The sequence below is a fragment of the Osmerus mordax genome, chromosome 12, assembly GCF_038355195.1.
Source record: "Osmerus mordax isolate fOsmMor3 chromosome 12, fOsmMor3.pri, whole genome shotgun sequence".
In the NCBI taxonomy this organism is placed as follows: domain Eukaryota; kingdom Metazoa; phylum Chordata; class Actinopteri; order Osmeriformes; family Osmeridae; genus Osmerus; species Osmerus mordax.
The window spans coordinates 12,970,853-13,039,524 of record NC_090061.1 but is presented as its reverse complement, the minus strand read 5'-3'; the positions used below and the strand labels follow the sequence as shown (position 1 = coordinate 13,039,524).

Here is a 68,672-nt window from a genome sequence, read left to right as displayed (position 1 = left end):
TCTATGTTCTGTCCCCCTCACTCTCTCTGTCTCTCTCTCTCTCTCTCTCTCTCTCTCTCTTTCTGTTTCCATCTCTGTTCTGTCCCTCTCTCTCTCTCTCTCTCTCTCTCTCTCTCTCTCTCTCTCTCTCTCTCTCTCTCTCTCTCTCTCTCTTCTGTCTCTCCATCTATGTCCCTCTCTGTTTGTCTTGATCTCCCCTCTGTTCAATTCAATTCCAAAGGCTGTGTTGGCATGAAAGAGCAAACGTTCACATCGCCAAAGCAATGGTGGAATTACAGAAATGATGTATCTCTGTCTCTCTCCCTTTGACGCTCTCTCTCTGTCAATCGGTCTGGGCTCCTTCTCCTCTCTCTGATTCTCTCTCGTTTCCAGGAATGATCCTGTCCCCGGGCTTCCTGGGTGCCAGACTTTGTACATTGCTGGAATGTCTGGTATCCCCTCGGCCAGTGTGCCGTTAGCTGTGAGGGAGGACAGGAACGGAGCCTATTCTGGGAATCCAAGGTGTGGAAACGAAAGGAGCGTGAGATGGAGAATGAGGATGTGAGCGGTTGTGTGAGGGAGGGAGGGAGGGAGGGAGGGAGGGAGGAGGGAGGGAGGGGGGAGGGAGGGAGGGAGGGAGGGAGGAGGGAGGGAGGGAGGGAGGGGAGGGAGGGGGAGGGAGGGAGGGAGGGAGGGAGGGAGGGAGGGAGGGAGGGAGGGAGGGAGGGGGGGGGGGGAGGGAGGGGGTGGCAACTGACAGATTAGAGCGCTAGCTGACAGATGCCTGGTGATGGAAGTTGATCAGCCTGTTGTCCAGAGGGTCAGCACAGCTCCCACTCTCCCTCCCTTATCCGTCTTCATCCCTCCCTCTCTCCCTCACTCCCCTGTCCTCTCCCTCTCTCCCCTCACTCCCCTGTCCTCTCCCTCTCTCCCTCACTCCCCTGTCCTCTCCCTCTCTCCCTCACTCCCCTGTCCTGTCCCTCTCTCCCTCACTCCCCCCGTCCTCTCCCTCTCTCCCTCACTCCCCTGTCCTCTCCCTCTCTCCCTCACTCCCCTGTCCTCTCCCTCTCTCCCTCACTCCCCTGTCCTGTCCCTCTCTCCCTCACTCCCCTGTCCTCTCCCTCTCTCCCTCACTCCCCTGTCCTGTCCCTCTCTCCCTCATTCCCCCTGTCCTCTCCCTCTCTCCCTCACTCCCCTGTCCTCTCCCTCTCTCCCTCACTCCCCTGTCCTGTCCCTCTCTCCCTCACTCCCCTGTCCTCTCCCTCCCTCACTCCCCTGTCCCTCTTCATCCCTCCCTCTCTCTCACCTGTCCCTGGAGTCTTGACTGTGACACAGAGCCAAGGAGAGCTGACAAAAGTATTTTTCCCTTCCTCCAAGCATATGCACCACACACACACACACACACACACACACAGACAGACAGACACACAAACACACAGGCATGCACACATAAACACACACACATGCACATACACGTAACTGCCGACGTCCCTATCAATCAACATAAGGGATGTATTCCCAACCCGCTAATTAAATTAACGAAATTGAAATGAATGAAAACGTTCTTCATCACTTTGTGCTTGAACATATTTGAAGTGCCCGGCCCATATCCCCGAGGATCAGATGGTTTACACCCACCTCCGACAGTTCTTCAGTCTGATTGTTTCAAGACCCCCTCCCACCACCACCCCACCTCCCTGACCCCCCACAGACAGAGCTGGGGGGGGGGGGGGGGTTCAGACTACCGTCCCGGCGAGCGTGCTGGGAGGCACCTTAATTGCGTCCATGATGATGATCCCCCCCCCCACCCCCGGCCACCCCCCTTTCTCTCTCTATCTCATATTTATAGATGTGTCCACTTTTCATTAGGGTCTTCATCACCAAGGTATAAATAATAAGAGTAAATGTGCCGGCCCAGCCCGACACACTCCATAACATTGCCAAGCGCTAGTTATCCGTCTTGTCCTGGATGGGGGAGGTGGTGGGGGGGGGGGATTGGTCCAGGCCTGGCTGGAGGTGTGTGTTTGTGTGTGTGTGTGGGGGGGGGGGGGGGGGGGGGGGGGTTGGACGGGGGCTCTGATCAGACATTACCTGGCTGAGTTATGTCTATTAGCTTCCTCCGGCCCCTCCCCTGTCATCTGGCCCCCCGCGCGACGCGGACCAACACATTAACTTTTTAAGACTTTATTGCATCTTCTTTAACCAACACATCCCATCAATCTGCTTAATGGCCGCCTCGACCCCTCTCGTCCTGTTTCATAAAACGGAGATATGAAGGAAGCCCATTAAAGAGGCCATTGTGGCGAGCCAGGGGATAAATCTGCAGCTGCTATTAGACGGATTGGCCGAGAGAAGGCGGGTTCGCCACATGCATTCATCTCCCCTGTTTGTTTTAGCGGAGGTCTTCATACCTCTGTTTTAATGCCCCGAGGAGTCCAAACTGGCCATTTATGCTGCGAAATGATGGATAAAGGGAGAGAGAGATGGATGAGAGAGAGAAAGTGGGCAGAAAGAGCTGTAATTGGGGCTACTCTGAATATGCAGACGCACATTTCGTGTTTACCTCGAAGTTCTGAGTATGCAAACTCTGGAAATGGCCACATTTTATTGACCACAGCAATGGAAAATCAAGATTCAGTCTAGCTAACTCTAGATATACACACACACACACACCCTCTATCAAATAGTGGATAGCTCCATAGAGACCCCAGAAGCAGGAGTCATTGAAAGAGAAGTAGAGTTGACCCCTATGCACACCTTTCCTGCCTGATCTGTTCCGTACAGACCAAGGTATGGAGGAAGGCTGCATCTGCATGCACCACCACTCACCTCTCAAAGACAGGTTTCTATTGGGGCAAAGGGCGAACACACAGTGTGAAGTGTGCTCGCGCGTGTGTGTGTGTGTGTGTCGGAACACTGTTAAATTATGGAACTGGCCCAGCGATGTGAGTTGATTCTGTGATTCCATATTCTGAAGACGTTTCGACAGACCTCAAACCCTGCAGTTTTCCTGTTTGTCTGCTTGCAACTCCTTTTATTTCACACTTACTTTCTCGCGTTTTTTTATTTATTTATTGCCTTCTGGAGTCACGGTGAAACAAGAGAATGCTGATTTTATTCTTCTCTCTTTTTTTCTTTGCAGCAAAAACAGATTTTCAGCTGAGAGGGCAAATGCTGCTTAAAACTGGATGCCACGTATACGTTTTACTTCAGTCCAAACACGCCAGTTCTTGTTACAGCGATACTTTGATTAACAAACTTAAGTTTAACCAAAGAGAAGCGTTTGCGCTGTTTGTGATAGGGGCTACAGAGCCTATTCTCAATCTTAACATCTAACACGATTTCTCTCTGTCCTTGAACAGTTTAGCCTCAACTGGAGTCGCCAGAGGAATTAATTTGAGATATTACCAAACAGCAGGGTACACAGACTCCCCCGGCGTGGCAACACAAAATCTCTCATCCCCGCTAAAAGATTGAACGGGGATTTAAAACGAGCGCGTGTAATTCAATCTTGATGTGAGAGCGGCCACAGAGAAAGTTTCGACGACACATTCTGACCTCAAGAGGAGGAATCTGAAACAAAAGGACGAAGCGAACCCTCCTACTTCAGAGAACACACACACACACACGCAGACACACTCGCAGGAGATAAAAGGGAATCTGTGGAGATAATGCAAGCCTAATCAGCATATCAAAGCTTAAGACATCTCCACTTCACAGCATGTCCAGTGTCATGATGACAGCTGACGTGTTTGTGCTTCCACTCGAAAACCAACAGGTGGTTCGGACTCAAGGGTGCACACACACAAACACACACACACTCTCTCTCTCTCTCTCGCTCACTTTCTCGCACACACACACCACACACACACGGATGGGCCCTGTGTAAGGTACCAGTGGACGTAGAGCCTTACTATTTGATCAGGGTGAGTTGTTGGCATGCTTTGCTTACACTGGAGGCTTCCGGTCTGCATGGCACACCTAACACAGGCCCTCCAACCCTGGTACAGGACACAAGCACCTAGCATTTACAAACACAGCATTAGCCAGACCAGACCTGGTGAGGGCAGGCCAAACAATCAATATGTAATCTGAGCACCGCTTGCAGGGAACATTGGATTGATTGATTTAGACCTTTTGCTTGACAGTTCCTGCCGTAAAAGTCTTGCCCATTCTCCAAAAAACTAATAAAAGTGAGAAATCCCTCCATCTCCATCTCTGCCCTTTCTCTCTCTCTCTCTCTCGCTCTCTCTTTCTAAATACGAGTTAAATCCTCCTCATATGTCTGGCTCTGGGCCCGCTCTTGTCTGCTCCCAGCATGCTTTGCTCTGAGGCTTGGGAGCTTTATCTCCAGGAGTGAGGGAACCATACCCAGGGGGGTGATATCAGCGTATCGATTAGCACACAAACGTATGCAGGTACACATGCACACACACATCCACGCACACACACTCCAACCCAGAGGCACGCGACTGCCCATATTAAGATATGTGCCCACTGGTTTTTCTCCACCAACCCATCCATCCCTCGTTCTCCTCTGTCTCTCTCTCTCTCTCTCCCTCTCTCTCTCCCTCTCTCTCTCTCTCCCTCTCTCTCTCTCTCTCTCTCTCTCTCTCCTCCCCACAACTCCTCATCCCTCTCTTCATCTTCCCTGTTTGCTCTCTGGACGAACCGGCCCACCTATGCTGTACAGTGTGTGACTAGTCCATAATGGTAAATGTTAAGTGGAACTGTAGATGCACAGACACACACACACACACACACTCTTTCTCAAACACGCACGCTCACACCCCCAGACACAACGTATGCCATTTATATGAGGAGATGCTGGAGCAAAGCATCCCTATCAGGGATGAGTCAACACTCTGTCTGTGGAAGACATTTGTGCAGCCACACTATTTTACTACCCAGCGACAAGGTGCAATAATGCGCATTTGGCGAGGTTAAAGAATGACAGGAATCCTGGAGGAAATGACAATCTCCTTCATTCACCTACCCCCCCACCCCCTCCCACATCAATCCATCAAACTACCGCAACACAGCCAAGCCGCAAGCAGACAAAACCTCGATTAGAAATGTATTTTCCCTGTCTCCTGTCTAAATTCAGGTCTGGGAGGGCAATCACAAATGGGTGTAAATAGATGTCTCTTCCAGCGGGGGGAACATAGCTGGCCCTCGCCCGGTCTCAGCTGTCTCCGCTGCAGAGAACTCGTCACACGTGGAGCGAGGAGTCATTTTCTCTGCTGTCACATTCTCTCAGCGAGCCCTCTCACAGAGACTGAACCCATCAATGTTGGACACTGATCAGCCCCAAAGTGTGTGTGTGTGTGCGTGTGTGGTTGACTGTGTGTGCTTGTGTGTGTCTTTGTGTGTGTGTGTGTGGTTGACATATAGTGCTCTTGGGCATGTTTGTAAACCTAAAAGAGCGTGGTCGACGCAAATAAAACACATTTCTTACCATACCACCGATGCTACAGCATACACTGCTGGCAATTCTCTGAAAGGGTTTTCAGTTCCAAGTGGGCAGAGGGTTCTAGAAGCACGGCTCTAACAGGTGACCTTGCTTCTTTTAGACACGCCCAATGACCGATTCTGTCATCTGAAGTCTGGATTTATGTGTGCGTGTCCGCAGTGGTACAGAACGCAGGCAGGCTATGACAGAGGTTAGTGCTGCATTAGTGACTGTCAGTAAATGGACAGGGAGGACCAGACATAAGGCTGCCCTGTCACACACACACACACACTCACACACACTTTCACACACACTCCGGGGTGTGTTCTGTCACAGATCAGAGGCAACAGGGCGTGACACACATGGAGGGCCGTGTCGGGAGCAGGAGGAAGTGTCTCTTCTGTCCAGCAGAGTGTGTGTGTATGTGTGTGTGTGTGTGGATGACACGGTTGTCTGTGTCCATTTGCACCACAGGAGTAGGAAACTGTCAGAGGCAGGACAGCCCTAAAGAAGGTTTGCCCTTGTAAGATGCTGGACATTCACTTTTTGACACAGTTCTGCTGTCTTCATTTACTTGGCTCGAAACAAGTATTCAAATAACCCGACAGCAGAGATGGTTCTGGGTGGGGGGGTTGGGTATGGTAGGATGGATGTTGCATTATCAAATCTGGTACTTTTACCTGGTACTTGATTCAATTTTTGTCACCACCTCTGTTGTGGTTCCAAGTGAGGGTTCCACGTGAGCTGAGGAGATGAGAAAACACTGCAGACAACTGATTGGTCAGAGAGAACCAAGAACACATACACAATAAGCACACAGTTTTAAAATCCCATGAGGTAACTGAATGAAAAGTTGTATGCAAACTCTCAGAGAGAGAAAAAGAAAAACGAAAACATTGACTCCAGCCATATTCAGTTCTTAAAAACTCACCATCAATGTTATAGGTTCTATCACACCCACAGTCTCAAATATGTGTTTTCTTTTTAGATCGTTCCCCCAAAGGGCCAGCTGTACCATCCATTAGCCATAACCATTATTTCTAGTCATGATGAATAATATTAAATATCATCCAGCTTCATCGTTATTCCCCCTTCTAGCCCTTGCTAGTGTACAGACCCAGAAGACTGTGTTCTGCTAACGATGAGAGCCGTCATGTCAGCAGGGAGAGCTCCTCAGCGCCTTTTATCTCCTCAGACGGAGCAGAGGCGGAAGAAGAGGAGGACGGAGGAAAGGAAAGGAGGAGAGGAGACGGCGTTACGCAACCCTACTTTGGGGACCTGGCCGACTTTCCGCTCGACTTCTGTCGGCCTCGCCTGCGTCTCGCCGGCTGCCAGGCCCCTGCCATTTGAAGCTCGCGTTTGAAGCGGCCGTGTGACCTGGGCGAGGGCCGAAGGAGGAGGAGGGAGGGCAGTCTGTTTGTTCAGACAGCTGCTTCTCTCCGTTCCCCAAAGGAGGCGCTTTCAAAGCCGGGCGGCGGAGCGACACAACCCGCTGGTTCCGCATTTAACACCCGCTCACATGACGGCGCCAGGGCGCCTGGCTGCTTTCTTCCTCGTCGTCTTTTCATCCCGGGCCTCGCCGTCCTCCTTTCCTTCATTAGACCGGTCTGGAGGACAACCCGCAAGCCCCTTTTCTTGTCGTCGTCGTCCGCAAACCTTCTCCTCTGGAAGGAGTTGGCCGTGCCTCTGAAGACAGCCTAACTGCTGAGGGTTTGACTCGAGCTACTAGGCTTCACTCGGTTCGTGTTTAAGTGGGTCCGGTCTGGATGTTACCATCGAGGCCAATGTGCTCGACCCATGAGCTCTTTCAGGGATCAAATGTGATACTGACACTGTCACTACATCGAGGGAAACAATTGTATAAGGGGCTGGGGCAGCAGGAACGATAAGGAACGTGGTTCCCCACCCCCGCACACACATAATCCCTGCACTACCTCTAGTGAACCACTAGTGGTCACCAACAGCTCTTGGGTGCAAGCCTCCCAGTAACTCACCAACAGCCTGATCCATGTGAGTCATCCTCATCCAGGCAACAGATGGCTTCTGCTGCACTGTGGGTCATCCCTGTCTACCTGGAGCCTTGTGGGTCAACAGTACTGATGCACCAGCAGGTGACAGGCGACCCTGCTTACCTCGTCTGAACACCCCCCCCCCCCCCCTCCTATCCCCCAGGCCCTCCTGCTCCTCCGTTCCACAGCCAGCTCTCCCTCGGTGTCACTCAGAGCAGATCAACACGCTTACGGAGTCAGGGTATTAATGACAGGAACTTAGTGTCTTTTCCGCTGATGCAGGGAGAGAAGGGGGGCCGAGGCACGATGGTATAAAGGACCGGGAGACTCGTCCGGGCATGTCCACTCTCTCACCCCTCCAGCTCCTGACTGCTCTGCTGCTCCTGACGGCTGGACACAGGACTCCTCCGCAGGTAAGAGAGGCTTTTCCCATGACTCACCTCACCGACTCCGCCGCCAGGTGGAAGGTGTACCTCTAGCAAGGACTGGAGTGGAGGGCCGTGACAGATCGTTCACCCTCAGCTCAGCCCCCGCCTGCAGAAAACCAGGGTCAAGTTCCTCCCTGAGGTAAACATGGTGGAGATATCCAGAGCAGATCACACATCTGCGCTGGAGCTCGACGTCCTTTTAATTGAAAGGACATGAGTCAGATACAATCGGGTCGGTCCTGTCTTTCTAAGACCTTGTTTTCTGCAAGTTCTTCATCCCGGACTTTGATTTTTAATGAATTATTCTGTTTGCTTACTTCAAAGGGCTGGTTGGGCTTTAGTGGCGTAGCTTTGTGCCTCGGTCTTATCTTTATTGTGTGATGCTCTTTTTAGTTTCTAATTACATACCGGATTGAGATCGCTGTCAGAAACGGACGGTCTTTACACTTCAAAAACTAGCCCCAAGAACTCCATTCATGCCTTGTTCCTTTGGACTTCAGCAAGGTTCACATCCTTCCTATAAATCATGCATCTTCCTCGTTCCCCTCTTTCGCTCCCTCCTCCCCTCCCCTCCCCAGCCCCCTCCCCTCCGATGGCAGCGGTGCCATGGGCGGCGTCCATGCTGTTGCTCCTGGTGCTGCCCTCCCCTGGCAGGGCCTCGCCGCCCCCTCAGCACCTGTGCGGCTCCCACCTAGTGGACGCCCTCTACCTGGTGTGTGGCTCCCGGGGCTTCTTCTACAGCACCCACCGCAGCGCCAGGAAGAGAGACCTCCAGCCCCTCGTAGGTGAGACGGCGCCGAGGAGCGGGGTGACGGGTTTGGCCGGAGGTCTTCTGTGCCAGATGAGTCAGATGGCTGAGCGGTGAGGGAGTCGGGCTAGTAATCCGAAGGTTGCCAGTTCGATTCCCGGTCATGCCAACTGACGTTGTGTCCTTGGGCAAGGCACTTCACCCTACTTGCCTCGGGGGAATGTCCCTGTACTTACTGTAAGTCGCTCTGGAAAAGAGCGTCTGCTAAATGACTAAATGTAATGTGCCCCCCCCCCCCCCCGGTAACAGGATGGTTTTTGTCTATCCTCCACAGGCGAACTAACCCTTTACCTGTGACTATCACAGTAGGTCATTGCTACACAGGGAAATATCCCATTTCATCAGTAAGATTTTTAATGTGTGTGTGTGTGTGTGTGTGGGGGGGGTACACGACACATGAATCCTTTAGGTGTGGATGAAACCCTACGACACGGCTCTGTGGGTCGTTAGTGTGCAGAGCCTCCCTCCACCTTCTCTTCAAGTACTTGGCTTGATTTCTTTATTTTTTTTTCTTTAAGGCCCTCAGTGGACATCGTTTCATCTTGCCATGTGTGTGCGTGCGACAAATCCGATTGGCAGAATCCCTGTGAAGCCCTGCGATTGCCCCCCCCCCCCCCCCCCTCCCCCCGAAAAAAACCTCATTATTGAAATAGAACGTTTTAGATTGAGTTTTCAGGGGGTTTCAAGTCTCCTCAAAAGATTCCATTGATGCCCTGAAGTTAACGTTGGAGGGAGAAGCCCTTCTAGAGTGTTCCCCCTGCGTCGTCTCTCTCATCTTCCCATTGAAGTGGAGACTTAAGGAAGGCTAAATGGATTGGGAAGATAAGATTACACACCTATTAACTCTCCATTAACTAGCGAACACTCCAAATGTCATTCGGCGGGATTGAAGCTTGCGCTTTGCATTCAAAACGAAAAAGCAAGCCATCACGACTCTCTCTCCCTCTCTCTCCCACCAGGGTTCCTGGCTAGGAGGAGCAGGCTGGAGTCCAGGCTGTGGAAGGGACCTTCGGAGAAGAGCCGCGACAAGCTCAAGGTGAAGCGAGGCATCGTGGAGCGGTGTTGCCACAAGCCCTGCAGCCTGTACGACCTGGAGGGCTACTGCGGCTGAAGGCGCACTCCTCCTCGCCGTCATCCCCCACGGGCTGCGCGAGCAGCCTTGGAGCCGCGCGGCGGAAGGACGCGCCCACGTGTACGGCTGTGTGTCGTTTCTAGTGAGAATAAAAGGCTGCATGATCTGAGGACTGAGGCTGTCTTTTGGAGGGTGAGAGCCAGCGTGGATCATTGCGTTTGAGTGAGACGCTGTCTGTGTCAAGGGCAGTGTGTGTGTGTGGAGAACAAAGAGCAGATGGATCATAGGGGTGAGGTGGCGGTTGTTGAGGACTGCGGCTAACAAGTGTGACTTACGGCTGCAGTACTGCAGCGCTCTCTAGAGGCTGGTAAGAGGTAGGGCAGCCACAGGGCCCGCTTTAACACTGCTTTCTCACATAGCCAAAACCCGAGACACACGTGCATGAGATATGCTAAAGCTCGATTCAGCTTGCAAGTGATGAGCAAAACGAGCAAGGTTTGTGGATACAAGAACAAAAACTTTTATTTTGGAAAGTCATTCCCTCAAAAGGGAAATCAAAGTCTATTCGAGTCATTTCTGGGAAGATGTCAGTACGCTGCAGCCGTCAAATAAGAACATTGTTAGAATCCAGCTGTATGAAAATACCCAAGCATGACACCACTGTAGTACTAGTTAATAAAATAAAAAAAAAGAATAAAAACATTGTTTTAAATTTGTAAAATAGGTTGGTGATATATTGGTATATCAAAACTATTCAAGATCACAAAAATATACAGAATCTCTCAAATTCCTGTCCTTGATTCCAGCATACTTCGATACCAGCATCACAAAAACGAAAGTACAACCATAATGACATCTGGATTATAGCTAAGCAATACAAACGGAGATAAAAGACTATAGAGGAAGATCTGACAGGACAAGGACAAACACACCTTTAGCAGGCTGCTAGAGCAGGGCTAGTATCGAGCCAGACACACACACACACACACACACACCTTCTGGATCACTGCTCTTTTCTTAAAGACGGTTTCCTGGGTGACAGAGAACAATGAAAGAATGGGATCAAGTCAGATCAAAGTGTTTCTCAAACACAACGTCACTGTCAGCGTTGATAAAGTGCGGGGCTAATGAGTGTATGTGGTAGTAGTGCGTGTGTGCAGTTTAAATAGGTATGTACGGGTTGATGGTACTAAAGCGTGAGTGGGACTAGCAGGTGCGTGTGGGGTCCCCACCCTGTCTGAGAGCAGCAGCAGCAGGCCCAGGGGGCTGCTGGTTCTCCTTGCTGGCGTGCTGGAAGGCTTTGCTGGGGTCAAACCTGTGAGGAGCCTGGTCTGCTTTCAGCTGCTCCAGGTCCTTTTTCTGTCGGCTCACCTGGGCTCTTAGCTTAGACAGCTCCTGCACACACACACACAAGCATCACACTTGGCATCGTGATTCAAAGGCTGAGGAAGGAGGCTTCTGCAAGATGTCTTTATGAAACAAACACTGACTTAGATGAGAATGCTTCCTGAAAAAAAAAAGATAAAAAAAACACTACAGTATACACTCAAGTCCAACTGCAATCTTCCCAGTATTCTATATATCCATCTGTATAAATATATGATCTTTGTCTAAATCCTTGACCCTGGTGCAGAGGCGCACTGGCAGGTGGGTTTGGGGCGACGTTGCCCTTATCTGACCTGCTTCAGGGCGACGTAGCCCTTATCTGACCTGCTTCAGGGCGATGTTGTCGTCCTTCAGCTTCACCACGTGTCGGATCTTCTGCCTCTGGTTCTGGTGGCCCAGCAGGCGGGCGTAGGCGTCGGCCAGACGGGTCATCTCCTCCTGGGTCACCCCGTTCTCGCTCAGTAGAGCGTCCCGCTCTGCCGCAAACCCATTCAGCTGCTCCTGGAGGGACAAACCAAAAACAGGGGGCTGGGGGTGCATCCGTGCAGCATCGTTTCAGTATATTCATTTTCGTTATCAATGAACTACGGAACTCCTGGGGGTAAAACTACGTTCCCCGTGGTGCCCTTAGGGGTGAAGTGGTCCAATTGACGGACCTGGAAGGGTTTGACTTTGGCGAAGAGCTCCTCGTATAGTCTCTTCCAGTGTTCGGTCTCAGAGTCTGAAGAGCTGGGGAACACAAGAGGAAGAGAGACACACACACACAAAAAAAAGTGAATTCAACGGCGCTGGGGTTCAATTCTACCTTCGATTTGCAGTCCGTCTTGGACCCAGCTCCATTGCTTCCCTCGCTCAGGCAGCATGTGGCTCACCTCTTCTCCTGGCTCTGGGCCAGCAGTGTCTGGACCTCCCGCCTCTGCTCCTCCATCTCCCACTGCAGAGTCACCTTCTCCTGCACCATCACCTCCACCTGCTCCCGCAGCACCCTCATGCCCTGCTCCCCCTCCTCCACCCGTCTACGAAGGCTCTCCTCGTCTTGTTGGATCTCCTCCACCTGGTTCTGAAGGTTCTCCTTGTCCCGCTCCACCTCCTCCACCCGTTTCGTGAGGTTCTCCCTTTCCTGGTCCATCCGGGTCTGCAGACTCCCCCTCTCCTCCTCCATCTCCTCCACTCGTCTCCGCAGGGCTCCCACCTCCTCTGCCCTGCCCTGCCGGGAGTCCCTCCTCTCCTCCCTCTCCCGCTTCAGGAGACTCCGCGCCTCCTCCTTCTCATCCCTCTCTTGGCCCAGTCGCTTCAGGGCCTCCTCCACCTCCTCCTCTGCCCGTTGGAGGCGGCTCTGCGCCTCCTCCTTCTCCCGCGCAGACTTCTCCAGCGCCTCCTCTTTCTCCCGCTGCCCCAGCTTCCTCTGCGCCTCCTCTCGGTCCCGTCGCTCCTCCTGCAGCCGGGCGGCCAGGGAGGCGTGGGCCTCCTTCGCCGTCTCCACCTCCTCCTCCCTCTGAGCTAGACGGGTCTGTACGTCCAGCAGCATCCTGGAGACAGTGGGGACAAAACGGTCAAATGAAGGAGGGGAAGGGAGGGAGAACGAGAGAGAGACAGGAAGGCCGGCGTTACCTCGCAAACTCCTCCCTGGCTTTCTCCTGCGTCTGCTGGGAGGAGAGGAGCGCCTCGTCCCTCGCCTCCATCTCCCCCCGCAGCCTCTGCACTTCCTCCTCCTTCGTCCGGGCCAGCCCCTCCATCTCTTCCTTCATCTGCCGGGCCACGCCCTCCATCTCTTCTCCCAGCTCTCTGCCCCTGTCCTCCGCCGACTGCAGAGCTTGCTTGGTGCTGGAAGGGGGAAACGGTTGGACCGGGTTAAACATCGTCGGACGGCACCTTCCCGCCGAGGGCCGCTGAAGTGGTCCGTGTGATCACCTCTGCAGCTCAGTGGCCAGCTCGCCTATCTTGCTGAGAGACTTGACGTGCTCCTCCTGGAGCCTCCGCAGGGCCGCGCCGTGCGTCTCATCCGACGCCTCCGTCTCACTGTTCATCCTGGGGGAGGGAAACCAAATCCAGACAGGCGCAGAGAAGCCAATTCAGAACACAGAGGCAGTTGGACACAGTTTGTAAGTAAACTGCTCAGTCCAATATCGCATTTTGGAGAACTCTGGTTATGAATCGGTACGACGGTTTTACTCAGACCTAATCAGCTGTGCCCTGGCCTCTCCCAGCTCCCTCTCCAGGTGTGCCTTCTCCTGCTGCAGCGTGTGCAGAGCCTCCCCCCTCCCCCGCTCCTCCTCCTCCCTCCTCTGCTCCTGCTCCTCCAGGGCGCTCAGCTCTCCCAGAGCCTCCTCCAGCTCGTCCTCCAGCTGCCTCTGCTCCAGGCCCATCTCCTCCCTCACCCTCGCCAGGGTGGAGGCCAGGACCGAGGCCCGCTCCTGCGCGGGGGGGAGGGAGGGGGGAGACGTTCAGGATGGAACACCCGACACCTTTTTTAGAGGTTAGTGTGTGAGACCAACCTTCTCCTTCTCCAGCTCCTCCGTCAGGGCGGTGTGGGACAGCTGGTGCTGTCGGAGCGCCTCCTCCTCGCTCCTCATGCTCTCCTGCAGGGAGCTCAACTCTGCCTTCAGCTCCTGCACTCTCTTCAAACCCTCCTCCTGGGTCCGCCCTGCCCGCCCCACACACACACACTATGTTTAACTCTGGCATATTTTCAACTCCCCAGATTATACACGTGTTGCCAAGGACTAATCTGTTCAGGAGATGTAGTTCACGGGAGCACACACACACCTCTCTCATCCTCCAGGAACAGACACCTCTCTCCCAGGTGGGCCACTCTCTCATCCAGCTCTGCCTCTGTCCTCCTAAGCACCTCCCTGAGCCGGGCTAGCTCCGCCCCCTGCTGGCGCACCACGTCCTGGGAGTCCAGCGCTTCCTGCTTGGCCCGCTTCATCTCGCCCTCCATCTGCCCCAAAGCATCCTGGGATGCCTGGAGGTCTCGCTGACGCACCTTGGACTCCTCCTCCTGTTGCCTCAGTGCATTCTGGGAACTCTCGAGCTCCAACGTGAACCGGACGAGTTTGTTCTCCAGGTTACTGTAAGGAAGAGTCACACTGTCGGTGTCACGTTGTGTTTCACTCGGCAAACGCACTGTTCATTCCCTTCCAATTACTTCACAATATGAGCTGAGAAGTTAAACTGGTTTTAATAATGACAGCAGAGCCCGGCCACTCCCTATTAAGCCCCATTGTACCGCATTTTGTTGCAGTTCCACCAGAGTTCCACTGGGAGTGATCGCGGTCGAGTGCAGAATGAATGGGAGTCTATGGAGCTAAACGGCTACATTTGTCTCTTTCACCTGATTGTCGTTGAGAAATCTCTGATTTTATTGTAGTTTTTATATGTTCAACATGGATTATAGGTCGAAAATTGAATGAACGAGCACTTAGGTCCTTTCTATTTCTTACAGGGTGAGTCGTTGTTGCCCATAACACGCTAGCATTCTGCTAATGAATGCTGATTGGTTAGTGAAGGACTGACTACGACCAGAGATCCCGCTTGATGGCATCCGAAGCAGAATCAGAATGTCAGAGCATTAACAACAACATTAGCAAGCCAAAACTCTTTCTAGCATGTGTATTGACAAGGAGAGCCTAACCTGTCAGCTGTGTTGTCGATAGCTCGAGAGAAAAAGGAAGTGACCAGAGCTTGCCGTAAAACAATATCTCTGGTCGTATGATGTGTATGACATTTTAAAAGGCTTTTTAGAACAGAAAGGCAACTTCAAAAAAAATATTTAACAGCCAGCAGTGTGTATTTGTTTTGCCTCCCCTTTCAAATTACTAGAAAAAATATTATATCCTGAGAAAAGTGGATTTTGAGGGGTATAGCTCCATAGACCTCCATTCATTCTGCACTCGACCGTTAGCGCCCTCATATGGAACTAGTGGAACTGCAACCAGTTCAGAACCCAGAAGTTTCCCGAGAGTGGCAGTTCTCTCTATATTAGACATTCTCTGCTGACAGTCTACAGGGTCATTATAATAATGAGCCATCTACAGGAGGGCGAGTGCTATCTTACTCCATCTTCTCCTGCTGAGATGCAGTCAAGCTCTGCTCCATCTCAGTCTTCTCGCGAAGATTCATCCGCAGGTCCTTAAAAACACCACAGAAGACGGGGTCATATGTAGTACTGACGGACAGTGCAAGCACATGAGGATGCGCCCTATGTAGTACTTGTGTACTTCCACACCCTTGTTGTCTAGATTTCGTGTGTCAGTACCTGGATCTGGTCGTTGGCGGTGTCGAGGTAACCCTGCAAAGCCTTGGTCTCCTCTCTCAGCTCCTGGATCAGACCTGGGGAAAACACCTGGTTACAGAGGACCTCCACACTAACACCCCCCCCCCCCCCCCCCCAACACCACTCACCATGCAGCTTGTCAATCTCGTTCTCAAGCTCCTCGTTTTGGGCTTTGGTTGCTTGGTGCAGGTCCTCTGTGAGGGGTAGAGTGCACAATTCAAATAACATTCAATACTTAACATCGTGAGTGATGCACACCCTCTCTGTGGACTACTGGTCTAGCAATCCCGATAGTGGAGGGACAGGGGGGGCTGGTGAGCAGATTTTACCCAGGTCTCTGTTCCTCTCCATCAGGGCCGACAGCGTGGCCCTGGCTGCCTCCAGGTCAGTCTCCAGCACCTTCACCTGGCCCTCCGTGTTGATCTGCAGGAAGCTCACCTCCTGACAACGACAACGATAAGCGGCAGCCATGATGATACAACGACGACAGCAGGAAGGGAAGGAGAGCGCTGGGTAGACATAGTGTTCGCCTTACACAGTCCTACTGAGGCAGTATCTGAGACAACGAATCACGTCTCATCTAATAAAACAAACAGAGCTCCTACCTTGTCCTTGACATCCAGCTTGTTCCTGGCCTCCATGAGCTCCATGGTGAGGGAGTTGATCCTCTTCTTCGTGGTGTCGGCAGACACCTGAGGGACAGAGCACAGGACACGAGCAGGGTTCAGCCTCCCAGCCCCATCACAGACCCCAACCGCCACACACTGCTCCAGCTTGGGAAACGTGAGAAGTGGGCCCAGAAAGCTAAACGTTGGCTGCTGCTGTTAAGTGCTAACCATAACAGAGTGCACAATGAAAGCCTATTATTCAATCGATTGCGGTCCAACAGTCGATCGACCGTAGCACAGACTAGACTATTTAGAGGAGCATACTGGATTAGACAATTCAAAACGACTACACTATTCAGGAGAGCAGAATAGAATAGACTATTCAGAGGAGCATACTGGATTAAACTATCGAGAGGACCAGACATCTCAGAAGAGCATTCTGGATTAGACTACACTATTCTGAGAATACTGGATTAAACCATCCAGAGGACTAGACTTCTCAGAAGAGCCTACTGGATTAGACTAGACTGTTCAGAGGAGCAGACTGGATTGTACAGTCCAGAGGGGCAGCACCTTGTTCTTGAGGAACTCGTTGGCCTTCTTCATCTCGGCCAGCTGCCGCTCCAAGGAGGTGACGCTGGCCGACAGGCCCGTCTTCTCCCTGACGGCGGACAGCAGTTTGGCCTCCACCTTCCTCAGCTCCTCCTCCAGGGACTGCAGCCGCCGGTCCTGCTCCCCACGCTGCGTCAGCAGGGAGCGGATCTGGGGGAGAAGAGTCAGGGTTGGGTGTTCTGGTGTGTGTTGGGAGTCAGAGGGTTTTCAGGGGGGGGGGGGGGGGGATCAAACCACGTTCTAAGCTACATCCCTTTACATTACTTATGTCACATACCAGTTTTAAGTTTTGAAACGACTGATCTGATGGTTTTCTGAGTCCATTTTACAGATGGTAAAAAAAAAAGCCACCCATGGCCATCTGAAATGTATGAGGTCAAATGGTGTCCCGGTTTGTTCATGCAGTTACCTCTTTCTCCAACAGCTTCTGTTGTTTCATCTGCATGGTGATGCTACTCTTCTCTTTCCTCGCACTCAGGACATCAGCCTGGGAGAGGGAGGATTACAACAAGACTGTTTAGGACAAACAGGTTAGAGAAATCTCAAACCATCTCCTCTGGGTCATGCTAACCATTCCAAGACATACCAGGCCATCTGCAGACATGGTCCTCCGCACAGGTGACATGGGGACCAGTTTAGAAGGAGACTGTGGTGTAACCGCAGAAACTAAAAATAGAATAAAAAGGCAGATACTAAAACATTTTGAATTCATAACATTTTGTGTCATTGTGCGTGCTTTTGGAAATTGTGTCGGTACGTTTTAATTGTTGTTGAACTCACCAGGCTTTGCAGGCCTGAAGCGTTCAGATTTGTGAAATGAAGCAGGTCCCTTCGGTTCCCCAATTTTGACCTCGTAGGTGCCCGGTGGCGGTGCACACCCTTGAGATAATCATGTACAAAGTTGTTGGGTAAAACGTTGTGCACATCCGCCTGGCTGGACACATTTGTGTAGCTAACGCATAGAGCTAAATGAGCCAGACCTTTTGTTGGTCAAATTGTTGCTCTTTTGCAACTAAGATCACAAATAGTTCTGCTAGCTACATCAATGCACCACACAAATAGAGGTACTAAGAGATTCTTTTACAGTACTCTTTAGACTACAGACAGTAGTTAGTTTGGCATTCTTAGCACCATTCTAGACAAGCTAAGCTGACAAGCCGTGGACAAGCATCGTTCTATTTTTACTATTTAGCCCGCTAGCTGGTTAGTAGGTTTTTAGGTTAAAGTTGGTTAGCTAATTATAGATTAAGTTATGCTCAAAACAAGCTACGCTAACAGATAGTCTAGCTAAGTACTGTAGACTAGCTAGCAAACGTTAGCTGACGTTACTTGGCAAGCTGGATACGTGTCTGTACTTACCGACATTTTCATTAAATCGTTTTACCGGGGCTCTTGAAAAAGACATCTTCGACGCCGAAATATTACTATGATGTTGTTATATTCATAAATTATGAAGAGATAAATGGTTAACTCGCTTGCTTTAGAAATTCGGCATGCACTGCTCTGCTTACGGGTGAATTCTAACACAACAACGACGCTGCCCCGCTGAAATTTCAAACTGGAGACGTCACCACCAATTGGAAACTAGACGAGCCAATCCTGGCCAATGAGCTTCTCATTGAATGTATAAGTGACACCTGATACAGAATAATTCAACAAATATTCTGTATTGGGTGTAAGAGAAACAATGATTTGCGTCTCTACTAGATGGATATGCTTGACAAAAAAAAAAAAAAATGTTATACTGAACGTCATTTTGACAAACTAACGCACCAACAATTTTAATAATTTAAAATGAAAACGCATTGCCATCTTTCAGTTAGACATTTTTATTTCATGGAAATACAACATAATTTCAAATCCTTTTGCAGGACCATTGTTGTACATGTTATATTCTTTACTCCTTTTTTGTATTTCAAAACATGGTCACTCGTACAACAATATCAAAAACAAAACCTCATGTCACAAATGGAGCCATTGATGACAATAAAGTACACTTTTGTCATGCTAAGGTTTGAAGATGATAATTTATACCTTCACTTTTTCATAAATTCAACCATTCAATGAACAATAAGGTGTAGTTTTGTGAATAAATATAATAAAATGACCACTGGAACAAATACAAAGAAACTTTCTTATTTTTCATTCAAAATGCAACAAATAAACACATGATGGGAATATTGTCATAAAACTGTGTCTGATTTATCCTTTATAAGAAAACAAAAAGAGGGCACAAAATATTTGCATATTTTGGTAACACTGCTAACTCTAAAGCAAAGTCCAACACTGGTAAATACTGAATATATTTAGGTAACCACATTTTCCCAATGATCTACCTACTGTAGAAGGTAGCATCAATATCTTCAATTCACTTACAATGGGGATCCGATGTAGAGTCTTTTCTGACAAAAAAAGGAATCCCTTTGAGCTGGATGATCTAGCCTTTCCTCAAGCCTAAGAGGGGATTTCTAATGTATTGTATTTTATTGTTTTTTTTTTCTGGGAAAATGTAAACACACTTGCGCAGATGAAGATGTGTAATTCGCAGAGAAATGGTCAAATAAAAATGAAAGTTCCAACAAACGGAAGGATAATTGTCGATGAGGTTTCTAGTTCATAGAAGAGACATATACCAAATATGTCAATTAAATTATCAATAATTAAAAACAAAAACTACAACACTCAACACTTCACTTAGTTTCAACAGTGAAATTCACAATGAATATGGGTACTGGATAAAATGCACTCAGAGGCTCTGGGTGTTAGAAATCATGAGGAGAAAATAAATCAAAGCAAAAAAGAAAAAGAAACACACAAATAAATAAAACAAATGTTGTTCATTTTCCTCTGAAATCAAGTGTTTTGCTGCAAAGGTGTATACGGTTCAAATCAACAGCAATAACCGTTGGATGAACAGACAATGTTAATTGTATCATGATTGAAGTGATGAGGGTCGTGCCGATGGTGGGGTCCTTCAGTAGTAGTACCACAGCACCAACATGGACTCAAACTTATTTGCTTTTGTATATCATCTACAAAATTCATTTTTCATATATTTTTCGAAATCAGTTTGAGATCCATCTGGGTTTCGTCTAGGGTCTATGCAAGTCCTCTTTAAGATTGAAGATTCTAGATTGTTCTCAGTCTATCTGCAGGAGTAAGGTTGGTCCCAAGCTCTCTGATTGACTTGTGTGTTGCATGTGTGTATGTACGTGTATATATGTGTTTGTGTGTGTGTGTGTGTGAGTGAGAGCCCAGTCCTCATGGTACACAGCTTGAGGAAGGCATGAAGGCATGCATGGATCTGGGTAGGACAGTCACACTGACTGTGACCACAGAAGAAGAGGCCGAGTTATCCTACACCTACAGAACATGGACTACTGGGGTTTGTAGTTTCAGGGGAGCCAGAGATAAACAGAGTCTAATTCGGTTTAAGACAGAATCGTATGGGTTTCCAGTAGGCCTCGGTAGTTCTAGAGCTATGACAAGAGAACACTCCTGCCATGTAATATTAGTTGCCAATGTGAAGAATGGTAAAAGTCACGACTCATGTTTACCATGTTTCGAGAGGCAGAGTGTGTGTGGGTGCTATGGAGTGGGCACACGTGTGGGGAGGGGTGGGGGGGGGGGGGCTGTGGAGTGTGTGTGTGTGTGTGTGTGGGGGGGGGGTTCTCAGCAGGTGGTGGCCAGGGACTGGTGTATAGGTGGCTGGAAGCAGCGCACATGCTCCACGGTGGAACTGTCCGTCTCCACGGCCTTCATGTACTTGTTGAGGATGGCGAAGATCTCGTTGTTCAGGATCTGGTACTTCCTGATGCGGTCCGCCATCTTCTTCAGGGGCTGCAGAGACAGGGAGAGAGGGACAGAGAAAGAGAGACGCAGAGAGAGGGAGAGAGAAACACAGGCAGAGGGAGAGACCGAAAAAAGAAAGGGATGTATATGGAGCGACAGAAAGAGAGTGGTGAGAGAAAGAGAGTAAAAAAAAGAAAATAAAAAAAAACGTCAAATTCTAACAGTAGGTTTACATCTTCAGCGCGTGTGTACATGCGTGCGTGCGCGAGGCCACCCACCACGTTCTTGATGATCTCGTCCTTGCCGTCCTGCCGCTGCACCTTGAGGAGGTGGTAGCAGAAGTCGAAGAGGTCGAAGCGCCGCTGCTGACCCAGCAACACGATGATGGAGCAGCCGGCCCAGTTCAGTCCGTCTCCGAAGCACTGCCTGCTCACACACACGCACACACGCACACTTCCTAATCAACTCAACACAACTTTAAGGGACAACAATTACTTTCTACAGCGAGTGTGTGTGTGTCCTCTCAGGCTGAGCGTGCGCGTGCGCCACTCACTCTGCGGTGAACTCGTGCGTGCCCACGGGGATGCAGTAGACGAACTGCATGGCGCTCCACAGGCGGTGGAACTCCATGCACTCGTCCACGTGCATCACGCCGTTGGTGGGCGGCGGCCCCCGCCACACGGCGTCCTGCAGGAAGCTGCGGATGCGCGTCAGGATGACCTCGAACATGGACAGGCCGCAGCACAGGCGCTCCTTGGTCAGCAGGTCGCCCTCGCGGGCGATGGCGATTTGCTGGGGTGGGGCGAGGGAAGGTGGCGGGGAGTACAAGGGAGGGGGAGATTATTCAAATGATGAAAGGGTCCAGGTTACAGTAGCACTCAAGAGGGCGGCAGTGGTGACGCGTGTGGTCAGGCAGGGCAATGGGTTGCGGCTCTGTCGTGGCTCGACTTCTCTTTGTGGGGATGGGGTGAGGAGGGTGGTGGGGTGAGGAGGGAGGGTGGTGGGGGTGGGGGTCTCACCTGGGGGGTGCCCAGCCTCTCGATCAGAGGAACCAGGTGCAGGGGGGCATACTTGGCCTCCAGCCTCTTCATCCTCACCTCCAGTCGCTCACCCTCTGAACAACACACACACACACACACAGGACAGTAAATCCTTGTCAGTCACAACACAGCTACATGTCTCATTCATATTCTATGGGATTAGAGCTTTACAGCATGATCCTATTTCAGTACTTAACATGTACTTATGACAAGGTACCCAGGTGGGCCAGCACCTACCTTTGATGTAGACCCTTGGGAGGATGTTCTGGAAGGGGGCTGCATGGAGCAGGTCGCACACTTCCTCCTGGGACTGAGGTGAGCACACACACGTGAGATAACACCGACACTAGCACATGCACACACGTGAGATAACACCGACACTAGCACACACGCACACACACACACACAAGATAATACTAAAGAGCAATGACACACACACTCACACACTAAACCCCAGTTTATAGTATATGGCTACATATAATCTATTCATAAATAGTGTGTGTGTGTGTGGTATTACATAGCTGCATAACCCAGGGATTATATCCAGGCGCCAAGTAGGGCATATCTCTGTGTGTGGCCTGTCACACTGATGTGACTGGTTAAACAATCCGGTTCAAGCGACTGGTCACTTGCAGTTCCACTCAGACCCAGTGTGTTTGTGTGTGTGTGTATGTGTGTGTGTGCGTATGTGTAACCCAGATCAAAACACATCATCGCTTTTAGAAGACTTGAACCTCATTGAAAATGAGGACATGGTTGGAGATGTGGTGAAGCCGTAGTGCCCAATTGCACACATGTGGCTTGCAGCTTCCTGTCAGTCTAATCACAGGTAAGCAGACACGGTCGTGGTGACAGACAAACCAGGAAGTGAAACAGGGCGTCGTGTGTGAGACGGACACATCAATGTTAGATGGTGGGTGGAGGACAACAGACAGGCATGCAGTGAACATGAACCACTACAGGGCGCACACACACACACACACACACACTCCTACAGCACACCAGTCACACACACACACACACACACACTCCTGCAGCACACCAGGCACACACACACACACACACACTCCTGCAGCACACCAGGCACACACACACTCCTGCAGCACACCAGGCACACACACACACACCACAGACACCACAGCAGCAGTGGAAGCCAAAGACGGAGAACCATTACTCTACCTATTAATATAATAGGCAGACACTACGGACAAACGGCTCTGCTCATAGAGCTAGACTCTGCGCTGCTACACAGCCACCTTAAGACCTAACCAGTCATCCGCCCTGCGCTTCCACTGCCCCCAGAGGTCAACCTAGGCACTGCAGGTGAGACAGAAGAACACAGTGGTACAGAGAGACAAGAGGGAGGGAGAGAGAGACCTCGACGTGCATTTGCTACAGAGGATAAGGCCACTAAATGCTTACCACCTGTTGTAGAGGCCAGCGTGTAATGACAAACAGAGTTGCGTTTCAGAGAACAAACAGTGACCAAGACATTCAATCGGCACACATCAAAGAATCAAGATGGCTTCAACTCACGCAGAGCGAGATAAAAAGGAGACGAGGAGAGAGTTAGAAAGAGGGGATGTCAGAAAACGTTTAAGATGTAACCTTTTATCCTGTATAAGAATGATACTGTGTTCAGCATTCTTTGTGTGCAAAGAGAGGCCTACCCCCTCTTCTGAACTCTGGGTAACACTAGGCTTATGTAAACAAGGTGACCTGGGCTGACCACTATCTTACTGGGGAGGCCAGAAAAGGTGTTAATCGTATGGTCAAGCTTAGAGTGGTCAGAGAGTGCACTCACACGCACGCGCTCAAACGCGTACGCACGCGCGCCAGGTCTATGCAAGGGAGCCAACGAAGGAAGAGCCATGGGACATTTGCGTGCCTTGGTTTTAGCCAATCACTGTGGAGAGCGGTTCCGTTTAAATAGGCAGCTAGCGCAACATGCTAGCGGACAAACTTTGTATCACCATCCTTGTGGGCCTGGCCGCAAGCAATAAAGCTTTCTTAACTTGTTCACCGACTGACTGGGCGATGCTTGATAGCTAAATGTTTCTGATGGGGGAGGCCGGGGGAGAAGATGGGCCGGAAGGAGGGGAGGAGATAGAGGAGATGGGGGGCTGGGGGGGGTCTCACCAAGGCTTGCTCTATGAGCAGGCAGAAGAGGATGGCGTTGCCGACCTCCCGGAGACTCTGGAACACGTCTGTCTTCAGCTCGGCGTACTCGATGATGTCCTTCAGCTGGTGGTGGAAGAACTCCAGAATCCCTTGGAGGGGAGAGGAGGGAGGGGGGGGGGGGGGGGGGGGAATAGAGCGTGAGAGCGAGAGAGAGACGCAAAACTTCAAAGCGCGCGTCGGCTCATTTATTTCATTTATTATTCCTTTGGTATTCGGGTTCCATCTCGGTTTTGAAAGTAGAACGTCCATCAGCCCTCGCCTGGCCCTCTACCATCATGGAGTATTAGGGAGACCGTGGTCACCAACTAGGCCACTTGAATCATTAGGGTGTCATCAAGACCACGTTCCTGTATGGACTCGGTGACCCGCCCCCGTGTGTGTGTGTGCGTCGTCATCTGTTTGCTTGTTCGCGTGTGTGTGGGCAGAGGATCATTACTTGCTGACAGAGATCACCCACGGTAAGCCTGGTACAGCCAGAACAGAACAGCAGTAATCTAGTAATCCCTAATCCCCGATCAACGGGAATATCTAATTTGGTTGTCTGATGCGCCCCAGCGACAGGAGGCAGGTGTTCTCAAAGCAATCCTCAGAGCAACACCTTCCTGCTGGCACAGTCACCTGGGCGTCGCCCACATAGACACAGACACACACACAAAGAGTGGGCTGACCTGGGCTGCCATACTCGTGGCGAGGTAATCGGCATATCTTGGGCATCACCTCGATCAGAGTCTTCACATACTGCAGGATGGTGCCCTGCAGCTGGAGGGAGAGAAAACCGACGAGGGGAGGAGGGGAGAAGAGGGGGAGGGGAAAGGAGATGAGGTGGAGAGGAGAGGAGAGGAGGGGAGGAGAACAGAAGAAAAAGAGGAGAGAAGAGGAAGGTTTAAGGACTCAGCGGTTCTGACGTGGATCCTGTGACGAGAGCGTGCAGAATGAGGGAGAGGTACCAGGCTCTTGACTATCTTGAGCAGCTCTTCCATCACCACGGCGATGCCCTGGTAACCAAGGAGACGGCAGATGGTCTTAAAGTGGGGCGGGCCAACAAAGTTCCGGTAGGAGCTATAGATGTGGGAGTAGGCTATGTTCAGAGGCTGTGAACAGAGAGAGAGCCCGAGAGAGAGAGAGAGAGAGAGAGAGAGAGAGAGAGAGAAGAGAGAGAGAGAGAGAGAGAGAGAGAGAGAGAGAGAGAGAGAGAGAGAATAGAGGCAAAAGCAAGGAGAAAATGCATCAGAAAGACATTCCTACACTTCCAGCCTGGATGTCTCATTTTCTTTCCACGCTGGCTGAGAAGCCCTGATTTGGATGTGTGCATGCGTCTCCCCAGCGTGAGCTGGTCCCTGCTGCAGTACTGCGAGCGGCCCCACACCTTGGATCCGTACAGGTAGTAGGGCTGCACGTTGGCTGGCTTGTCCCGCTGAGGCTCCTGGGTAAAGGGGATGGCCGTACGCACGAAGCTGTGGAGACAGGGACCGCGGAATGCTCAGTCACACACTCCCGACTGTCCCTCTCACACACACACCAACCTATGTTTGTTCACATAGGTACACAACTGTAAACTTTAACCGCTCACACAAATGTACGCTCGCTCTCACGCACGCTTGCTCTCACACATCCACGCTCTCACACACGCTGGCTCTCACACACGCTCGCTCTCACACACGCTCGCTCTCACACACGCTCGCTCTCGCACACGCTCGCTCTCGCACACGCTCGCTCTCACACACGCTCGCTCTCGCACACCCACGCTCTCACACACCCACGCTCTCGCACACGCTCGCTCTCACACACCCACGTTCTCCCACACACACACACACACACCGGTTGGTGGAGCCGTTGTAGCAGTAGTTGGGCAGGAAGTCGAAGTTGAGCTCCCAGAAGACGTGCAGCGTGATGCGGCCGTACGGGGCCGACACGTTGTGGTTGGCCTCGCGGAACATGGCGTCAAAGCTGTCCAGGGTCATGTGCTTGGACAGCAGCCGGTGGGTCAGACGGTTGATCTCCATCAACCACTCCAGCTCCTGACGGGGGAGCGAGGGAGGGAGGGAGGGAGGGGTGGAGAGAGGGGCGGAGAGAGGGGCGGAGGAGGAGAAGGAAAGGAAAGGCAGGTCAAGTGGAAACAAAAAGCACTAGTCAGGGGAGGTGTACAGAATATGAGTGTGTGTGTGTGACCTGATATACTTACTGTAAGTCGCTCTGGATAAGAGCGTCTGCTAAATGACTAAATGTAAATGTGATATGATTGTCTTTAGTTTACATCTACAGTATGCCTATACAGTATGCCTGTACTCTTTTAAAAGTGAGTGTGTGTGTGTGTATCCGTGGCGTCCTCACCACGATGGAGGTGAGGTCCTCGCTCTCGAAGCGGCTGATGGCCTGGTCCAGAGACTTGTAGATAGCTGCTGAGATCCTCTGCGTGATCAGACGGTTCAGATCAATGGAGCGACCCAGCAGCTGCAGGAGAGAGAGGGGGGGGGGGGGGGGGGGGGGGGGTGAGAGGTGAGAGAGAGGGGAAGTGAGAGGAAGGTAGAATACAGGCTATTTGCAGTGGATATTCCATCTTATCAGTTCAAATGTCATTGTGCCACAGTGTGTGTGTGTGTGTGTGTGCCGTACCTGTACGTGTCTCTGTTTCAGCAGGGTCTCGTAGCGGTTGGAGGGAGGGTAAGGGATGATCACGCCGTAGTTTTTACATTCTGCTCTGAAGCGCTTGTCCAGGAGAACGCTGGAGGACGAGAACACACACACACACATCATGTTCTACTTCCTGGTTTGGGAACTGAGCTCCACGAGAGATCCGCTCTCTATTAAACTACCGTGTGTGAAAGCAGTCCATCTCCTCACCTCCCAGCCATGGCCTTGTAGTAGGCGAATATCTGATCGGCCAGCTTGTACACAAACTGATCGAAGCAGAGGTTTACCTGAAACAAGGACAGGAGTCAGTGGTCTGCTTGTGTGGGTGAGAAGGAGGGAGCTTGTGTGTTTGTGTCTGTGTGTGTGTGTGCGTGTGTGTGAGAGCCGGTGTTGGAGGGGCATGGTCGAGGTTTTGGGGCCTGGTCTAACCTCAGCCTCGATCTCGTCGTACAGGAACTGCTTCTTGAACTTGGTGAGGGCGTAGTAGCCGCTGTCGTTGTACAGGTCCAGAGGGTAGAGCACGTACCTGGGGAGGAGGGGGCAGTTAAGGTCAGTCCCAGTTAACGCTGGGATGACGCGAGTCATGCTACGCTAACGCCAGAGAGACCTCTCCACCCCCCCCTCCCCCCACGACACCAGACCCCCCTCCCTTTTCTCTCTCTTCCTCTCAGTCACGCGCTCTCTCCTTCTCACTCTCTGTGTCATTCTCTCTCTCTTTCTGTCATTCTGACTCTCTCACTGTTTCTCTCTCACACACACACACACACACACACACACACACACACACAGCTCTTACTCCATCATGGAGGGCTCCTTGGTCTCCAGGATGTGGTCGGTGAGGATCCAGGGCATGGACATCTCGATGGGGAACTGGATCCTGCGGCCCATGGTGAGTTCCAGGAAGAACTCCCTGAACCACAGCTGGGACAGGTCACAGCACTGCTGCAGGGCCTCTGAAGATGAGGGGGGGAGGGGGTGAGCCAAATCTACTGTCCCAGAAAACTCAGGCCAAGACGAATTTCCACATCCATATGCCCATCTGTATTTGTCGGAGTGTGTGTGTGTGCGTGCGTGTGTTACCGCTGAAGTTGAGCAGGTGTGTGAAGAAGAAGGAGTGCTTGTGGAAGTCCTCTATGGCCAGGACGATGGGCCCGTCCAGGCTGCTGCGCAGGGTCTTCTTAGAGCCGCTCTTGTCCGCTATGAGGGACTCCAGCATGGTGCGCACCATGTACAGCTGGAGACCGGGATGAGGGGGGAGAGAGAGAGAGAGGAGTGAGGGAGGGAGAAAGCAAGGTGAGTACTGAAAGAGAGAGGAAAGTCTATCCATAAGCCCCTCCCCCCCACACACACCCCCGTCTCCCCCAACCACCTTACGCCCCCCCCCCGACTATCCCCGACCACCCCCACTCCCCCCTGGCCCCACCCCCCGTACCTGCGTGCTGGAGGGCCCCACAGCTCTCCGGGGCACCTTGATGTCGAACCCCCCCTTGGGGTCCTTCTCCCCCCTCAGGCAGGGGTCGTTGGGGGGTTCCCTGGCGCCCTCCCAGTCACAGATGGTCTTGCGGATGGCCTGGAGGACGCTGCGCAACGAGACGGAGGGTCAGCAAACCCAAACGGAGACACCGAACCCCACCGACACGGCGGGCGGCCAGCCAATCCCGGCCGCGGGGCGCGTCCCCTTTGGGGAGGCGTGGCCCGGGAGGGCGGGGCTCACCTGATGAGGACGTTCTTCTTCTTGCGTACGGCCTGGCGGAGCGGCTCTCTCAGGGTCATCTGGGCGAAGTCCTGCAGCGCGGCGTAGATGGTGTTCCTGATGGCCTGGTTGAACACAGACTCCATGCGGCCCATGAGCACCTGGAGAGCGCACAGTCACCTTCACCTTCAGCCTCGGGCCGTGCACCAGAAAGAACCAGGCTACCACGCGTCAGAACCCCTCGACACACACACACACACTCTCCGTCATCCCTGCCACCACCATCCTCACCCTCCCCGGTAGACCCCCCCGGCCCTGGAAGGCTACGGTACCTGCAGTCCTTTGATCATGGCGATGACCTCCACCAGGGCGAACTTCTCCTCGCTGGTGTAGTTGTAGCGCGTGGCTCTCTCGTACTCCTCCGCCGTGCCGGGGCAGTCCTTGTTGCAGAACTTGTCTGTGGGATGGACCAGCTTCCACGAGTACTGAGACACGAGGGAGAGAGGGAGGGGGGTTACTGCAAGGGGGGTGTGGGTACCCTAGCACACACTCGCACACACACACACACAGGTGTGGTAGGAACGCACGCGCACCCACACACGCCAAAATACTGTAAGCTTGCACACACACACACACAAGCAAACACACACACCAACGAGCACACACACACTCCGCCCCGTCCACTCACCACCTCCATGACGTGCGTGCTCCACTTGGAGAGCAGCTGCAGGCCGCGCAGGGCCAGGTCGAACAGCTCCCGGTACTCCTCGTCCGACTTCTGGCTGTCCAGGCCCGAGCCCGTCACCACCTCGCTGTTGCTGTAGCGCGCCAGCTCCGAGATGAAGCGGATGTGGTCGTCGCGGATCTGCACCATCTGCTCGCACAGGTTGTACTGCGGAGAGATGCTGCTCTGGGTGCACGTCCACCTGGAGGGGGGGGGGGGGGGGGGGGGTGAAAAGAGGTTGATCATAGAGTCATAGAGATTGTGAGTGTGTGTGGGTGTGTGTGTGTGTCTTACTTGGACTTGTTCTCCTCGTAGTGAGCGCTGGTCTCGATGTAGCGTGACAGCTCGATCTGCATGTCCCCAAACAGAGGCACCACCTGGAGCTGCACACACACACGCACACAGTCAGACTTGGTTACCGTTCACCACCACTGATACACAGGGTCTCAATGACACGTATTCTGGAGGTAGGAGGGAGTTTATGGTAGAACAGAGAGAGAGAGAGAGAGAGAGAGAGAGAGAGAGAGAGAGAGAGAGAGAGAGAGAGAGAGAGAGAGAGAGAGAGAGAGAGAGAGAGAACCTAACCTTGAAGAACTTGTCGATCTTGCCCAGGTTGATCCTTTTCTTCGCGTCTAGCTTGTAGATGTTGCTGACGTTACCGTCCATCAGGTACAGCCCAAAGCCCATCACCTGAGAGACACCCAGGTTTGTCACCGCTCTCATGTGCACACACACACATGCAAACACCAGAGAGAGAGGGGGGGGGGGGCCTACCTTGAGCAGCATGTGTTTCTCGCTGGGGGTCAGGTACATCTTGTTCTCGTAATAATCCACACTGATGTTGACGATGTCGGCCAGCAGCTCCTCGTACCCGGGGATGACCTCCAGCTGCTGGTGCAGGCACTACACACACAGGGTCAGGGGTCATGGGTCAGGGGTGGCATCATTCATACAGCACTGACACCCTGAGAGAAGCAGGATTCTACCCCGAGGTGGGATCTACTTCGATGATTCCATAACGTTCTGTGTGTTTTTAGTCATGTTATCATAATGTAATTATTACGTCTTTATGATAGCAGAGGGCACTGGAATTTGGCCCCCAGGCGTGTGTGTGTGTGTGTGTGTTCCATGACTGTAGTGATAAAGGGCTTCTTATTCTTTTACCAAAGTGATGTACAGAGGGGTGATTTGAACCGGGGACCTCTTGATCTGCAGTCAGGCTTTACCACTGAGCTACACCCATCCCTTAGAGAACCCCTGTCAGTGTTTCATAATGTGATACTGCAGTCAACTTCTACGCCAGACGTTTCTATGCCAACCTGCGTGATCCTATTGTGATTGGCCAGGAACATGGAGAGGTTCTGGGACTCCTGGATGGACTGGGGGTCGGCCATCTTCCTCAGGAACTGGGCCGCCCTGGAGCACAGGGAATCATAGGGGTTACAACGAGCATGCTAACAGATTTCCCACTGGGCATTAGCGAGCATGCTATCAGATCCACACTATGCAGTAGCATTAACAAGCATGCTAACAGATAGCCAGTAGGGTCTCAGCTAGCGTGGTAACAGGCGATGAGTATGTGCGTGTGTGTGCGCGAGCGTGCTGTACCGTTTGTAGGCAGAGTGGTCGTTCTTCACGCTGCACTTCATGTTCTTGAGCTCGTCCAGCACGGCGAACATGTTGATGAACTTCCCCAGGGTCAGCAGGTAGGCCTCCGACACAAAGTCCTTCCTCCTCTCAGCGTGGCACAGGCGCTTCACCTCACCACAGAACCGCTCTATGGCCTTCCTCTGGAGGGAGGGAGGGAGCCGATGACTCACTGACTGGTCAAGGCATTACACCACATTACTCTCTCCGTTTGTTCATTTACTGGTAAGAAAAGACCGTTTCAGCACTTTCGAACAGCGAGCGAGCAGATAGGTCGGAGGGTCAGAAAGGAAGCCTTTCTCTGGGGAGTACCTGGAAGTACATGAACTTCATGAGCTTGGTGACCTCTGGCTCCAGCACCTCCACGGTCTTCTCATAGATCTCCACTCTGTTGGGCTGTTCGTTGCACTTCACCTGAGGGCCACAAGAGGGAGCTGTCACACTGCTTTAGGTGCGAGGGACGTTCAGAACCACTATCACTGGTGCTCCGGGTGTGTTTCTTCGTATCTGTTGACACCACGATTATTATTAGATGTTTCAGTGGGCCTTGTGTTGCTGTTGGTCGAAGGTGAGGTTTCAGGGTGGAAACTGGCCAGGCTTGGACGACGCTGTGTGTTAGCTCAGAGCTTAGCAGTGGAACAAAAGCGATGGGGAAGTTGTGGGAAGATGCGTACGTGAGGAGGGGATATTATCTGACAACACCAGATCGGCCAAGTCTCACGGTTTCGCCGTGTGACACCCGCATTTCAACCATTTAACAATTTCTCACGCCACACATTGTATATCTCACGCTGAAAAGGCAACGCCAAACACGTAGCCAAGCTAACATTGTAAACGGTAACGGACGAGGCGCAGGTTGACGGAGTGAAGCGTCATTGACGCGTTAACAGCCGTGTAAACCCGCCAGTGAAGCTCGCGAAAGCTTGTTGGGGGTGCTAACAAATCTCACGCCAGCCCTGCAACACCCTTTATTAAAGTAGTAGTGTGGGTGTGTGTGTGTGTGTGTGTGTGTGTGTGTGTGTGTTACCTGGGGAATGGCCCTGGAACAGCTCCTCCAGGTGTAGAGCATGACAGCGTACTCGTGGCCCTCCTCCAGCATCTCGTTCTGGACGGACAGAGACAGAGACACAGCGCTTCCATAACCGTCAGGTCAAACGCAACAAGGGACCAGTGGAAAAGAAACCACTTTCAATGTAGTAAAAAGGATAGCCAGTATACTTGGGCGGTGTAGCCCCCTTTGACCTTTTCAATTCGGTATTGTGAAGCACAGAACATTTTCAAATACTGGGGAATATCAGTTTCGTCTGTTCAAATGTTGGACACGTTAATGTTACAGCGCACGTTTACATTTTACACACAGTCAAATAACTGTGAAAACAGTCTGTTCTTAATTCGAGGAGGGAAAAAGACAAATTGGAACATGAATCTCGTTTGCACTTCCTGATTTAAATAAAGGTTGACTAAAACCTTGGTTCCCCTCATTGTGAGTCACATCACACACTCTATTCATTCCTATTCACCAGTCCAGTGGCTGTCTGATTCAGTATGTGTGTGTGTGTGTAAGCCTATCTTTAACCAAAACCGACTAAAAGAGGAACCAGATGATAAAGCCACGACACAAACAACACCAGGGCCTTTTTTGCATCAATGGGTTTGTCTTCAATGTGTGTGTGTGTGTGTGTGTGTGTGTCAAAGTGTGCCTCACAACACACAGTGGATGTCTTATTGGAGATGGCAAGCCATGACTAGACTGCTCAGATCTGGTACTGGCATCCCAGAATCCAATGGGCATGTGTCCTTGCTCTGTGGTCCTCTCACCATGCTTGAATGCACAGTGGCCTGTTCAATGTAGCGGGCGATGCCAGTCACAAATGCATTCCTGTCCTCAAAGTTGGTGTCAAAGTTGGCCTGGAGAGAGAGAGTTAAAAAGGTTGGTGAGAATCAGTGTGTGTGTTCTTGTGTACATATGTGTGTAGGAGTATGTGTGTGTGTGTGTGTGTATGTGAAGGAGTATGTGTGTGTGTGTCTTGTCTATGTGATGGAGCATGTGTGTAGGCAAGGCGTGTGTATGTGTGTCTGTGTGTGCGTGTACCTGGTACATGATGGAGGAGGGCGGGGGCTCGATACAGGGCTGCTGGTCAGGGAGGGGCAGTTCCTCCAGCAGGTCCACGTTGGACAGGGCATCCTCCAGGGTCACGTGGGTCGTCATGGTAACGAGGGCTCACTCACGCAACTCCCCAGTCTGAGTCCGAGAGCGAGAAGAGACAGAGTGTCAAATGAGTGCAGCTCCGAATCCAAGAAAATCGACAGTTTTTCAAACGCCCAAAAAAAAAGCACTAGCGTCAGGAATTTCATCCCCCCCCCCCCTGTAAAAACTGCCACAGGTATTCTAGTCTGGGTATTCGGTTTCATTTCCTCCCTGACTCCAAATCTCCATCTGTCTCTGCCTCTCTTCCCTACAGCAGTGGCACCTGTTGGTGGACATGTTGACGTGACGATATGGTTGAGACGTCTAAAGTTAGCCGAGACGATGCTCTGGTGCTGATAGGAAACAAGGAACTGAGCTGTGTGGTGGCTCATATTCAAGTCATCGTTCCGGCCTCCTATTCCACGGGAAAACTCTGCTTCGTGTGAACAGCGTGTGTGTGGGGGGTCGGCAGTGTCGACCCTGCATCATGTGCCTCACAGGAGTGTGTGGTTCACCTCTGAACTGACAGACAGGGGTTGACACGGCCGCTAATCTCCTTCAGCTCCCCCAGGCTGATGGGGCAGTGGGAAAGAGAGGCTAAAATAGGAATCTAAACCCCCCCCCCAGACCCACACTGTGAAGCTGGGGAGCACTGCTAAGCTAGCCCTGTTCACCTACCATAGCTAACCTAGCACTGCTATAGCACTTGTTAATTAAACACTGCTAACCTAGGTCACGGAATAGTGCTGGATTGTTTATCCTCAGACAATGTGAAGTACATGTAGCCAGTCAGTTGTGGTGTGTGTGTGTGTGTGTGTGTGTGTGTGTAGCATGTGTCACAGCTGCACAGGAACAGCTAAGAGGAAGAGGAGCAAGGCCGGGTGGGGTTTCCTGTCGAACTTCATCACCTCGGTAAGACATGCCTATTTGGCCTCAACCGACATACAGACAGACACATTTGGATGTTTACCCTAAAAGGTCTGTCAGTCCGTCAGTCATCCAGTCAGGAGGGATATACTGTTGAACACTCATGGCAGGGCCCTTACTTGACTGAATAAACTTTCCCACACTTAAGACAACTGTCTGTTGGCCTCCGCGCCTTTTGGAAACACACACTCAGACACATGTGTACACAAACACACGGATCTCTCCATTCCCCCTGCATTCCTGTGTGTTACGTCTGCCAGAGCGGGCAGACGGGTCCAGACCTACAGGAGGGAGCATGGTGGGGATGGAGGGATGAGGAAGGGTGAGAACAAACTGACAGAATGAAGAGTTGGAGAGAATTAGAGATGGAAAGCAAGGGGCAGAGACAGTACATGATAGGAAGAGAGAGATATTCCAAGCCATAGAGAGCGACAGAGAGAGAGGGAGACAGAGAAAGAGACAGAGAGAAAGAATGAGAGAGAGAGGAGAAAGAGAGGTCTCTTTTTGGCAGGTCAATGAAGCCCTTTACATCTGAGTGAGATGGTTAGACAGATAAAGAGACACACACAGAGAGAGAGAGAGAGAGAGAGAGAGAGAGAGAGAGAGAGAGAGAGAGAGAGAGAGAGAGAGAGAGAGAGAGAGAGAGAGAGAGAGAGAGAGAGAAAAAGTGTGTCACGTCCGGGTCGCCACTCAATGGGAACCCCTCTGGCCATCCTCGTAACATGCTACCATTCTCCTCACACTCTCACTGGTCGAGGAGAAAAAGAGCATACACATCCATGTGTGGACACACAGACACACAGACACACAGTTTGACTACAGGAACACAAACATGTAAGATACCGACTATGTTTGTGTCCTCAGCAAGGACCCCTGAGGAATGTATGCCTGGGGGGGGGGGGGGGGGGGGGGGGGGGGGGGGCTATGATGACATGGCCTACTCAGTCTAACCAACAACAATACACATTATATGAATATTCATGGACTGAAAGACATAAGCTTGATCACATGGCCTATAGCAGCATGGTATGCTGCCTATAGGTCAATACTTCTCTTGGATCTCCCAAGTTAGAGTCTGGTTGTCATTGGTTTGTAGCCTTATTGAGTAGGATGCATACAACCATTCAGTAGGTTAGCATAGCCCTCCCCATACAAAGTAATCAAGGGGCTAGTCATTTTTTATATTCTTACTGTAATATTAATTGCATAACATATTATTATTAAGACACTTAAAAGACCCAAGAATGGTACTATATGAACACAGGACGATGTAAAGACTCGAGTAGACCTATCAGCCAGATATATTTTTGTCATCTTCCTGCACAATTTAAACACAACTTATGTCAGAACTATTGGTTGATTAGTGTATTGTATTTAATTAATAAAAAAAGTGGACATCTATTAATTTGATGTGCGGCGTTGAGTTGGATTTAAAAATCTTGGACAACGGCTGAAACGGAAGTAGAATGTAGATGCACCTGTCGTTCGAGTTTAGGTAACGGGCCTGATTTTTGCCCATAATAAAATGTGGCTGCTGTTATGTCGGCGACGCTTGTTATAATGTATGTTAGATTACCAACTAGGCGTAAAGTGTGCAACAAAGGTGATTAAACTGTGGACTGAAGAAATACTTCGTTAAAATGCTCGGGAGCTTTTAGCTGGCGTTAGCCAATCTCGGTCATTTTTACAAGCAATGAATTTGAAATATTGCACATTATCCCGTCATGTGTATTTTGAAGGAGAGGCTACAATAATATAGTGCAATCTTTTTCAAAGCATCCACCTCATTTAAAAGAAGAGCAAAGAGCATCTTCTACGAGGCAAGCTACCGTACGGATCCTCTCCACCCCACCCATCTCTCGGTGTAACCTACTACAGTATGATGCCATTTCTACACTGACGTTAGGCAATGGCGAGATAACGGAACTCCATTCATCGGAATGAGCAGTTCAGCTACTGAAATCAAATAAAACATTGAGGAATCTCAATCATGAATGAAAACATAATACCTGAAGCCTGTGTGTTCTATTCTTTTTTTCAACAAACGTGATGGTGCACTATGAGAAAGGAAAACAGCTAGCTAGCGAATACACGGGCAGCTCTCCAGTCATCATCATCGCTGCATCTCCCTTCCCGTCGACAAGCGCTGCACATCTTTACTGAGCGGCTGTTGGGTTAGTGCACATACCTGCAACTTGCATGTCCGTCCAGTTAAAACGGGCGGACAATGTCGCACTCCGCGACGGCAATCCAATAATTTACGGACGTTTTTCTCGCCTTTTCTCCGATTGATGCTCTCGTTTTTACTATGTGCCTATCCGCTAATCCACCCCACACAAAGAGCAGAAAATGGCTGCAAGTGCATTTCCTTAAAGGGCCAGTCGCATAGGATCAAACTGGTGCTCAATGAGTTTGAGCGTCCAACGATTCCAAGTACCAACCAAGCGAAATAACCACTTATCCAACTCTATTAGGTTGGGTCACTGTTAATTCCTTTCAGAATGCCCAAGGTAAACGAAAATAACCTTATGACATTGCAAGTTACAAGAGTTACAAGACCCACTTCTCAGTCACATTTGCAACGACCAGGATAGTTCACAAAGGTCCTAATACTTTATGGAAGGAGAGGATACCTCAGTGGAAAATTTCCCTAGGAAAACATTCCAGTTATTACCTAACTGGATATATAGGTCATCCTAGCTTTAGTTTTCATGGCATGACATGCCAGTTAAAATATATATTTTTACTATACCATATACAGTGTACAGTATTTCTGTAACATGTTCTGTTTCTATGGTACATCCCATGTACTCCTGCTACTGACTGTTTCCAAGAACATTGCTATGCCAGTGTTGTGTGCCCAGTCTGCCTGGTTGTCACAGTAACACAAAGGCATGCAAGACTGGCTGCAAACTGCAATCGCATACAGACACCCAGGACCCATATAGTTGGTTAGACCTGTATACTACACTACAGTACTATTACTGAAAAAGATGTTGATGGTAACAAAAGTCAAGTGGGAGTCAAGTGGCTGAGTGGTTAGAGAATCGGGCTAGTAATCATACTAGCTGGTTCGATTCCCAGCCGTGCAAAATGACGTTGTGTTCTTGGGCTAGGCACTTCACCCTACTTGCCTCGGGGGAATGTCCCTGTACTTACTGTAAGTCGCTCTGGATAAGAGCGTCTGCTAAATGACTAAATGTAAATGTAAAACCAAGCATTAGGATTTACGCACCGCAAACCTACTATTAATACCATTTAAGAAAGGGTATTAGAACCTATTCAAAAAGGTGTTCCTAACGGAAATCTAAGGTTCTAGACAGCACAATTTCCAGGTCCATAAAGTGCCATGTGACCGGCTATCAACTAGTTCTAATTAAATCTGAAACATAATCACAGTGAAATTCTTGAATGATCATATTCCTAAATGATTCAACATCCAGTAACAACGTACCTTGTGTTCAGAGATAAAGTTGACCTCGCAGTGAGGCCCTGCAGCAACACAGGACGTACTTGGTACGTACAGAGCATGTGCAGTGTCTGTATGATGAGAGGTGATGAGTGTGAGTCAGAGCATGTGGCCTACGTGTGCCCTCTAAAGGACAAAACCAGCATCTGGTTATAAAAAGAGTCTATTACCAAACACACGCAGAACAGGGACGTGCACAGTTCTGTTCGACGAGCAAAAGATTCACAACTGCACCCCCGGGCTGCAATATGGATACACTTTTATTTTCTCGCTGACCACACGCACTGAGTTCACACTTATCGCACAGGTTGACGCCAAAGTTACTAGCACAGTTATTAGGAATCCAGGCAAACGAATAAATAGTATAAATTACTCCTATGTCTTTGTACATACAGACTCTCTATTCTACAGGTGTGTGTGTGTGTGTGTGAACAGGCTGGCCAGCCTGGGGTCAGAGGTCTGAGAGGGAGGCCAGCTCATGCAGCAGGACAGCAAAGGACGGCCGGTCTTCTGGTTTCTACAGGGGCAGAGAGACAAACGGACACACACTTGCATAACTGTTTCAGCAACACTTTTTGTGTGTATTCCACTGGTCATTTAACACATTTGTTACTATACCATTGGAAAAAAAGTGTTTGTTTACTTCTACTTAAAAAAAACAAAAAAAAAACAAAACATGAAATCGTCATAATGTTGGATGGCACATTTTGGAACGGATGGCGAGACAGGGTCACCCACCTCCTTCCAGCACCACTCCATGAGCTGGTGCACAGCACTGGGGGTCTGACGAGGCTTGAGCAGCCGGAGGCCTGCGTTCAGGGACTCCACCACCTCCGCGTTGGAGCGGCTCTCATAGGGCAGGCGACCCTCGCTGTACACCTCCCACATCAACACACCTGAGGGGAGAAGAGGAGGGGAGGGGAGAGGAGGGGAGGGAGTAGAACATCAGTTACAGACAGACAGACTTCTTAAACAGACAGAAAGACAGGCAGACAAAGATTAAAGGACAGTCAGACCAAAAGACCAGACGTCCGACTTGCTGCTGAACTTGCTGTATTTGATGACCTCAGGAGACGACCACTTCACAGGAAACTTGGAGCCCTGAGAGCTAGTATACTGGTCATCCAAAACAAACCTGAAGAGAGACATAGTCATCAGCAGGAAAGGACAACAGCATGACTGTTGTCTCCCCTCAACAGGTCAGCAGGTTTAACTCACAGTGTTCACACTCTCACTCTTCTGTTTACAGACTGATGGTCACCCATGCTCTAGCCCCTGTGGAGGAACCACAAGTTCTCACCGCAGGAGTGTGTGTGATCTTACCTGGCCATGCCAAAGTCAGACACCTTGACTTCATTGTCCTTAGAGACCAGACAGTTTCTGGCAGCCTGTGAAGCAGACAGAGATTGGAAGAAAAAAACTGGAATATCGTCCTATCAATGTGACTCTTCTGAGTTCAGATCTCGACTTTTCCTTCTGAGAGTACCAGGTCTCTGTGGATGAAGTTGGAGCTCTCCAGGTAGGCCATGCCCTCGCTGGTATCCAGGCACATCCCCAGGAGCGTGTCCGGAGACAGATGTCCCCTGGTGGCTCGGAGGTAGTCCGACAGGCAGCCGTGCTCCATGAACTCAAACACCAGACATATTGGAGAGTGCTGGGTACAAACACCATACAGCTGGACGAGCTTCGGGTGGGACAGCTTCCTGTTACACACACACACAAGCAAACACACGCACGTACACACACACACACGCACAAGCAAACACACGCACATATTTTTAGGAACGGTCCAACATGATGTGCTGTGGTCCTTTATCTGTCCAATGAGGCAATGCCCCACGTCCACAAGTCCACTTACGTCACCACCATGGCCTCCTCCTTGAAGTCCTCCTCCGACATGGCTCCCTCTCTCAGCATCTTCACGGCCACCTTCCTGTCCCTCCATGTCCCCTGCAGCACCATTCCAAACTCCCCGCTCCCCAGCTCCTCCCCCAGCACCAGCTCCGCAGGCTCCACCTCCCACTCGCCTGCTGAAGGGCATACACACAGGAAGAACTACAATACCCATGCCACCGATGCATAGCCAATTGTGAGCAGGCGACATCGCTATTGAGGTAAGCATTTTCCCCGTTTACTTGGAACTCACACGTTGGTCTTATCAAAGTGGGAGGCACATCAACTGTCATAACATCATACCTCTGTTTTATAACAGCAGATTGCATAACCCTTTTGATTAACTTCAGTTCAATTCTAATTCTTTTTTGGGCTTCTTACCTTGTGAGACATCAAAGGAGTTCTGAGAGTTGTCTTTGCCAAGCGTCACAGGGTGTCGCAAGCGCGTGATCAGACCTGCCAGTGGTTACCCCCCCACACACACACACACATACACACACACACACACGCACACACACAGAAGAAAGTCAGGTCTAGTCAAGGCACCAACGTCCATGCCTTGTACAATATGCTAACTTCTTAAGACTGATTCAAAGTCTCATGGCAAGGCTTCCTCCACAACTCTTTCTGAGCAGAAAATGATCTTGTCCCCGTGACAAGCATTGAATTTGATGTCTAAAACAATTTTACAGTGAATTAATCTCTTAGCTGTGCTAATTGTTCCTTTGGGCGAATTTAAAACAGCTGAGTATGTATGTGTCTGCCTGCCTGCCTGTGTGTTTGAATGCATGTGTGTGTGAGGTTTTGTGCATGTGTGTGTGTTTGTGAGTGCGTGTGCATGTGTGAGCGTGATTGCAGGACACACTCCTCACCTGCAGCGTTGTGCTGGTGGTATTGGATTAGCTCAGGAATAGTGCTGAAAAGGTATTTCTCCGCCAGGTAAAACCTAAACGGCTCTATCTCTGTATCCTTTATCTGGTAATGCTTCACTCTCGGATTCTTCTCCCCATTTGACCTGCAGAGAGAGGGAGAGCGTTAGTCGGGGAACACAACATGTCTTTTCTTGTACATGTACGGGTTGGCATTACACAGTGTCACAAATGATCTGTCTTAGTTGTGCGTTTGTGCGTAGTTGCTGATCCATTGTTATGGTTTCTTCAGCAATTCCGTTGTTACATTCTTATCAATATCGACTCCAAGAAACATCTGACCCCAGTTGATCTTAAAGCAATTTTAAACACATTATCCCCCCCCCCCCCCCCCAAAGATTAAGCAGTGTCTCAGTTCTAAGTACTTCAGTCCTTAGTACTTTTAATGTGTTGTCAGTACGTCAGTGATAGCTGACTGTGCGGATAATTACCCTGGTGCTTTGGTGTAGACAGACACAGTGTAGACGCCAAGCTGCCTGGAATCCCGCACCATAAATGCCCCTTCTTTGCCCTGGACATGGGCACACAAACAGTCATGCACGCTTTTTAAAGAACTGAAGCATACATTATGTGAACATGATTTTATGTTCTCAGGGGATATGTAAATGGTTCTTAGATAGCTGGAGACAAAACAAACCTACAAATGTTTTTCTTGGAATTGGTGCACCGAATGTTTGGCCAACAGACACGCACAATCGTAAAAGTCAAGGACCCAAACTTTGCCTGTAAAACTGTGTGACACATTTACAACAGGAAATCCTGAACCTGAGCTAACTGTGTGGTTAGGAGATGTACTTTGTGTTTGTATGTGTGAAAGCAGACATGCATCCTGCAAATGCAGCCCTTGCATCCTTGCAGGCAAAAACCACATGGTCACAGCCAATCAGATCCAAGTATTTGGATAACACTGCAGATGTTGCATTGGACACATATACTCAACCACACAATTACATACTGAAAGATATACATGTTCCAATGTAACTATCTTTAGACACAAACAGATAGTCTTGATATATCCTGAAGTTAAGGTTACATATAACTGGACATCTAATGATTGAATAAATAAGTAAATGAACAAATAAATACTAATTGTGTCAGGACAGTACCTCTTGCATCAGAAGTTCTTCAGCTCGTGCCCTTGTGATGTTTTTGTTGTACCATCTACAGATGAACACATTCAACACATCAACATAATAACCACTGAATCATATGATAGTGTACTCCAATGGTCACCATTTGACAACTGTTCTATACCACTCACAATGGTTTACACCAAAACTGTAGTGTTATATGAGGAACAGACTTTGTGACTCACACAAATCTGTTGAAGTTGCTCCCCGATTTCTCGGCAATGTATATGTTGGGTACAAACCCAGTGTTTCTATAGAAGGGAAACATAGGAAAATATGAACACAGTGTCAGTTTGAGAAGAAAAAAACAAAAACTGCCACTATCATCCTGTCAGTGTTAGCCTACCCCCTGTCATCCTGCACGGCCCACCACTCTGGGTGAGAGCTATCAGTAAGGACATACTCCTGGTCCTTCTTCAGGGTGAGGTCAGATGCATCGTGGGGGATATAGTTCTGGATAGCCACCACCACCACCCTGCCTAAGTCTGGGTTTGATAAACGGCGCTGTCAAGATAAAGTGGAGAGGAAACGCTGACCACTCACTTACGTTTGTTCTAGAAGCAATAACTGCATATGGATGTCAATGCTGTTGATTTTAATTTGTTTTATGAGTGAACTTAATGAATAAAAGTTTTACAGGAAGTGACATTCCATTATGTGTGAGTGTGCGTCAACAGTCAGGGTCCTACCTCAGGGTCTGGAGTTTTAGGGAGAGGTTTTTTGGAAGCTATGAAAAGAAACAAAATTACTTCTATACATATATACCTACACGGTATAGTTTTATCAAATTTTCAAAATGGTTTATGTCCTCTACTCTATAGGGACACACATTTTTGGAGATGAAGATTTAGACTAAAACTAGTCTGAGGTTAGTACCAAATCCCATGGGGTCATACTCATGACAGCCGGCCGCCAGCTTCTCCGTTTGGTGACAACATCTCCATCTCCCATCCATCCAGAAGTTAGGGTGGTATTTCACTGCTAACCTATTACACTTTGTCTCTGCATTAGGAGGACAACAACAAAGTAACAACTAATTTATTGTTTAAAAGAAAAAAAACGATTTGGACCATGTATTTGCCCATCAACAGAATACAGATGTGTAGCCTTTTAGAAAGCAGCACAAGGTTCAAACTGAAACTGTGTTTGTGTTTAAACCACAAACACACACACATACACACAGCATAAACAGTAAACCTACATCTCTGACTATGGGTTTGTACAAGACACCAGAGAGACCATGATCAAGGCCTTTGTTGGGGTGTCTTTAGTTTGGACTACTCACCCTCCTTAAGCGCCCGGACCCACCGCTGCCGACAGTCATTATCCGGGGCAAAAATGTACAGGTAATAGCTGTCATGAAAAACCTGTGGAGAAAAGCAGCATCAAACAGTAGCTGTAGGGTCCTTGTATTTTTGCTTGAATGGCCCTATTGAGTTTCTGCCAGGTTCTCCTTCCGTTCATTTGTAGATAAACGGACTGGGAAGTGTGCTTCTCTCACCTGGAAGGGGTACTTGTTGCTGCAGGGGATGGGAATGTCACTGCATACAATCTCAACACACTTAATCCTGGCCAGCTCAATACTGCCTTTCTGAACTGGTTTTTTCTGAACACAGAGCACAGAATCTCCATGTGTTGGAATCACATAACAATTATTACAATTACGATTAAGTACACGTACAGCTTTTAAGACGTTTAGATTATTTTGTACATTTCATCTCAGGTGTGACCAACTTTCTTATTGTGAATGACTGTTTTACAATTAAAAATAGAATGTACTTTGATTCAAAAGTACACTGATAATATTTTCCATCTTCCTCTCCATCAACAGTACATACCCCAGGACGCCGTTCAGAATAGGTCAAGTCTTGTGTGTCTAAAACGAAAAACCTTTCCTTGTAATTGCTTGGGGAAGTCCTTCTTTTCTGTTGAGATTTCTTGATTAGAGTTCCTTTTAAGATAACTCTGGGGTACATGGCAAACAGTTACCTGCAACCCTAGAGCTGCCAGCAGCCTGTGCTTGTGTCAGACTAAAAACGTGTGAAAAACAGTGAGGTAGAAAGAGCTGATGATATGTTACTCAAGCTTCCGGAGTTGTCACTGTAGGTGAAACACTTCCTTGAGTAGGGCCACACACCTTTTTTCTCTCAATTTCTGCCACACACACACGCACACAGATGTGATACGTTTTGATGTTTCAAATGTGTGGAACACAGCCAACATTTAAAATTGCAATACAAGTGTTTCATATGTTTTATATGTAACCATTAGCCAATTAAATTACAAACCCAGGACTGATGAAAACTTAAATGCAATATACTTTTGCTCACGCAAAACGTGTGTACCTTCTTGAATGTTGACTGCAGTTTTTACAACAGCCTGCCATGTTAAATCTGACTAAATACAATGTATCTTCCAAGATAATACATTTTATGGAATATAAAAGCTATCGCCTTTACTCACGTAAACCAATCCCCGTCTACGTTGTTGAAATGGAGCGCTCCAATCCGCACGTTCAAATAAACACGTCGTGAACAGGCGACCAATCAAACAGAGAGGACGTGAAAAGCTACGGGACAAGGCTATGCCTTAACGTAGCTCCCATGGTTTATGCCATCGTTATCCCAGTGAAAGATAAAATTTGTTTTGGGGAATTTAGTCTGGCTATCGAAAACTAACATCACAGTATTGACACTTCTCACACTAAAGGGTATGTATTTTTCAATTGTTTGCTTAGCTAATCAAATTACTTCTGCTCCACATCTAGCAACCAAGCTAGTTTGCTAATGCTGGCTAGCATTAGCATGGTAGCTAAGTAGCTAGCCTACCTAAGAGTAAAGTGTATTACATTAGCTTTATATATAGTTGTGTAGCAGTATGTTGTTAACTAGCTTTCTTAATTATATTTCTCCAACCGTTATTTCTGCATAATTTTCATTTTTTCACACTCGTATCACACTAGTATTTCACACTCGTAACTAGTTAACGGGAAGGGAAAGTAGCTAGCTCTACGTTTGTACATCTAAGTTAATACCTAGTAACATACGGTATTCGTGCATTCGCTATTTTAAAGTTATTAACTAATTATTGAAAACGAGATGAATGCAGCTTAAAGTTATCCATAATTCTGTCCCTAGGCATCCATCATGGGTGAACCACAGCAGGTGAGCGCTCTGCCACCACCGCCCATGCAGTACATCAAGGAATACACTGATGACAACATCCGCAAGGGCCTGGCGCCTAAGCCCCCGCCGCCGATCCGCGACAGCTACATGATGTTCGGCAACCAGTTCCAGTGCGATGACATAATCATCCGTCCTCTGGAGAGCCAGGGGATCGAGAGGCTCCACCCGATGCAGTTCGACCACAAGCGAGAACTCAAGAAACTGAATATGTCCATCCTGGTGAACTTCCTGGACCTTCTGGACATCCTGATTAAGAGCCCCGGCAGCATCAAGCGTGAGGAGAAGCTGGAAGACCTGAAGCTGCTGTTCGTCCACATGCACCACTTGATCAACGAGTACCGTCCGCACCAGGCCCGCGAGACTGTGCGTGTCATGATGGAGGTCCAGAAGAGGCAGAGGCTGGAGACGGCCGAAAGGTTCCAGAAACATCTGGAGAGGGTGGTGGAGATGATCCAAGGCTGCCTGGCATCTCTGCCCGATGACATACCCCAGTCAGAGGGGCCGAGCGGGGCAGGAGATGGTGCGAGGGCTGGGTCTGGAGGTACTGGGGTGGGGGGGTCTGCTGGGTTGGCGGCCAGACTGAAAACAGAACCCATGGACGTTGAGGAGGTGGGGGCCAGCTGTATGGCCACAGGGCAGCAGGACAAGAGCGTGCCTCCCACTAAGAGGGACAAAGAATGGGACAAAGACGCTGCAATGTGCAGCATTATTGACGAGATTGCCTGAGTTTTGCATGTCGTTTTTGTTTGTGTTTTGTTATGCAAATAATTACAGAATCTGGTAAAGCGTTTGGTTTGTTGTGAATATTGTAGCTGTGCACGAAGAGCGTATCCAGTTTGTTTAGTTTTTTTGCTGTGTGTGTGTGTGTGTGTGTGTGTGTGTGTGTGTGTGTGTGTGTGTGTGTGTGTGTGTGTGTGTGTGTGTGTGTGTGTGTGTGTGTGTGTGTGTGTGTGTGTGTGTGTGTGTGTGTGTGTGTGTGTGTGTGTGTGTGTGTGTGTGTGTGTGTGTGTGTGTGTGTGTGTGAGAACTTTCTTAGTCAAACATTCACTTACACGTGTTATTTCATAACACTAGAATTTGCATGGAGTCCTGCCTCTGGATTTAACACTTGGTATTGGGTAAGAAATTCCCAGAGCATTCAGCTTTCCACTGTCAACTCAATAAAGATATTTTCTATTGGACCAAGTAGTGCCAAACATTCTTGCATCTTGTGGCACAGTAGTGAAGTCCTGGTGCAGTCATGAAGGACCTGAAGAAGGGGTTGTACTTGGTGACCCCAGGCTCTCTCATCTGGTCTGGTCCTAAACTGGAGTCTGTCATGTTCCAAGATTGTCTGAAATCCCTGTGTTGGTGAGTGCAATGTGGGTGTATGCCCTAATCTGTCAATAAGATGAGGATGTCGAAAAACAAGTTCTATGTTATAGAACAAACCTTTTCCCAGCCACCTCACTGTTACACAATCACCAACGCAATGTTGTCTCGATGTGGCTTCGTACGACAGATTTGGCTGTATCTGCTCCAATGAGGCACCAGACTGACCGGTAGAGGGAAAGGCATACCTTACACAACACAAGCTGAGCTTGTGCACTGTAGCATTGTGTAAGTGTACTCTAGTCAGATACAACCTTAACTACACACACACACATGTGCCCCTCTGCAGGGATTCCAACGTTCTTTTATAATGAGTGCGGGGTGGTTTCCTTTCAGTTATAGTGACAGTGTGACACAGTCAGACTTTGTCGGGTGCTCATGTTTATATATACAAAAGCATTGATCAGAAGGGCTGCTGAAATGAACGCTGATCAACGGCCGTGTCAATCTTGCAGTTAGAGCAACTAGAGGGTCTGTTTTCCTCCCAGCATGACAGTTGAGTAGAGGTTATGTTGTCTATACATGTATGATTTACTTGACATGGTTCCAATGTATTCCTTTGATAACGGCTAACACAAGCCATCTACCCAGACACTGCTCTTATGAACCAGCTAAGGTTTACGTGCTGCAATCTGCTCTAATGAGATAATATGAGATTGCTTTGCAGAGGGCCCCCCATTCGTTATGTTAATTATCCCTTTAGATAATGTGGGCTAATTGTACGCTATTGCAATGGGGGTGGATCTGAAGACGCACATTTTTTTGTATTTAACCTGTGTAATAATCGCATATTAAATCAATTTATTCCCACACAAAAATATGTTATGAAATCAAAATGTTATCTTGTAGGTTAGCTGCGTATCACGACAGCATCACCAAGTGTGCGGCATCTGTTGATATCCTCTCAGTAACTATTGCATTTGTGAAGTTTGTGATGTTTATGAATATATAAAGACGCTGCACCCGTCGCAGAAATTGTGTTATAAAACTCCGCATCTTTGTTTCACAACAGGGTGGGACGTCAGGCGGTCATCCAATGAGATTGCTCGCTGCCACATCACATGGTCTTTATTTATGTAATGTAATGGTGTTACAGTGTACCCTGGCTTTGTATCAGTGATCAAGGACCACAGGCAGACTGTCCGAATTTACAGTCGAGGATGGGATCTTAATAATAACGTAAAAATTCTAATCTAATCGTTGATGAAGTTCGGAGCTGCACACGAAAAAGCCAGCAAAGCGGGTTTTGGACTGAAACGATTCCCTAATCGCCATGCTCTAAAAGGGAATAATCTTGTGTTCGAAACCAACAACTAAGTTATGATTGACAATGGATAGGTTCTAAAACGTTTTTTTTAAGGTAAAAAGTTGAGAACAGAAATAATTTGTTTAAATAGACCGCATATGTTTGCGCAGAGTGCATGTCTTGTTGTTGTTTTTTAGATAGGCTAGAGTTGCTGTAAATCTGATACGAAGGTTGATGCGTTTAGATATGACACTGTTGCAGTTTGTAAATGTATGTTAGCCCACCAAGCCGTCCAGTCAAACGACAGTATGTTGCATGTAACGGAGTACTGACTGTGCACAAGCTTTTAACTTGAGGGGAAGCATTCTGCCTACTTTTCCTTGAGGGAATTGTCGGGGTGACATAACACACCACCATGGATCTTCTTGAGTGCCCAATCTGTCTGTTCCTCATGTGCGAACCAGTTACGATGTCGTGCGGCCACTCATTGTGCCGTCGGTGCCTGGGGACAAACTTGCCATCGAGATGTCCGACCTGCAAGGAACGGCTAAAACAGAAAGACGCAAAAAATATAAAAAACAATGTATTGCTGATTAGTGTCATCGAAAAGTGCCGCCCTGACGAGACAAAGATGAAGTGCCAAATCCTTGAGAAGCTGAAAGCCAGCGAATTCACTGACGCTTTACGCATCGCTGACGAGGGGATAGAACAAGGTAAGGGTGTTGCGTGTGTTAACTTAGATTTAAGTTGGGCCATTCAACCCCGAGGCATACTGCAGGTCTCTGTGCTCAAATGTAGGCTAGCCTACATTGTGTAACGTCCAGTTATGGCACTATAGCCTCTTACGCAAGCCAGCGATCTAGCTGTGCGTTAAGAAATTAATAAACAATAATAGGCCATTGACCAAACGCATTTTTTACATGGATAGGCCATCCTTTGTCATCAGCTCCATACGAGAAGTATGGACATATGAACTTAGGTGACCCCTGAGCTCTTATATGAATGCTGCAGGGTTTATTTGCATTCACACTAGAAACATGTTGCTAATTAACACAATGGTGTGGGCCCATGTGTGGTGGAAATGGCTCGTAAACTCTGCTGGAGATGTAGCTATATCAGTGTTGCTCCAGAATAGGGTCATACTATTACACACTCAAGGCTGCTGGTGAAGGTGGTAGGCCACTTCAGTTCACTGTCTGACAACATCCACGCCATGCCTGGGCACGTGACAATCACAAGTCTTAGTTATTCAGTAATGGCTCTTTCTGCCTTGAACTCAACTGACACATAATGTACTAGCCATTCATATGGTTGAATATGAACGTATGACGCAATAGTAATACAGCATTATCAGTGATGAAACGTTGAAGTTTGAAAGGACAAATTCAAAATCCCGGGCCAATGTAGTCCCGACGTGACACACTGTGACACGTGCTGCACGTTGACACCCAGGCATGCGAGTTGTTCCCAGGGCTGTTACAGCCCAGAACACACTCACACTCTCTCACACACATACTAACGCCCACACACAAGCACTCATTCACTCACTCATCCGTCACTCACACATAATCCACATTCAATATCTCACTCAGATCAACCAGGAGCCTGTCCGGTGAGAGCATCTCACAGCAGTCCTCAGGAGTTGCATTTAAGACAACGTTGTTGTTGCCCCATCTTTTGTAAACACAAGAGTGCCGCTTTGCATTTAACCACTGTGATGTTAACTACTGTGAAGCTAGCACTTTTATCCCTTGATTGTCTTCATCAGCAACTACTATAATGCACTTTTGTTTGGGGCTTTAGATAAAGGCAGCTGCTGAATGAAAAAAAACGGTTCAAGAAAATGTGTCTCCAGGCAGCGCAAACGGTCTCCAGCAGTTTGCCTGCTCAGTAAGGCTCTGGGATGTGTTATTTGGAGACGCTCTGTAAAGCTGACCCTGCGTTTTGTTCACACAACCGCATCAATTCACTTTCGTCTCCCCCATTCCAATGAAACCCAGTCCTTTTTAAACACTGTGCCCTGGTCTGTCCTCTCTCTGAGGCTCGGTCCTGAGACACACCACTCTCTCTTTTTCAAACACACACACACAAAAACGCAGTTAACAATAGAATGTGAGGAGACACAGGTATCTTCAGTTCTGTCCTCCAATTAGTGGTGAGTAATGTCAAATTCCCCGCGAGAGCACCACTGCTGTGGACGTGTTCTGCTGATGTACCGCTCTGCTCCCAGCACTGTGGAGCGCAGCGATCCTAAAGAGAAACATAATGACCAGGTGTTTCTACCTCGGCTCCAGGCTTTATTAGTCTAGTTATGTCGATGAAGTGTGATGTGAATGAGACTGAAGTGTACTTTCCTAGCCAGCCGTCGGTGACGCGTTCGTTTCCCATCTTTCTCTCTGACCTCCCCATTTCTCTACCTCTCTCTCTCTCTCACTCCCCCCCCCCCCCCCCCCACCTCCATGTTTATGTCTACGTCCACATCTCTTCCTGTCTCAGCTCCAGATGACGTGTGTCTGAAGGTGTTCAGAGCCGAGGCCAGCGTGGGCCTGAGGTGCTACCCTGACGCCCTGAGGGACCTGGATGACCTCTGCTGCACGCGCCCCAACTGGACCGAGGTCAGAACCAGGAAGTGATGTCCCCACCAAACACCAGGACCATAGAAACAACTTCTAAAATCAACCCCAATGAAAATATCAAGAGATTTTGCACACTTGAGTCTGTGAACAGCCTGTGTGAAATATGAAAGACATGGGCAGCACCATAACATTGTTTAATCAACATGTTTTGAGTGTAGGTACAATGGAGGGGAGTCCTTACTCTCGCTATTTAATGTAAAGCTCGATATGCAGTCATCCACTTATGTGACAATAGGAGTGAATCATTGCAGCCCAGTGTGGGAGAGATGGTCCTAGCAGCAACACATCTGCTGGGCACTACTTCATGGCTCACCTCAGGTCATGTGACTGAATGTGTGCTAGTGTCAGTGAAAATATATAGATTATTTGAAAACAACGGATAAAACAACTCTCTGTACACTCTGTAAAGGATTGGTGTGATTCATTTATCTCTCTCTCCATCTCTCTCTCTCTCTTTCTCTCTCTCTCTCTCTCTCCAGGGATTCTTCCGGAAAGGGAACGTGTTGCTGGAGATGGGCCGTCAGACGGAGGCTCTGATCCAGTTCCACCGCTGTCTGAAGCTCCAGAGTGACTTCCTTCCAGCCAAGAGCCAGATTAAGAAGGTGAGAAACTCACACATCCCTCCTCACAGTACTCCCCCAAACCTTCCAAAGTTTGCCCCAGAGCACCCTGGTCCAATCCCAGACGCCCCAGTCCTCCCCCAGTCCTCTCCTAGTCCTCACCCAGAACCCCCCAGTCTCCCCCCATTCCCCAGTATTCTCCCTCCACACTGGTGCTCTCAGTATGAGGTCTGAACTAGGCCTAAATATGAAACAACAAAGACCAACCAGGAACTAAGCTGGTCTGGTCTCCTTGTTATGGGATGAATATACAAATACATATCCCCAAATAAATATACAGATCCCCAAATCAGCTGGCAAAGCAACGATAGCAACGTAAACGTACTCACACACACGCAGGACATGGCGGTGCTCTCATACAGAACCTGTTTGACTTCAGTCAGGTGAAACGAAAGCTTTCAGGAACTTGTTTCTTTGGGTGTGCACGCGTGTTTCTGCCCTATCTGTGTGAATGTGCATGTTGGTCTGCCTTTGTGTGTTTATCAACCTGTGTGTGTGTGTTTGTGTGATGACAGATCCTAGAGGCTGAGGGCATGGCAGTCCCAGAAGAAGTACATTGTATCCTGCAGGTGGTTTCCGAGTACCTGAAAGAGCCCTGCCCTATCACCAGCCTGGGGGGCTCCCAGGGGCCCACACACAGCCACACACACACTCACACACACACTCACAAACACAGCGAAGGGCACCGGTTCCCTCCTCCTCCGGAGGAGAAGGAGGAGGGAGAGGCCAATGGAAGATTAGAGTCACTCCAGGTGAGCTTGTGTTGTCACACATATGGGGGACATAGATTGGGTTGTTGGTGTGGCAGTGGTAGAACTCACTGACAGTGTGTGGGTGTGTGCGCACGTGTGTGCATGCAGACTTCCTCTAAGGCGAAGCACGGCTCCAGCACGGAGTGCTGCTTGAGTCTCTGCCAGGCCGTGTCCTTCCTGCCCACAGCGGAGGATGACGAGGAACTCATGATGAGGAAGGATGAGAGGAACCGGCGGGGTATGTGGAGCTCACACACACACGCGCGCGCGTGCGGCAGGTTCAAATCCCTGTACTGTACGTCGCTTTGGGTGAAAGCTAAATGACGACATGATTCACGACACAACTAGCGAGTGATGGAGTGGTTTGTGTTGGTCTGCAGGTGACTGCTCCCAGGACAGCCAGACGGTGCTGAGTGTGCTCACCGTGTCAGACTTGGAGTGTCCTCTCTGCATCCGGTGAGTGTGCTCACCTTCCTCTCGCTTTTCCTGCCCTTCTGGTTGTGTGTGTCCCGTTCAGCGCTGCTCTATAGCTCCTCCTGGCTGTGAGGAAATGAGTTAACTTGGCCTAGAGCTGCAGGCTAACAAGGTTAGCAAGGCTGTGGAGGTTGTTGTTGTGCCACGCGGTGTTCTGACCGGAGGGGCCGGTGTTCTAGGTTGTTCTATGAGCCAGTGACTACCCCGTGTGGCCACACCTTCTGCAAGAACTGCATTGAGAGGAGCCTGGATCACAACCTGCGCTGTCCACTCTGCAAGCAGCCCTTACAAGAGGTGAGGCCTACTGAATCCAAACACGAATCCAAACACGCCGTTAGTTCATTTCGGGTCAGTCTAATCCGACTTCCTGCTTCCTGTCGCAGTACTTCAAGAACAGGAAGTACAACCCCACAGCGCTGCTCCAGGAGGCCATTTCCCGCCTCTTCCCCCAGCAGCTGTCTGAGAGGATGCAGGTGCACGAGACTGAGATGGCCGAGCTGTCCAAGTAGGTCACATCCCCCCCCCCCCCCGTGCGTAACCACGACAACATACACCCTACCTGTTCCCTAAAGTGCTCCAGCGTCTGGAGTAAACAGGGCTCACCATCGCCTCCGCAATATCCATAGCAACGAGATTCTAGTGGAGATATGACTAACCGTGTTTGTGAATAACTATCTTTGTCTCTCTCTCTCTCTCTCTCTCTGCCCACCTGTATCCCCATCCCTCGCTCTCTCCTCCTCACTCTCCGTCTCCCTCTCTTTATCCGTCTCTGTCCCCCCTATCCCCACTCTGTCCCCCCCCCCCCCCCCCCCCCCAGTCTAACTACGAACATCCCTATCTTCGTGTGCACGGTGGCCTACCCGGGCGTGCCCTGCCCCCTGCACATCTTTGAGCCGCGCTACCGCCTCATGATGCGCCGCTGCATGGAGACGGGCACCAAGAAGTTTGGCATGTGCAGCTACGAGCACGGCAAAGGGTAGGCTGCCCCGCACGCACGCACGCACTCACTGCCGTCCACCCGCTCTCACGACACACTCAGGAGAACCTGTAAGCGACACGGAAAAGGTTTCCAGAAGTGGGTCAAATAGCAGCCCTGTGGAGAGAATGTTTTTGTGAGCGGATATAAATTGCGTGTGCGCGTGTGTATTTTTGTATGTGTGTTTTGTGGGGGTTGAATGTGTATCTGCGTGTGTATATATGTGTGTGTGTATGTGTGTGTGTGTGTGTGTACAGCTTTGCGGACTACGGCTGCATTCTGGAGATCCTGAGCCTGGAGGTGCTGCCTGATGGGAGGTCGTACGTGGACACGGTGGGGGGCAGTCGCTTCCGGGTGCTGAGGAGGGGTCAGAGGGATGGATACCAAACTGCAGACATCGAGTACCTGGAGGACCACAAGGTACACCCACTCTTCGATACACGCACACACTTATATGTATATCTCTTATATGCACACACTAATATACACACAAACACACTAATGTATATATATACACACACACACACTTATACAGTACATACACACACTTATGTACACAAACTCTCTCTCTCACACACACACTCACATACATTCAATTAGCTTAAAGATCTTCCCACTCATACTGAATGCTGATGGGAAATGTTTCAGCTGTGGTCATCAATCTGCCTTTCCTCCCTCTCTCTACTCCCCCCCCCCCCCCCCCCCCACCCCACCCCACCCCAGGCTGACGAATCAGAGCTGGAGCAGCTGCAGGGTCTCCATGACAGCGTGTACCAGCAGGCTCAGGACTGGTACCAGCGCCTCAACAGCCGCATCCGGGAGCAGATCAGCCGACAGTACGGAACCATGCCTGACAAGGAGGACAACATCCAGGTACACACGCTCACACACACACACACACGCTAATACAGGTACCCTCCCCCCGCACACACACACAAACACTGACACACTGTCATATACCACACACACGCACGCACGCAGACAGACACACGTTGACTCGTGTGTGCACCTCTGTGATTGTGCGCCCTCCAGGAGTCCTCCAACGGCCCTGCCTGGTGCTGGTGGCTGCTGTCTGTGCTCCAGCTGGACCCAGCCTACCAGACCACCGTGCTCTCTCTCACCACGCTCAGGGACCGCCTGGGGCACCTGCGCATCGTCCTGGAGTACTTCTCCCAGAGCTAGACTCGGGACACACACACACACAGGGATACGGAGTGTGTGTTGTGAGCCGTTTGTCACAAGCCTCCAGATGTCCTCAGGTCCCGAAGTTGGGGGCTTCACACTCGCGTTCAGCACACTGGACCGGTCGAACACACATGGCACTCTTGCTTTTGGAGTTGGATTAAGTTATTTCTATTGTCTCTCCTGGAACAGGGGATGTGCGTGTCCCTTTTATAGAGTTTTTTTTTTTTTAAGTACTACGTAGATCAGAATGTTTCCGAATGTGGTTTTATTTAGGTTAGGTTTTGTTTGCGGTGGCATAGAAACCTTAGAATGGACAACCAAAGATTTCACCTGTCAGACAACAGAAAACCAATCGTCTGGTGTCCGTGAGGCTGATCACTTGCAGGCTGGTGCATGCTGGTTGACGTAGGGCCTGTTGTTGCGTGGTGCCGCCACTAGGTGTCGCTGTTCCGCTCTCCCTCTCTGACGCGCATGGCAGAAGGCCCGCCGTGTTCCACGGGGTCCACTGAACAGAGTCAGCTGGCGAGTGCTCAGTGTGTGAAGAGCACACACGCAACAAGTGTCCAAATCTGAACTTTGAAACAACAACCAAAAAGTCTTACATTGATTTTGAAGAGCTTGTGATTTGTATTTAGAATTCAGATTTTATGATCATCTGGATTTAGTAAAATAATGGATACTATGTTGGGAGTGGGACCCGCATCACTTCTAATGCTTGTGGAACAGAGAACATCTGTTGTGGTTTGTATGTCTATCGCCCGTTGATTCTGTTACTTTACAATTCTTTAAGTATTAAGGCTGATTGCCGTTATAAGCATAAGTAGTCAAATGATGTATATCAACACTGAATAGTCAGAACGTAAGTGTTGCTATAATTGATTATGTCCGAGGCAACTTCCTGTCTAAAATGTGTGTCAGGTCTGCCAGATGGACATAGAGATGACACATGAAGAGATGGTGGTTTACATATATAGAGAGAGGGAGGTAGAGGAAGTTGTAAGTGTTGCTGTTTTCCAGTACATGTGTGTTTGTCACCAGTCATCCTCTGCTTTTGGTGCTCAACCTGATGGGTTCACACACCAGACAAACAGCAACCTTATCCTTCAATCGTTCTCAGGTGTAGAAAACCAGCCGCGGTGAGCAGGGCGTCTTACCACGTGCGGCCACCAGGTGGCAGTAGATGACTGGGTCTATGTCCTTACAGCTGTTAGTGGAGGCCGGGTTTTCTGCTGGAGTGCATGCAGCCTAGGACCTGTCCCAAGCTATAGTGAAGCTAAGTAGTAATGCCATAGTGCACAGATGGTCCCTCCAGGCCTCTGCTGTGCCCAGGGGGGCCTGGCCGGGGAATGAGCCTGCTCGGTGATGCCTCCGTGGGGGCAGAGACACCAAGCTGTGCCCCCTGCGGACTCCCCACCCCTCTAGGGAAGATGCCCTATGTGCCTGCATGGATCTCCAGAGCTGTGTGTTAGGAGAGGGGACACACTTTGCAGTTGTTTCTTATTGTCGTTTCTTTCGCTGGTTTTGTTTTATTTGAGGTTTAGTGCCACATTCCATCGAATGTTGAAGCTGCAATGTTACACAATGATTTACGAGCAAACACAAGCTTAAACATTGGTGAAAAGAGAAAACACATTTCTACAATCATTGTGCCATTGATTACATGTAATACTGTCATTTTGGGGGTTTAGATCAGTTTGTTGGGATGAAGTCATGGCCAATTTGTAGGAAAATGCCTGCCACCCAGATACGAACTGTCGCTTGTCCAGACTCGAGTCCATCTGTGCTGAACAGTGATTGGCAGATTATGAGGGCAACACAGAGTGCAATACTGTTCAGATGATATGTTCAGCCCTGGAGGAGTTACAGGCCCAATTACACACACAAGTGTCATGCCCCTCCAGACGGAGAGATGCACGGAGGAATGGACAGACTCAGGGACAGGCTGGGCCACCCTCCCTGGGCCACCCTCCCTGGGCCACCCTCCCTGGGTCCCCCTCCCTGGGCCACCCTCCCTGGGCCACCCTCCCTGGGCCACCCTCCCTGGGTCCCACTCCCTGGGCCACCCTCCCTGGGCCACCCTCCCTGGGCCACCCTCCCTGGGCCACCCTCCCTGGGCCACCCTCCCTGGGTCCCCCTCCCTGGGCCACCCTCCCTGGGCCACCCTCCCTGGGTCCCCCTCCCTGGGCCACCCTCCCTGGGCCACCCTCCCTGGGTCCCCCTCCCTGGGCCACCCTCCCTGGGCCACCCTCCCTGGGTCCCCTCCCTGGGTCCCCCTCCCTGGGCCACCCTCCCTGGGCCACCCTCCCTGGGTCCCCCTCCCTGGGCCCCCCTCCCTGGGCCACCCTCCCTGGGCCACCCTCCCTGGGTCCCCCTCCCTGGGCCCCCCTCCCTGGGCCACCCTCCCTGGGCCACCCTCCCTGGGTCCCCCTCCTGTTCTGGAAATAGCCATTGAGAGCTTGTTCAGTCAAAGTTTCAGACAAATTGGGATCGATCTCACTCTCTTAACAAAAAAAGGGATTTATTTCTTAGAGATTTCTGGAGAGATGGTTGGTGTAGGGTTAGGGTTAGCTGAGCGTGTAGGTGGAGATGACCACGAAGCCCAGTGGCCTCACTGTGAGGTCATAGAGGGACAGAATTTCCTGTCTGACGTGCTTGATCCAGGAAGTGTGAACTTTTTTTGTGTACTTTTAGCATTTTGCTTATCCTCACACCATCCCTTTTCATTGGAGGTGACTTATATTTTTGCACAGTAATGGATTTGCATGTCCTGGTTTTTCTATTGTTCAGTAATAGTGCCCGCCATAGATATATCCATAATGTTGGGCTGTTTTTATCAACAAACCGATATTGTACAGATTTTTCTTATATTGTTTGATTGTTAAGTTATGCTGTCCACTTAAACACATACTATTGTTTAGTATATATATCCTTGGTTTAAATAAAGAGGGGACAGAAAATAATGTCACTATCAATTGAAATGTTTGGATTCAGGATTAAACAGTGTTATGATTAACTTTTTATTTTGCGTGCTACGCCAATGTTAAGCTTGGATGTAAAGTGAATCATTCATTCATCTGATGCTACAGAACTCTGGAGGTCCAGTGTGATTGGACTTCTGTATGTGTCACAGACATTATTGAATCTCAATGCACTGAATCATTGTACTGAGTCAAAGTGAACTGAATCATGTACTGAGTCAATAGGTACGTTCGACTTCATGCAGTGCCAGCGTCGCCTGCAGCCCGGCTGACTTGAAGCAGCCAATGGCATTCTCAGCTTCAAGGCATCCGGCTGCAGCCGGCTGTCGGAGCTGCATGAAGTCGAACGCACCTAAAGTGAACTGAATCATGTACTGAGTCAAAGTTAACTGAATCAGACCAATGATCCATGTATGCATGACTTTTTAGGAATCCATCTAGGAACAAAAGTAACATGTTGAAAAGGTGGTTTGGGTTATTTGGTGAGATAAAGACTGACTGTCAAAGCCTTGTATGTTTGTCATAATGGTGTCAGATTCGCAGAAAGGTCTGTGTTCTATGTATGAATAGTGTGGTGGTCAATCTTGAATTAAAACGGTGAACATTGGAATACTTTCTAATCAGTTCGAATAGTAATACTAATAGTCATATTACAGGACTGAGGACACGTAACACCAGATACATCTTCTTTGCCTCTAATAACTCTTCAGTACATTGAATTGTTGATATCATCAATAAAGTTGTTGAAATTACTATTTGTTGTTTAATTGTTTTTTTGATTAATAGTCAAAGATTTAGTTAAATCTTTTTTTTTTTTTTTTTTTTTTACCTGCCTCCCCAAACCTATTTGTGTAGATGTATGAACTGCTATGAATAAACATATATTTCTTGTTTTTTCCATGGATACACGTTCTATACATTTGCCTTGAAACAAAAAAGGCTAGGGGCTCTGAAGATGAGTTTGTCGTCTATTACCGTGGTCTTCAACCCTGGTCCTCAGGGCCCACTGTCCTGTATGTTCTAGAATGGTTACCTGCTCCTACACACCTGATTCTAATGTATGGTCATTACCCTGCTTCCACAGAGCTTGATAACAACGCATTCATTTAAAACAGGTGTGCTGGAGCAGGGAAACATCTAAAACATGCAGGACAGTGGACCCTGAGGACCAGAATTGCCCACCCCTGATTGAGATTACACAAGGCAATGTTTCAAGGTGTCCACCAGGGGTCAGTCTTAATCTAGTTGAGAAACTAAATGAACCACCAAAACATCCTTGACTGTCAACAACTTTAAAGGGACAGTTCAACCAAAAATCAGAGATACATAATTTTCCTCTTACCTGTGGTGCTATTTATGAATCGAGACAAGTTTGGCAGGAGTTGCCACGTTTTTAAATTAGCTGTGGAGATGTCTGAATTCTCTCGAAAATAACGGAGCTAGATTTACATTTAGTCATTTAGCAGACGCTCTTATCCAGAGCGACTTACAGTAAGTACAGGGACATTCTCCCCGAGGCAAGTAGGGTGAAGTGCCTTGCCCAAGGACACAACGTCAGTTGGCATGACCAGGAATCGAACTGGCAACCTTCGGATTACCAGCCCGATTCCCTCACCGCTCAACCACCTGACTTCCTAGATCCAAAGACTACCCCTACGGCTGAGTCCATGCTCCGCCCCTGGATTGCTTCACTGAGACCCCCATCATGTACAAGTGCAGAGAACAGGAGAAGTATTTGAAGAGTTTTGCGTGCCCTGAACCACATTTGACCCCTTGCTAGCGCTCAATGACTCCCAAGCTCACAGTGGTGTCAGTGGTCTCTGGCCGAAATATTGGAGTGTCTCCCCCCCCCCCCCCCCCATCCCACGTGTGCCCCCCAGCTGCGACGTGGAGGACAGCAGACACAGGACACCACAGGTGGGGGTGAAGGGGAAGGGTGCAGGGGGGGGTGGGGGTGGAGGGGTACATGATGTCATCAGATCAGCTCACTGATTTGAGGAGGGATCTCCTGTGGAGAGGACACACGGTGGCTGTTCCCTCTCTTCCTGTCTCTCTCTCTCTCCTCTCTCTCTCTCTTTATCTCTGTGTGTGTGTGAGTGTGTACGTGTGTGGGTGTGTGTGTTAATAGAAATAAACAGTACGACATGGAGGAGAGGAGGTTGGCATAGCAACATCTGAAGGATGGAAGGTGCAGTGAAAGAGACACGAAAGGTGAAAGAAAAACAGACAAGCAGACAGAAATGATGAGGCCAGAGCAACAGAGCACGATGGATGGGGAGACAGAGAGGAAGAAAGAATGCAATATTGAAAGAAAGAAAGAAAAGTTTGGAAAGATGAGCCAACAACAGGAGGTCATTCAGGTGTTATTTTCCATTTGTCAAATCTGGGAGATGAATAGGCAGATATCAGCCTCACTCATCTCCCATCCTGGGAGCTATAAATCTGGCCCCAGATTTAGCCGTGGCTCGCCCAGGTGAGTGTGTGTTCGCAGCTCCAGGAGGCTGTGGGATCAGCATCTGAGATGGAGAAGGTGTTTTTGGAAGATAAGGAGATGCCTGAATAGAAACATGAGAAGCGGAGTGGCGGAGATAAAATGGGCCGGTGAGCCTCTGGGTCGAGTCATCGCAGTAAAGTCCTGGAACAAAAGAGCAGAATACCAAGATCTTCCTGCAGGGAAACACTCTGCCTAGACCTCTGGGCTCAGGTACACTGGAGGAGAGAGGGAAAGAGGGAAGGAGATAGGGAGGGAGGGTAGGAGGAACGGAGGGAGAAAGGGAGGGAGGGAGGGAGAGGAAAAGTAGGGAGAGAAGGGGCGAGAGAAAAAAGGAAAAAAGAGAGAGGGAGACCGAATGAAGAAGAAGAAAGAAAGGAGACAGCCATTAGGGGATGAAAGAGAAAATAGAAAGTAGAAGACGGGAAAGCAAAGAAAGGAGGAAGTGTTCCTGGGCGAGGAGACAGAGACTGGTATGAGAGTAGGCAGCCTATCACCAAGCTCTGGAGCTTCCTCAAACATTGTTTCCCTCCACTGTCGTCGTGGAGACAGACCTGTCGGCCTTGGTTACCATTGCTTTGGTAATCTTCATACCGGGCGTTTTCTAATTAAATCAACGTTGGACGCGGACATCCTGTTTACCTAAAGCGAAGTTGGAAGTGTGTGTTGTGCGAATGAGTTCATTCGAGTGTGAGTCAGTGCGTGTGCGCGTGGTTTTAGCACTCCCTCTATGATTTGACAGAGATGAGTAGAGGATAGAAGAGAAACAGAGATGAGGAGAGGACGAGTGCGAGAGACGAGAAGAGGATGAGAGAGTCAATAATGCAGGAATTCCAACATCAGAGTTCAGTCTTTTTAGTGGCACACAAAGAACACAAAGAGATTCATTTTACATTGCCCCGCAGCAGAGAGAGAACAGAATGTGTGTGCGTGTGTGTACAATTATGTGTTTGCGTATGTGCACAGAACAGTAGTTAGCAAAACATTCAACCAACACATGACAAGCCAAGTATTTTAATTGACAACACTTTTTATCTCTCAGAAACTTCACACAAGCACAATGCACACACACACACACACACACACACACACACACACACACACACACACACACACACACACACACACACACACACACACACACACACACTCACATCCACACAAATGCACACACTAAAGCCCCATCAGTATGTTTCTCTCAGACAGGAGGATTTAGGGGAGCAGGCCACAGGATTTCTGTCATCTGGGAGAACATGCAGAAGGGAGGCTGTCTACACATGAGCATTGACAGCTTGCATGAATAATTTAGGAGCAAAGTGAGAGGTCTCATAGACCTCGGAATCACACCCAGAGAAAGCTGCCTCATCTGCCTGGGCCTCCTCTCTCTTCTCTTTCATACATATTATTTCCATAAATTCCCCCCTGACCCCTCCACCGCCCCCCCCCCCCTTCCCCCAACCCCCCCCCCCTTCTCCTCCTCCACGTATCCAAACCATGGCCCTATACAAAGGTTTCAGTCCAGAGGTGAGTTTTTCTTCAACAGATGGAACACAGAGGTGATGGGTTCACCCCTGTGGACGTTTGTCCGTAAGGGGGCCGGGGAGGAGGGTCTGTGTGACCCTGGGAGGAACCGCAGCCAGATGGAGTCAAACTGCAGTTCTGGTCCAAAGTGGTCCGATCCCTTGACGGTTAGTGTGTGTAAGGTGTTGTGTGTGTCCATGTGAGTGTGTATCTATGTGTGCGTGTCCTCTATCAGGCGCCCTGGTAACCAGCAGGCCAATTGTATCCCAGCACAGTGAGAGACAAGCTACCTGCCTGCCTCGCAGATTGGCTCTCCATACAGCATGCCAGGAGCAGTGAGGACAGAAAGATCCAAAACATTGTGCGCTTCCAGCATATTCCAAGGACTCTCAACCTGAAACAGGAGAGGGTTTCAACCTGAAACAGGGGAGGGTTTCAACCTGAAACAGGAGAGGGTTTCAACCTGAAACAGGAGAGGGTTTCAACCTGAAACAGGGGAGGGTTTCAACCTGAAACAGGAGAGGGTTTCAACCTGAAACAGGAGAGGGTTTCAACCTGAAACAGGAGAGGGTTTCAACCTGAAACAGGGGAGGGTTTCAACCTGAAACAGGGGAGGGTTTCAACCTGAAACAGGAGAGGGTTTAAACCTGAAACAGGAGAGGGTTTCAACCTGAAACAGGAGAGGGTTTCAACCTGAAACAGGAGAGGGTTTCAACCTGAAACAGGGGAGGGTTTCAACCTGAAACAGGAGAGGGTTTCAACCTGAAACAGGAGAGGGTTTCAACCTGAAACAGGAGAGGGTTTCAACCTGAAACAGGGGAGGGTTTCAACCTGAAACAGGAGAGGGTTTCAACCTGAAACAGGGGAGGGTTTCAACCTGAAACAGGAGAAGGTTTCAACCTGAAACAGGAGAGGGTTTCAACCTGAAACAGGAGAAGGTTTCGCTCCGCATCTGCCCTCATTCCACAGCAGCTTTTATAAATGTTGACTCACAAGCAGGGTCTGCTGTTCCAGCCACCTGTGGCGTTACGGGTCCAAAACCGGAGTCGGACTCATTAACGGAATCAGCGCAGCAATGATCACAGAGCTGTTAACGACGTCTGTTGACCTGATGATGGCTTTACTGCAGCTTCTGGAGCCTGTGGTGAGTACACTTCAACCACAGGGATTCATGAGAAAAGAAAACTCTCAACGTGCGTATGTGAGCCAGTAAGCGTGTGTTTTGCGTGTGGTGGAATGACCGACTCCAGTAAACGAGGTGTAGCCTCGGTGGATGGTGGATGTCCTCGCAGTGAGTCTGGAGGACAGCTGAAGTTTGTCTGCAAGTGTCCGGGTTTGGTAGATTGAGTCGACCAGGCTCTCTTCTCAGAGACCTGCTGGAGGGTTTCCCTCCTTCCTGATCAGGCTGAGTTCACAACCAGGACAGCTGGAGTGGGCTGCAGGTCTGGAGGGTCTGGCGTGCGTGAGTGTGTGTGTGTTTCTGCGTTTACAGGGTGTGTGTATTTGTGTGCGTTTGATCGTGAGTGTGTGTGTGTGCGCGCGTGTGTGTATGCAACGTGGGCTGGATAGATTGCAGGATCAAGAGCCGTCGCTCTGCTCCAAGGTGTTCGGCCCAGAGTCCACTCCAGCCAACTCCTCCCAAGCACTTCAAAAGTGCCATGAAAGTCAATTATTTCAGGACTCTTTAAAAAAACAATCACGGGCACCCAGCTTTAATCCCACATCGTCCATAATCCCAAAACACTTCATTATAAATTGACCTTTCCTATAAGGCTTTACAGCACACAAAACATCTTAAAAATACAAAATCGAACCAACCGAAGAATAGGGAGTTTATTAGAGAGTGCATTCCTGTCCTCTGGCCAGTCGGACGGCCTCCTGTAATCTCTGCTCCCTCTCCTCTCTTACAGGGCTGGAGAGGGTTATTAGGGTTGGTGGCCTGTGATTGTGTTTTAATGAGAGACTGAGTGTGGCAGGGAGATAAGCAGATGCCACTGCCTATGAGAGGCCTTGCTAGGATTAGAATAATCATCAAAAATGCCATGTCTTTAAAAATCGCCACAATGGGGTTGTTCCACTCCTCCCTCATCCTCTCTCTCTCTCTCTCTCTCTCTCTCTCTCTCTCTCTCTCTCTCTCTCTCTCTCCGTCCCTCCACCTTTCTCGCCACCTCCATCTCTCCTTATCTCCCTCCCTCCACCTCTCTCTCTCTCCTCCTTTTCTCCATCTCTCCCTCCCTCCGTCCACCTCTCCCCACTCTGTCCCTCGCCCGGCGAGTGAATTGACATTCCGGTGTGATGGTTCAGTGGATGCCCGCTGAATATCAAATACTCCCTCCCTCACTTCCTTTACAAATTCTATACTTTCCCCGACGAGGGAGGGAGGCGGAGTAATGACTTGTGGACTGCAAAGGGACGGGTGTGTGTGCGAGAAAAGTAGAGGGATGATGAGGGCCCCAACACAGGAAGACTAATACAGAGAGGGAGAGGAAAAAAGGAGCGATGAAACGGAAGAATACAGAGAGAGAAATGCCTGGGGGTGAGAGAGATGAGAGACTGGGAAGAGGAGAGAAAGAACCGTCTTTAAAGGGCATCAATATAAAATATGATTCATTATCATTTCTGTCACCTCTTCACTTTCTGTCAAAGGCAGCTGGGTCAGGGTGGACATTCTTCCCTTGTCTGAGCCTAAACCCCTCGCAGCACATTCAATGCGCCGTTTAAACCCACCGAACAAAAGCACGGTACGTGAATCGGCTTCCCTTTCTCCCCGTGTGCCAGTTCCCATTCCTTCTCTTCTTCTTTTCTCCCTCCGCGGGTCCTCCGTGGGTGTGAGGAGAGGCTGTTTGTATCAGACCCTCCTCTCTCCATATATACAGCATATATACAGTGTATACATGTACGTGGCACTGACGGTGCTAACGTTTCACCTCTCCCAAATTTGCCTTTTCGTCTATCTCCGTCTCTGTCTTTCACTCTCTTGCTCTCTCTATCGCCACGTTTCCTCTCTCGCCCGCCGTTCTCTCCTTCTCTCCAGCAGCTCAAACAGAATGCATTAAGCCTCCCCCACCAAGTTTCCCTCCGATTAGCTGACGTTCAATTATTGATGGGGAACGTCCTCACCCCAACAGAAGCTGGACCTGATCTGTCAAACTCCATCTCACTGAACCGTCTGAACCAAGCTGAGGCAGAGGGAGAGAAAGAGGGAGGGAGAGGGTGGGGAGAGAGACGGAGAGAAAGAAAGATAGAAGGCAGGAGAGGTTGGTGTGCTAGGCAAAGTCAGTTGCAATCACTTACAGTAATCTGTCTTCAACAGAACTCATTGTCTTTTTACCTCGTACTTGTTTTAGGAATTTATGAGGCCTGCGGGGCATTTTCAAGGTGTCTAAAACCATTGCACAGAATTACCCTTTTGGGTGTGTGTTGTAGGTCTCTATCCCACCCCCACCCCCACCGCCTGCTGGTGTAATAACACCTCCAGAGATATGAAACTAAGAAGTGTCACCGGGAGAGAGATAAGGCAGGACGAAGCCTTTGGGAGAAGGGGATATGAACTCAACTGAAACTCGAACCAACTTATTTACTTCTGTTTAAACGCTGTGTAAATCAGCCTGCCTGTGTGTGCATGTGTGTGTGTGTGTGTGCATGTGTGTGTGTATGTGTGTGTGTGTGTGAGTCGCTCTCTAAAGGGAGAAGGGATTAGGTTTCTCCGCTGTCATGCGTTCTGTCATTCAGAATGTTATTAAACTTCAATAGGATGAGCTCAAGGCTGTCTGATTACTCTGACTGGGTCGAGATCCATTATTCAAGCTTTACTTCAATGGTTGTGTTTACCAAAATCACAAACCTACCTGCATACATAACACACCCACGCACATGCACGCAAGCACACACATACAAACGCACACACATGCACAATTACACACACACACACACACACAGCAATGCATTAGGCTACGTTATGTTGTCTACTGGCCAAATCTAATTCATATACCTACTAAATATGCATTAGGTAGGCTGACAGCATAGAGACCCTCTCACAAGGTTAGGTTTAATCTGTGAGCGGAGCATGTTACAGATGACATCCGACAGTTCATTTTATTAGATCATTCTACAAAGCAATACTGACACACACTTGTTGTAGAAATGATCCAATGTTCTCTCTCCTTTTCTATTGTGGAGAGTTTGCTACTAGTGCAGAGTTAAAATAGAGCCATCGCTTTGAACATTCGGGTAATTCTGCTATGGGATTTGAGCCAATTTGACACAGTATTGCATTGAAATGTAAGCCATTTCCTGCCTCTTTGAGCTTGACCCGATCAGCTTCTGTGATTGGCCGGGGGTCACCGGGGCTGTCCAATCAGACTCCCCAGTTTGATCGTCATGGCGACTGGCCATGCTACATAATCCCCTCATCTGTCATTCTGTCCGGGCCGATGAAATCCGCCATACATCTCCCTCTCTCTCGCTCCCTCACTCCTAGTTCTCCCCTCACCTTCTCCCCAGCGCCCAGTTACCTCATCTATCCATCTCTCCCTCGCGGGCCTCTGCCCTCGTCCACACAGATGGACACATGGGATGGAGGGAGGGGAAAGAGGGATGGAGGATTATGAGCCAGCAGAGCAGGTGTCGACAAACCCCTGTCTGATACAGCAAACATTTAAAGCAGTGGTAACAACAACAAGTACATTTAACTTGTCATTTGCATTTGGAGGAAAGGGCTGTCTAGCGGTACACCCACTTCCATTCTACAGAGCACCTGTAGAACCGAATGCCAGACGAAGCTAATGCTTGGTACATCCAGCCTCAACCACGCTTTGAAAATACACAACACGTTTACCATGTCAGTATATTGCCTCTCTCTCTAACTGAATGAAAGGGCTGTTTGAGAACATTAGTCCCAGACAGGTCTTGCCTGTCTTCAGTTGATTTATGGAGATGGCACCACAGTTAAGGAGAAACTGACCAATGATGTGCTGGCTCTCTCCCTCAGAGGTGGAGCCAGTGGGCCCCCACAGCTGCGGGAGCCAATTAAAACAGAGAGCGGTGGAGGATGAGACGGATCATAATTCATCATAAACTAATAAGTGGTCATTTATGCTGCAATAAAATTGCATAACCCGATAAATCAACAGATAATGTAATGAACGTTCTAACAGGGGAACAGTAAACGATAAGTCCTGATGTGTGTCTGGGATGCCAGTGATGAAACTAGTGGACCATCTACTTTCAGGCTTGTGTGTGTGTAGGTGTGTGGTGGTGATTGGGTGGATATGTATGTGTGTGTGAGTGTGTGTGAGTGTGTGTGAGTGTGTGTGTGTGTGTGCTTCCTACCTTGTAAAATATTCATACTGTCCTGGGGGTGCTCTTGCTTTATACACACAGTGAGATGCATTACACACACACACACACACACTCACACACACACACACACACACAGCATATTCCTCTCTCTTCCAGGGCTAGGCATCTGGAACAACTTCATCTTCATTGATTTTCTTGCCTTCCACCGTTGGTTAACCCTCGTGCTGCCTTCGGGTCACATGACCCAAAGGTTCATAACGAACCATCGTTGTGTTTACCCAATTTTACCCAACACAAAAACAAATTAAAATAATTTTCTTTTAACCTTTGCAATGTGGGGGGTCTGAGACAGCCTAGCTGTTAAAAGAAAATGCTTCACTTTGTCTTAGTATGCGGTAAATCTGTCGCAATACGACGGTGGGTCACAATGACTGATGGGTCAGAATGACCCGAAGATAACACAAGGGTTAAAACTCGTACGCCAGAAGTTCTACATTTTTCTTCACAAACAGGCTACTACATGGAGAGCCAGAGAGACAAAGAGAGATGTCTACAGCATACAGCACTTGAAGACAAAATCAATAGCTAAGCCTTCAGCTGGGCTGTTTAGAGTATCATTAGGTCTTTAACATACATCAGCACACTGTGAAGTAAATCTGCTAGTAATGGACACACAGTCACAAGGTAGACATGCCTGGCAGAGGTGTGTGCGTGCGTGTGTGTGTGTGCGTGCGTGCAATGCTCATCAGCTATGGTGTAATGAGGGACAGAGAGAGTGTGTGATCTGCACCTGGATGCAATTACCCAAAACACTCTTGTGTTCCTGCAGCAGGCTATATGTGTATCTCTCTCTCTCTCTCTCTCTCTCTCTCTCTCTCTCTCTCTCTCTCTCTCTCTCTCTCTCTCTCCATACATCACTCCTCCTCCAGTCTAATGTCTCTCGTTCACATTCTGTCCGCAGTCTCCTTTTACTTGACTCTCTGGGCCTCACTGCCTCTCCTCGCTCTCCCCTCCCAGTGGCACCAGCAGATGAAACCCTGAATGTGTCGTTGTCTCTGTGTGTTTAGGATGACAAGGTCCAACCCTTCTCCAGCTGCCGCTGGTCTTCCTGATCAGGGCCACTGCACCCAGTCATCGGACTCTTTTACAACTGCAATTATAGTGGATGTGTGGACCACGTTTGTGCATGTGTTTGTATGTGTGTGTGTGTGTGTGTGTGGGGGGGGGGGGTACGTGTGTCTTTGCCTGTGTGCTGTGTGGAGTGTGTAGGAAATAGTGGATACTTCCGAAGGCCTCGCTACAGACAGACACATTTGTCAGTGAGGCTGAGGTGGTGGAATGGTGGTGGTGTGTGTGTGTGTGAGTTGGTGAGGGGGGCTTTCCGGTTGCTGATGTCAATAATCGCAGGGTGCAAAACAGCGTGAGATATCCTGTGCAGCCATACGTGCCCACACACACACACGCACACACAATGCATTAACAAACACAAAATATCACATTAATCTATGACGGCTATGTGATTAATAGTGAAACTAGCTTTGGGTGATTTCAACAGCTAAATACATTGTTCTCTCTTCATCTGTCTCTGCCTTTTAGTATGTTCCTCTCTGTCTCTGTCTAAATCAGTCTCTATTTCTCTCTCTGTCTCTGTCTAAATCCGTCTCTATTTAACTCTGTCTCTGTCTAAATCAGTCTATATTTCTCTCTCTGTCTCTGTCTAAATCCGTCTCTATTTAACTCTGTCTCTGTCTAAATCAGTCTATATTTCTCTCTCTGTCTCTGTCTAAATCAGTCTCTATTTCTCTCTCTGTCTCTGTCTAAATCAGTCTCTATTTCTCTCTCTGTCTCTGTCTAAATCAGTCTCTATTTATCTCTCTGTCTCTGTCTAAATCAGACTCTATCTCTCTCTCTGTCTCTGTCTAAATCAGACTCTATTTCTCTCTCTATGTCTCTGTCTAAATCCGTCTCTGTATTTCTCTGTTCCCTTTCTGTCTCCTTGTCTCTCTCGAACTCTCTCCGTCTGTCTCACTTTCTCCCTCTCTCAGTCTTCTCATGATGACATGCAGTATTCATAGAGGAATGAGAAGCCGCTCTACATGAACATCAACAGTCTGCACGCAGGAGAGACTTCACAGCGTGTTCTTCTCCTCTCCCAGAAACAGATTTTATGGGCTGCACACAATGGTGTGAATAATTGACTCCAGCAGAATTGTTGTTTTTTGTTTTTACGATGAACGTTGGGATGCTTGCAGTCTTCTGTAAACTATTCACTTGAAAAACCTATCTTTGATTGTAATGAATCCAGTAAAAAAAAAACAGACCAAATAATCTGAGGACTCGACCCTTTCTTTGTGATATAAACTATGTGTTTAAATAACTACGAAGGAAAAGGCAAGTTACATAGTTTCTTCCTTTATTCAGTTACAAAAGCATGATGACTGTCATGATACTCCAGAACCACTTTGGTTAGAAAAGTTTGATTCACAAAAAGTCTATTTCTTATTTGTTTGCTTTTACGTAATTCATGATTGAACTTTTTACTTAAACTTTTTTGTTTTTGCCACGTCTTTCGGTAATAAGGTCTACAAAAACAACAATATGAGGTTTCAGGTGAACAAACTTCATTACTTAATATTCTTGTATTAAAATAGTTTGTAAAAGAAATCAAAAGAAGACAAATTATATTCTTTTTTGCACTAAATAACACTGCAGAGATAACACTTAGAGACCAAAAATCAAATCATGATGAACTGAGGTTTACTTTGAACGGGTCAAAACAACATCGTCTACAGATTTTTTCAACATCATTTTATTACACTCTCCAAAGCATAAAAACTCTTTGCGTCTCTCAGACGATCCGTATGATACAAACATTGAATGTCTTTTTACAAAGAGGTCTGGTCATATAAAACATCTGCTCTGCGCCAAAACCACCACGCAGAGGAGCGATGCGCCGTGCCTTAACGACACGCTGGAAGGAAGGAACGACGAAAGAAGGGAATAACGGAAACGAAGAACGTGTCAGACTTGATCAGGTGGAGGGGAGGGCGAGAAGCCACATC

General features: G+C 49.1%; 7 protein-coding genes across 8 annotated transcripts in view; 3 read left to right on the top strand and 4 right to left on the bottom strand.

Moving 5' to 3' along the window:
- LOC136954576 (teneurin-2-like) overlaps positions 1-6,935 on the bottom strand; it is a 27,996-nt gene extending 21,061 nt beyond the window's left edge. The window contains 1 exon segment of the mRNA XM_067248200.1: positions 6,719-6,935. Within this exon segment, the coding sequence (XP_067104301.1) occupies positions 6,719-6,935 (217 nt within the window).
- A 1,525-nt stretch (positions 6,936-8,460) lies between these two features.
- Positions 8,461-9,787, top strand: LOC136954574 (insulin-like). The gene is made up of 2 exons (XM_067248197.1): positions 8,461-8,653; positions 9,636-9,787. Exons 1-2 carry the CDS (start codon positions 8,461-8,463, stop codon positions 9,785-9,787), a joined length of 345 nt encoding a protein of 114 aa, XP_067104298.1.
- A 466-nt stretch (positions 9,788-10,253) lies between these two features.
- hmmr (hyaluronan-mediated motility receptor (RHAMM)) lies at positions 10,254-18,120 on the bottom strand. The gene is given in 22 exon segments (XM_067248196.1): positions 10,254-10,779; positions 10,981-11,143; positions 11,459-11,635; positions 11,791-11,863; positions 12,007-12,062; positions 12,189-12,449; positions 12,594-12,663; positions 12,746-12,958; positions 13,046-13,162; positions 13,313-13,548; positions 13,630-13,778; positions 13,901-14,271; positions 15,192-15,265; positions 15,393-15,466; positions 15,539-15,604; positions 15,740-15,851; positions 16,016-16,102; positions 16,592-16,780; positions 17,040-17,117; positions 17,217-17,296; positions 17,411-17,509; positions 17,990-18,120. Coding segments are annotated over 22 exon segments (2,805 nt in total). The 5' UTR covers positions 18,036-18,120; the 3' UTR covers positions 10,254-10,765.
- Positions 18,121-18,452: 332 nt separating this feature from the next.
- Positions 18,453-35,778, bottom strand: cyfip2 (cytoplasmic FMR1 interacting protein 2). Its single transcript, XM_067247572.1, has 30 exons — positions 35,642-35,778; positions 32,431-32,580; positions 32,157-32,246; positions 31,366-31,443; positions 30,651-30,752; positions 30,300-30,481; positions 30,011-30,107; positions 29,466-29,594; positions 29,277-29,381; positions 28,986-29,074; positions 28,656-28,893; positions 28,300-28,452; positions 27,989-28,128; positions 27,707-27,854; positions 27,355-27,508; positions 27,071-27,227; positions 26,704-26,800; positions 26,485-26,561; positions 26,257-26,365; positions 25,975-26,094; positions 25,462-25,661; positions 25,010-25,097; positions 24,591-24,734; positions 24,312-24,402; positions 23,602-23,732; positions 21,700-21,772; positions 21,442-21,536; positions 20,976-21,214; positions 20,701-20,848; positions 18,453-20,470 (listed from the first exon to the last, which is right to left on the bottom strand). Exons 2-30 carry the CDS (start codon positions 32,545-32,547, stop codon positions 20,303-20,305), a joined length of 3,759 nt encoding a protein of 1,252 aa, XP_067103673.1. The 5' UTR covers positions 32,548-32,580; positions 35,642-35,778; the 3' UTR covers positions 18,453-20,302.
- Positions 35,779-37,164: 1,386 nt separating this feature from the next.
- itk (IL2 inducible T cell kinase) lies at positions 37,165-42,900 on the bottom strand. Of its 2 annotated transcripts, none has more exons than XM_067247381.1 (17): positions 42,713-42,900; positions 42,376-42,480; positions 42,160-42,241; positions 41,751-41,876; positions 41,564-41,601; positions 41,221-41,378; positions 41,060-41,125; positions 40,851-40,905; positions 40,176-40,255; positions 39,688-39,830; positions 39,197-39,271; positions 38,781-38,952; positions 38,409-38,625; positions 38,246-38,310; positions 37,939-38,057; positions 37,661-37,818; positions 37,165-37,439 (listed from the first exon to the last, which is right to left on the bottom strand). In XM_067247381.1, exons 1-17 carry the CDS (start codon positions 42,848-42,850, stop codon positions 37,374-37,376), a joined length of 1,863 nt encoding a protein of 620 aa, XP_067103482.1. In that variant the 5' UTR covers positions 42,851-42,900; the 3' UTR covers positions 37,165-37,373. The 2 variants fall into 2 exon arrangements, with proteins under 2 accessions (XP_067103482.1, XP_067103483.1); XM_067247382.1 differs by having other exon boundaries at positions 38,781-38,949.
- Positions 42,901-43,437: 537 nt separating this feature from the next.
- On the top strand, positions 43,438-45,240 carry med7 (mediator complex subunit 7). Its single transcript, XM_067247945.1, has 2 exons — positions 43,438-43,584; positions 44,012-45,240. The coding sequence occupies exon 2, from the start codon at positions 44,021-44,023 to the stop codon at positions 44,783-44,785; it is 765 nt and encodes a 254-aa protein (XP_067104046.1). The 5' UTR covers positions 43,438-43,584; positions 44,012-44,020; the 3' UTR covers positions 44,786-45,240.
- A 1,292-nt stretch (positions 45,241-46,532) lies between these two features.
- On the top strand, positions 46,533-57,037 carry lonrf4 (LON peptidase N-terminal domain and ring finger 4). The gene is made up of 13 exons (XM_067248219.1): positions 46,533-47,389; positions 49,173-49,291; positions 49,792-49,914; positions 50,448-50,684; positions 50,793-50,922; positions 51,065-51,140; positions 51,338-51,452; positions 51,542-51,663; positions 51,976-52,134; positions 52,392-52,554; positions 52,858-53,007; positions 53,167-56,319; positions 56,365-57,037. Exons 1-12 carry the CDS (start codon positions 47,092-47,094, stop codon positions 53,314-53,316), a joined length of 1,842 nt encoding a protein of 613 aa, XP_067104320.1. The 5' UTR covers positions 46,533-47,091; the 3' UTR covers positions 53,317-56,319; positions 56,365-57,037.
- The last annotated feature ends 11,635 nt before the right edge of the window (positions 57,038-68,672 follow it).

Excerpts from the sequence above, each read along its gene's own strand:
- med7 (XM_067247945.1), top strand. The coding sequence starts at position 44,021 with ATGGGTGAACCACAGCAGGTGAGCGCTCTGCCACCACCGCCCATGCAG.
- lonrf4 (XM_067248219.1), top strand. The coding sequence starts at position 47,092 with ATGGATCTTCTTGAGTGCCCAATCTGTCTGTTCCTCATGTGCGAACCA. Across the intron at positions 50,923-51,064 it reads GGATGAGAGGAACCGGCGGG|GTGACTGCTCCCAGGACAGC; the intron begins GTATGTGGAGCT and ends GTTGGTCTGCAG. Across the intron at positions 53,008-53,166 it reads ACAAGGAGGACAACATCCAG|GAGTCCTCCAACGGCCCTGC; the intron begins GTACACACGCTC and ends TGCGCCCTCCAG.
- cyfip2 (XM_067247572.1), bottom strand. The coding sequence starts at position 32,547 with ATGACGACCCACGTGACCCTGGAGGATGCCCTGTCCAACGTGGACCTG. Across the intron at positions 27,509-27,706 it reads TGGGGCCCTCCAGCACGCAG|CTGTACATGGTGCGCACCAT; the intron begins GTACGGGGGGTG and ends CCCGGTCTCCAG. Across the intron at positions 20,471-20,700 it reads ACGAGATCATCAAGAACGTG|CCCCTGAAGAAGATGGCGGA; the intron begins GTGGGTGGCCTC and ends CTGTCTCTGCAG.
- LOC136954574 (XM_067248197.1), top strand. The coding sequence starts at position 8,461 with ATGGCAGCGGTGCCATGGGCGGCGTCCATGCTGTTGCTCCTGGTGCTG. Across the intron at positions 8,654-9,635 it reads AGACCTCCAGCCCCTCGTAG|GGTTCCTGGCTAGGAGGAGC; the intron begins GTGAGACGGCGC and ends CTCTCCCACCAG.
- itk (XM_067247381.1), bottom strand. The coding sequence starts at position 42,850 with ATGTACCCCAGAGTTATCTTAAAAGGAACTCTAATCAAGAAATCTCAA. Across the intron at positions 39,272-39,687 it reads CCACCAGCACAACGCTGCAG|GTCTGATCACGCGCTTGCGA; the intron begins GTGAGGAGTGTG and ends AACCACTGGCAG. Across the intron at positions 38,953-39,196 it reads CTCCTTTGATGTCTCACAAG|CAGGCGAGTGGGAGGTGGAG; the intron begins GTAAGAAGCCCA and ends TATGCCCTTCAG.